Here is a 72,089-nt window from a genome sequence, read left to right as displayed (position 1 = left end):
ATACTGTAAAATACAAATCCCACCTCCCCACAATGAATTTCATTCATCCATTTATTCACACATTCATTACGATTGCAGTAGCATTTATTTCTTTACATTATAATACAGTAAATTCTCCACTAGTGTACTGTGTGTCATTACACAGTACATGCATTGATACTGTATTTAGATTACAGTAGGTGTACTGCAATATGAAATACAGTAACTTGCCAATGAGCTGCCTGTAAGTTACAGTAAAATTCAATGCAATCCCTTTACAGTGTACAATATAATTTTACATCAGCACGAGTTGACCACATGAGATGGCCAACATAAAGCAGTTATGTCAGGCACGCAGGCTGCCTCTGACCCTTGAACCCAGAGATACTTCTGGTGTCAACCATGCTCTGTATGAATGGACCTACTAACTATCAAATGTGTTCCCTGTGGCCTTTTTGCCAGAGAACAGAGATTCCTGTCTTTCTCAGTCTGATGCATGGATTCAGAGCATCTCAAAACTCATTGAACCAACCACACTTCTGAGAAACATCATTTTGCAGAAGTGTAATTCTTACTATGGTAGTCCGATCAGTAATCTATTTACTATTATTGGTCAGTGAGATAGATCCAGGCAAAGCCAGTGTCCCACCTACTCAGTGAGACAGACAGACAGACAGACAGACAGACAGACAGACAGACAGACAGACAGACAGACAGACAGACAGACAGACAGACAGACAGACAGACAGACAGAGAGAGAGAGAGAGAGAGAGAGAGAGAGAGAGAGAGAGAGAGAGAGAGAGAGAGAGCAATCTGCCACGTCTCCATTAATCTCTGCAGAAAGAAAGGGGCCTGCCTAGGGTTTGGCCTCTACTGGCGGTGAACTGGGAATCCTTTTGACTTCCTTTGGCACCAAATTAATCTTGATCACCATAAGCCAAATAAAAGGTGGCTTTGAGGAGCGAGTGTCTTTGGGAGTGGTGGAGAGATGGATCACAGAGACAGTGGTGTGGGGGAGTGTTGGGCCCCTCACAATGAGATTCAATCTTTGTCTAATTGCATGCAAAAGTGATGAAGTAATTTGTGTGGAATAAATGTTATTTCAACAATCGAGGGGCCATGTATGTTAATACATTATGTGTAAGTGAAAAACAGTGGAGAGTGGAGAGTGGAGAGTGAGAAAGAAAAAGAGAGATGTATGTACAAATCAAATCAAATGTTTTTGGTCGCATACACATATTTAGCAGATGTTACTGCGGGTGTAGCGAAATGCTTGTGTTCCTAGCTCCATCAGTGCATTAATATCTAAGTACTTAACTAAACATGTTGGCTTAGCTCTGTGGCAGCCAAACCAGATCACCATCAACATACAACACGTGTGTTTAGTTTATAATGATGGTGGCAAAAGTTCTCCTAACCAGACCCAATTTATGACAAATGATTTATTATGACCTCTTTAAATTGGGCTTTCACTTATTAACAGTGTTATGTGGAAGATATTCAGATTCCCCATTCAGGTTTTGTTTTTGTGCAGACTTCAGAGCTGTTCTTTTGATTTACAGCAGGGGTTGTGGGGGTCGGGCACTGCCATAGCCTATAGACTGAGAATGCTGCCCATTAATCTTTGATACCTGTTACACAGTACTTTAGCACTCCTTGTGTAGTTGGCTTTCCATTATATGTCTGTGATTTATTGTGGCATCAGGGGGTCCCTGAGGTGGTCTTCTTCCAAGGGCCACGATTTATACTTTCAGAGACATCGTAACATAGGACCAGCCCCTCTAATGAAGGAGAGAGGCCTGGACCTCCATGGACCAGATGGTTCTGAACTCTGTAGTACCAAGGTCCCCATACTAAACTATTACTCCATGAAGAGTAAGACACAGAGAGTTGATCCATCAATGGAAATAAACCATCTACTCAAATTCACATATTCACACAACAGAGCCTTTAACTAACAGTAGCCTATTAGCCTATTATTAGTCTTCCATTTTCACAGCTCAATAGGTGTGCAATTATCAACTGGGCAGGAATCTCGCTCTGTAATGTACAATAGATGAACACAGTTACACCCACATTACTAAAACTGAAACCTCATGACCAGCAAACTTTTGCAGAAGTTTACCAAAGCATATTTCACAAACCATAGGCTATACTGAAAATGCCGCCCCGCCCTTAGGTCGGTAACCTCTATAGGTCAAGGATGTCTGGAGGGATGACCCTGTATTAGCATAGGGTGCATGCATGACACCCGCTGAGGAAAGAAAGTGAGCTCAATGCATCGGAGTCCATGGCGGAGTGGAGACAAAGTGTCAACGTGGAGCAATCCTCAAAAGACAAAGAGAAGTGGGAGGAGGCAGTGGCTGGGAGGTGGTCAGGTGAACGTTATGTTAAGTGATTGACAACCTGTGATCCTCTCATTAGGCAGCTATTTGTTTTGGGATATGCAGCAGCACAGGTTGGTGGCAAGACACCAGCACTCGTCACCCAGCCTACAGCTGATCTACTGCACACCTGTGTGAGAGAGTTGCAACAGCAGCAGGGCCTCGGGACACTCTGTCAGGCCACCCTCCACTATAGGGCGGCAGGATAGCCTAGTGGTTAGAGCGTTGGACTAGTAACTGGAAGGTTGCAAGTTCAAACCCCCGAGCTGACAAGGTACTAATCTGTCGTTCTGCCCCTGAACAGGCAGTCAACCCGCTGTTCCTAGGCCGTCATTGAAAATAAGAATTTGTTCTTAACTGACTTGCCTAGTTAAATAAAGGTTAAAAATATAGAGCAGCATTTCAATTCCTAGAAAATTGTTCTGTGTTCTATCTCTCTCTCTCTCTGATAAATAACTGAGGTCCATTCAGACAGTGAGCATGTACTCTTTAAAACACACTTAATCTATTAACATAAACACAATACAAACATACAGTACTATCTATATACAGTAGATAATACTACCCTCCCTCCACTAACACAGAACAGCACTCGTATTGTATGTTACTAACAAAGCAGAACTTCAACAGACTTCACTTCTACGGCTGTAAAAACGGCATCCCGTTCAGAAGGGGAAAGGCACATAATTGTAGCTTTGCTATGAGAAAGGAGTGAATTCCTAGTGCTCATGAAGCATTAAACCGGCAGGTAGGTTAGAGCGTTGGGCCAGTAACTGAAGGGCTGCTGATTCAAATCCTTGAGCAGACAAGGTAAAAATCTGTCGTTCAGTCCCTGAACAAGGCAGTTGACCCGCTGTTCCTAGGCCATCATTGTAAATAAGAATTTGTTCTTCACTGACTTGCCTAGTTAAATAAAGAATATATATATATATATATTTTTAAACAAATGCAATAATCTACCACAAAGCTCTGACGTGTGAAAACGAAGTATGCATGTTCAACCAGTGTGAGATCACACTAACAAAGAATAGAAGGAGTGGTTGTGTGTGCTGCAGCTGCAGAAGGAATGAACTAGAGTTACCTATGGATGTCATCACCATTCATGAATCTGAAACTGGCCAATGATGGATCCCATTTTACAAGACGTGTATTGATGTGGTAGTAATATGTAACCACACCCCTTTACTTGTTCCACATTTTGGATCAAATTGACATTCTGTGTTACTGATCCACACACAATACCCCATAATGTCAAAGTGGAATTTTGTTTGTGGTATTTAAAAAAAAAAAAAATCTTAACAAACAAAAAGCTGAAATGCCTTGAATCGATAAGTATTCAACCCCTTTGTTATGGCAAGTCTAAGTTGTGCTTAACAAATCACATGGACTCATTCTGTGTTCAATAATAGTGGTTAACATGATTTTTGAACGACGACCTCGTCTCTGTACCGCACACTCTACATCTGTAGAGTCCCTCAATCAAGTGGTGAATTTCAAGTACAGATTCAACCACAAAGATCAAAGTTTTTTTCAATGTCTCGCAAAGAAGGGCACCGATTGGTAAATGTGCAAAAAAAATGTAAAAGCAGACGCTGAATATCCCTTTGAGCGCGGTGAGGTTATTAATGAGGTTTTCAATGGTGTATCAATACATCCAGTCACTACAAAGATACAGGTGTCCTTCCTAACTCAATTGCAATTGATTATTTGGAATTCTCACTTTAATCAGTCCAGGGATCACTTAGGAGACTGACAACTTTTGTACAACTTTGAAAATAATATACCTTATTTTACATGCAACATAAAATAGGCTTACCCAATACAATAGGCTTACTGTGTGCAACTAACACATTGAGTTGTTATAGAAGTCACTGAAAAGCAGGGGTGTCAATTGGGTATGGCAGAGTATAGTTCAATACCAGTAATTAAAATTAAACTCCTTCCAATCCCAATTTAAAAATGCAGTTTAACAGGCTGGTTTTAGGACCATGCTGGATCAGAGCTGACGAGCAGGCTGTTTTATAGATAAGTTGGTTGTTTAGCAACAAAACCGACGTGTGGGGAACTATGGAGCAAAACAGACGGGGTTGGCTTAATTTGACAACATGTAAACTACACTGAACAAAAATATAAACGCAACATGTAAAGTGTTGGTCCCATGTTTCATGAGCTGAAATAAAAGATCCCAGAAATGTTCCATGTGCACAAAAAGAGGGGGGGCTTGACAAGTGTCAACGTGGAGCAATCATCAAAGACAAAACAGAGAAGTGGGAGGAGGCAGTGGCTGGGAGGTGGTCAGGTGGGCGTTATGTTAAGTGATGACAACCTGTAATCCTCTCATTAGGATTATGTTTTGGGATATGCAGCAGCACAGCCTATTTCTCTCAAATGTTGTGCACACATTAGTTTACATCCCTGTTAGTGAGCATTTCTCCTTTGCCAAGATAATCCATCCACCTGACAGGTGTGGCATAGCAAGAAGCTGATTAAACGGCATGGTCATTACACAGGTGCACCTTGTGCTGGGCCAATAAAAGACCACTCTAAAATGTGCAGCTTTGTCACGCAACACAATGCCACAGATGTCTCAAGTTTTGAAGGAGCGTGCAATTGGCATGCTGACTGCAGGAATGTCCACCAGAGCTGTTGCCAGGGAATGTAATGTTCATTTCTCTACCATAAGGTGTCTCCAACATCATTTTAGAGAATTTGGCAGTACTTCCAACCGGCCTCACAACCACAGACCACGTGTAACCACACCAGCCCAGGACCTCCACAGCCGATGTCTTCACCTATGGGATTATCTGAAACCAGCCACAACGACAGCTGATGAAACTGTGGGTTTGCACAACCAAATAATTTCTGCACAATCTGTCAGAAACCATCTCAGGGAAGCTCATATGCGTACTTGTCGTCCTCACCAGGGCCTTGACCTGATTGCAGTTCAGCGTCATAACCAACTTCAGTGGGTAAATGCTCACCTTCGATGGCCTCTGGCATGCTGGAGAAGTGTGTGCAATTCACGGATGAATCCCAGTTTTAACTGTACCAGGCAGATAGCAGACTGCGTGTATGGTGTCGTGTGGGGAGTGGTTTGTTGATGTCAACGTTATGAACAGAATGCCCCATGGTGGAGGTGGGGTTATGGTATGGGCAGGCATAAGCTACGGACAACAAACACAATTGCATTTTATCGATGGCAATTTCAATGCACAGTGATACAGTGACAAGATCCTGAGGCCCATTGTTGTGCCGTTCATCCACCTCCACCACCTCATGTTTCAGCATGATAATACACGGCCCTATGTCACAAGGATCTGTAAACAATTCCTGGAAGCTGAAAATCTGCCATGGCCTGCATACTCACCAGACATGTCACCCATTGAGCATGTTTGGGATGCTCTGTATCGACATGTACAGCGTGTTCCAGTTCCTGCCAATACTCATCCACTTTGCCCAGCCATTGAAGAGGAGTAGGACAACATTCCACAGTCCACAATCAACAGCCTGATCAACTTTATACGAAAGAGATGTGTCACACTGCTTGAGGCAAATGGTGGTCACACCAGATACTGACTGATTTTCTGATCCACATCCCTACCTTTTTTTAAGGTATCTGTGACCAACAGATGCATAACTGTATTCCCAGTCATGTGGAATCCATAGATTTAATTAATTAATTTCAATTAACTGATTTCCTTATATGAACTGTAACTCAGTAAAATCTTTGAAATTGTTGCATGTTGAGTTTATATTTTTGTTCAGTGCATATTTAGTCTCCAAATGTTTATTGAAAACTTAAATACATTTGCACAATGAGCACTTGCTGTCCCTCAAACACATTGTTACAATTGTTGGTTAGCTTGCCATATTAGCATTGACATGAAATCAGTCAAAACATTGCAAAACAATACCAGAGGGGTGTCCTACGAAGCAGTTTTAAGGCGTTAGCAAGGTAACTTTGGTCAACTGAGTTCAACTCGGATAACCGGTCATATGAAATTGACTCACTTTTTATCCAGGTAGATTTCTATGGTTGCGAATCCTTCAGAACCAACTTGCTCTGGAGAAGGCTAACTCATGGCTAACATGCTGACCAGACCACACGCACGAGTCCGTCTGCGTGCGCCATCGCCCGCATGTTGATTTTGTCCGCCCACACCAGAAGTGATCAGGACACTCAGGTTGAAATATCAAAACAAACACTAAACCAATTATAGTAATTTGGGAACAGGTCAAAGAATATTAAACATTTATGTCAATTTAGCTAGCTAGCTTGCTGTTGCTAGCTAATTTGTCCTGGGATATAAATAGTGGGTTGTTATTTTACCTGAAATGCACAAGGTCCTCTACTCCAACAATTAATCCACAGATAAACTAGTAATCTCCTCCTTCAGGCTTCTTCTTCTTCTTTGGACTTTATATAGCGGTTGGCAACCAACTTTAAAAGGTGCATTACCACAACTGACTGGAGTGTGGACCTCAGTTCATCTTTCAATCACCCACATGGGTATATGCTCCTAAAAATCAATGAGGAGATGTGCACGTGTGTATATACTCCTAAAAACCAATGAGGAGATAGGAGAGGCACTTGCACCGCGTCGAACGTCACAAATATAACCAAGTTCTATTTTAGTGCCTAACCACGCAGACGCTCGCGAGCAGTATGGTTGCAATGATTGAATAACATGTATGTGTACATTTATTTTTCAACGCTCGCGCATACGACGAGTCTAGTCTGGTCAGCATGTAACTCCACTTACGCTGAATTAAATACCTGAGCCACGAGTTGGGGACCAATTAAATCAGATTCCATCATTCTTGCAAAGATTGCGTCCTCATCCCTTTAATTTGAGGAAGACGACAGATTAAATATTTTATTAATTGAATTATTTTTTTCTGTGTTAAAAATGTGTTATGTCACGCACAGTATGACTTAATACAATTATTTTATCAATAGGAGTGGGGGGAAAATGTGCTTGTGGTTGTGCATTGATAAGCACACCGCAGTCGGCATTAACGATAAGTTATAAAATAAAGAAGGCCATTCTAAAAGCCTATTTTACACCATAGCCTGCTGAATTTGCAAGATAACTTCTCTTACATTTTTATTTTGGCACAAATTAAAATGTGGCACTGACTCGCCATGGATTTACGTTTCAGCATTGTCTCAATGAAGAGTTTGGCGTTCGACTAGTCATGTGCGACATGCATGCGCAGTTACAAGCCTGCTCGAGTTAGCGGCAGGCGGACGAGCAATATCCACCATTGTAATACAGACGAAGACTGGGCTGGAATGTGAAGCTAAATGAAGCTGATTAGCTTTAGAAAACCCTGAGCAGATCTAGCTTGCTTCGTAGGACACCCATCAGGCAGTGGTGTAAAGTACTTCAGCACAAATACTTTCAAGTACTACAAGTAGTTTTTAGGGTGTCTGTACTTGACTATTTATATTTTTGACTTACTTACTTACTTACTTACTTACTTTACTTCACTGCATTCCTTAAGACAATAATGTACTTTTTACTCCATACATTTTCTTTGACACCCAAAAATTGACTTGACATCCTTACTGGTCTGATCTGGCAGACTCACTAAACACACATGCTTCATTTGTAAATTATGTCTGAGTGTTGGGGTGTGCCCCTGGCTATCTGTACATTAAAGAAAACAATAAAATGGTGCCATCTGGTTTGCTTAATATAAGGAATTGTAAATGATTTATAGTTTTACTTTTGATACTTAATTATATTTGAGCAATTACATTTACTTTTGATACTTACGTATATTTATATTTAAAACCAAATACTTTTAGACTTTTACTCAAGTGGAATTTTACTGGGTGACTTTTACTTTAGTCATTTTCTATTACAGTTGCTTTACTTTTACTCAAGTATGACAATTGGGTACAGGTATCAAGAACCATATAAAACTAGCTGAAATGAGACGCCTAACATTCCTCACATGGCAGCTTCTTGTCATTGTTGCTAGCTATCTGACCATTTAGAATCACAGCGAAGCAGGGCTTCTGGCCCTATCCATGCGTATGCATTATTTTGTGACTTTGTCAGCCAACCCATCTATGAGAGTGGATTGACACAGCTGCAGGGAACAGCATTATTTTTCTCTCAAAACAGTGCAGAGGTGGAAGATGGCTGTGGTAGAAAATACCCCACTGTAACTTTGCCATACTCTACGTTTAGCTGAAGCCCCTGCTGAAAATATGTAGGGATTTCGGCACATGGTTTGCATAATGTTAAAAAAATATGACAAAAGTTGAAAAGAGTGCAATAATGTGCAACGTGGGTGATAAGAATACTAGGCCTACCTTATAGGCCATATGGGTAATGATAAAAATCACAAAGATGCTAACATCGATTTTGATTGAAAAAAAGTTTAGTTTAAAAACTTGTAAAGGTGAATGACTCACCCACATTCAGTCAGGAATAGCAAGTCTTGACAAAAAGAAAGCCTCTTTCGGTACTTTTAGGTAGCTATTCAATAGCCTATGGAGAAGAATGTTAAGAATGCGAAAAGCTCCTATTCCTATTGAAACGACTGAGATTAATGCGACTCTTAGAAAAATTGTGACAAATATGATTTTGACTAGTCACGGAATTGATCCCTTATTTAGATCCTCTTCCACACAACAACAATATTGATATTCTGCTCCCATGACTTGCAACTCTTCTAAAGGCAAAAGAACATACCTACCTTTCTTTTCAAAATGTACCTTTTTGTTATTTTTTGAATGTTACATAACAGAACAGTTCACGCGTTTCATATTTGGCCTACAGCCAATGGTATTTTAACCAATCACATGATTATCGGTAACTTTAATCTGAATACAACATTTCAACACTCTCATCATAAGTGCTTGGTCGTCTTCTGCCTGGTAACAGCAATTCCTCCTATTGGTTTAGACTAATTTCGGTCTCCTCCCTAGTCAGAGAGAGAGAGAGAGAGAGAGAGAGAGAGAGAACTTGTGTGTGTGAGTGTAATATTTACTGTTCACTTTTTATTGTTCATTTCACTTTTGTTTATCCATTTCACTTGCTTTGGCAATGTAAACATATGTTTCCCATGCCAAGGAAGCCCCTTGAATTGAATTGAGAGAGATAAGAGGGGGGGGGGGGTCAGTTTATTTAAACTTTTGTTTCAGTCACCACGTTATTCATCTTGTACATTACAATTTCCACACACACAGCACTGTAAAGTGAGGTAGTGCACTTTTGTTGTGACAAGTTTTAATGCCGTAAAATTAAACTGAAACCTGAAATCAATATTGATAATAGGCTAATTTGTCTAAATTAAAGATGTTTATAGTGCAATTATTATTAGATTAGGCTTTAACGTAAACGACTTTGCACATCGTGTTTTACTCTTGAAATATTAAATTGCCTGCCTTATTGAATGGCTCTGATAGTTTTATATGCTTTTTACAGGTTTTGTGATGCATAGGTCTATTGAATATGCCTGCAATCTGAACAAGTATATGAATTGCTGCATAATGATTACGTTAAAGTGATTTAAAAAATACATGTCGCACTGTTAAATGTCTTTGTGTGTTAGAAGCTTGCCCATGTGCTCACCTCATGTTCGACTGGGTGACGAGAAGAGAAGCCGGAGCTATTCTCAGAGCTTTTTTAGAGGAAAGTTTCATGAGTGTGTCTATACCGCCCCCTATCAAAATTGAACCAATTCACATTAATCTCTGCATAACCAACTTCCCTATACTGACACTGGCCCTACATCCCTTCTCCCTCAAACCCCCACCACTCAGCGTACGTTCTCTTCAACCCCTCCTGACTCCCCTCCGCTGTATAGGCTACGCCACCCAGAATACTGGGACCTCCCATTTCCATACCTATAGGAGTGGATAAGCAGCGATTGGAAGGACTTGGAAACTTTAGAGGGGTAGTTCTTTAGAGTGATCCTCCTCTCTCTATAGACTCCTTAGCTCGGCTCTCTCAGACTCGCTGTTGCTTTGATATCCTCCTTAACAACAGTTAACGTCATCGCATAGCCCTCTGAAGGGGAGTTTTGTCTAGAAGGGTGAAGCGTTGGAGCTCTCAGAGGGCTTACACTGTAGGAGCAGCAAGCAGCATCCACGGAGCCTCACTCACTCCTAACAAGAAGCACATATTTTGATTATTTATTCAGCCCAGAAAACGCAAGATACTACCGCAAAAGATATGGAGCACCAGCTGCTGTGCTGTGAAGTGGAAACCATCAGAAGAGCTTACCAAGACGCCAACTTACTAAATGACCGAGTTCTACAGACAATGCTCAAAGCAGAGGAAAATTATCTCCCGTCTCCGAATTACTTCAAGTGTGTCCAGAAAGAAATAATACCTAAAATGAGGAAAATTGTGGCTACATGGATGTTAGAGGTGTGTACATTTATGATGTCTCGATGTATTGCTTAAACGTTTGTGTCCTAACACTAACCATGCCCTTTGGACGCAATGTATTGAATTGGTCGTTTTATGCATCGCACGTTTATTCTTTCCAAGCATGATCATTCATATTATGTAAACATACTGACATGTAGTAGGCTAATGTTTCATTTGTAACGGTTGTCCAAGTAGGCTAAAATAGATTTGGAACACTGTTGTAGCCTATTAGGCTATTTCCAAGGTATTGTGTGTGTTCAGTAGTTACAACACTTGCAATGTAGCTGCTCGATTCTTTTCTTTGTCGGGACATAGGAAATGTATTTAGATTGAAAAATTGTTCCAAATTAATAGCAATGTACACGTATGCAGTCTTACTCTTGCCAGTATTATGCGCCATCTTTGTTGTCGTATGCGTAGGTTTTTAATATCATTAAAAATCTTTAATAATGTCGGCAATGACAGTAACTCAATCAGCAAGTCGAAAAGTATATCTTGGGTATGCATTTATAATCCTGTCGCACAGATAGAGAAAAATGATTATATAAAACCATAAAGTTTTGTTTCGGCTTACCAATCAGGCTGCTGTTCCTGCAGTTTCTGAAGGTCGCTCTGGAGACATGATAATTTTCACAGAAATGTTAAATAAGAATGCATTTTCAATGGTCGGATATGATACTATATCGATTAATCAACATTTACATGTAGTTAGAGATTGAGTCTTGTGTCTACATACATTTTTTATTAATTTCAGAAATTGTGAGTCCGCACAAGATCTAAATGTCGCACGCTCCACGAGAAAGAGCGGTGTCTTGTAAATTAAATGTTTTTTATATGTTTACTATATTAAAGTTCGACACATCTTAAAACTATCCGATAAGGTATATGATAAGGATCATTTACATGCTAATTTCACAAACCGGGACAATTTTTACATATTTTTTATTATTTTTTGAAAAGATGACGAACTAGAAATTTCAGGGGAAAGTTGCATTGACGCCACCTTTGTGTCTTAGTAAGAAGCGACTGAAAACAGCCTAAATTCTCAACTATTTCAATTTCCGTTTTAATTAGTCTTAAGCAACTGTTTCAGTTTTTCGAAATGTATGATTTTATGTTGATTGCATTGGCAGACTATAGCCTACTTTGCGCCAGCTAAAGCCTATAATTAGGCCATAGCTATTGTTTTAAGGACAGCCTTAAGGAATGGAAGGATCTTTTTTTTTTAAATGCGTAGTGTTGTCATTACAGTATTTCGTTTTCACTTATGGACAGGCCTATTTATTGGTATATACAATCGACCTGAATGCACTTATAGTCCTATATTATAGGTTACTGTAATTTGAGGCTATAGGCTAAATTGCTGTTTTCACTTCTAGGTCTGCGAGGAACAGAAATGCGAGGAGGAGGTTTTTCCCCTGGCTATGAACTACTTGGATAGATTTTTGTCTGTGGAGCCCACAAATAAAACCAGATTACAACTCCTGGGAGCTACTTGTATGTTTTTGGCCTCAAAGATGAAGGAAACGGTCCCTTTAACTGCAGAGAAGTTGTGCATTTACACCGACAACTCCATCCGGCCCAGCGATCTATTGGTAAACGAGCAATGTCAATCTTCTACATATACACTCTGTATATGGCTGTAGTTATAATCCATTTAATATCGGTTAGGCTATTTTAATGAGCATTTCCATAGTAGGCTATCTCATAATGCAATGGTAGAATATAGGCCTATGCCTACAGGTAGCCTACTACAATGCATCCAGTTTGTTGAGCTATAGGCCTACTACTTGTCTTAGTTTCTCTTCGACGGGATCTAAATCATTATTGAATAATTTTTGTTGTGTTAATTTCAAAGAAAGACTTTGGATTCTTGTACATTTCACATGATAGCCTACAACGGTTAGCCCAGTGTAGCGCAATGACATGACGAGGGCGACATCTCCCTCTAGTGGATATAGTAAAATGTAGAATAAATTATGAAGCCACTTGTGAAGTTCGACTGTCTCATTGCGCACGTCTGTTTGTCTTTCTTTGTAGCAAATGGAACTACTGACTCTAAACAAGTTGAAATGGGATCTAGCATCAGTAACACCTCACGATTTCATAGACCATTTCCTCTCCAAGCTACCAATCCATCAGCACACGAAGCAGATTCTGCGCAAGCATGCCCAGACATTCGTGGCTCTCTGTGCAACAGGTAGGCCCACACATGAACCATTGTCTGTTAAGTGTGAGCTTTTTCCTGCCACTGCTCCATAACCACTTTTTCAGGGACCAATGGCTAAGATATGTGTTTGATGCAAGATATAGATTTTTGTCTGCATTTTTCCCACTTGTGAGGATAACTCTTCCTCCTTGAAAGCCCCCAGGTGGCCAATGGTCAATGTAAATGGCTGGGAGTATGGGCTCTGGTGCAGGAATGTTTGAGTGTACAAGGCCTAACATGTTTTATGGAGGGTGTCTCTGTCACTGTGTAGTGTGGACAAGTAAGGAGATACTGGAATGGAGTCAGTGCCATCTTTTTTTCTCCAGATCAGTTTTATGAGTTTGCTTCTCACCACATTGGTTTGCTTGCGTGGTGTTTCTCCCCAAAGTCAGGGTTTACTCAATAGATTCTGAATCAGTTGTCACTGGGGGTATGTTTTTAGGGCTATTGTGGAAAATGAAACAGGTTGTGCCGCTAATGCATTTATTTGTGAAATTATATCTACTGCATGCACGGGGGGAGGAGGAGATTGACACTCCACTCTAGATTCATGGTCAGCTTTCATGCACTTGGAGTAGGCAGTGAGGTGCCTACTCCAATGGGGTTTAAATCTATCATTTCCGTGAGGGGAAGCAGGTATGAAGGGGTGGTATTTCCTTTCTTCTTGGAAAAAGTTTTGAAGTGGTGTACCCATTGAATGTGTGTGCTGTACGTACTTTTGTACCTGTCCTATTTTGTCGACGAGCTAGATGTACTGTTCTTGGAAGTCTGTGTGCATGAGCACTGGTTGTCCTGTCAGTAGCCGGTCGTGAAATAAAGCACATTCAGGATATTGTGACTGTGAGTGGAAAGGAGCAACAGGATTTCCATTGTCCCCTACAGTACCTCATTCTGCCACAGCCTAGAATGGCCTCCCTCACATACCCTCTATCTGCCGTGGTCTCCCTTTCTACCCCTGTGTACAGTACTTGATAGCTCTGCCTGTTTTATTTACCACAAGAATCCCATTGAAAGCTCAGGTGAACCATTTGGCCAATGATCTGTTTCGGGTGTTTTGCTTTCCGACTCAAGTACTTACCGTCTCTCTCTTTTGTCTTCCCCGTAGATGTCAAATTCATCGCCCTCCCTCCCTCCATGATCGCAGCAGGCAGTGTGGCAGCAGCGGTGCAGGGGCTGTACCTAAAGAGCAAAGACGGTGCACTATCATCCCAGAACCTAACCAACTTTCTGTCCCAAGTCATCAGGAGTGACCCGGTACGTCAAACACAGTTCTCCGGGCCTTTACATTGCACCACACACACATGCTTGCATTGGCTATTTGTCACAAACCCTTTCGCTACTATTGTCTTTGAGGTGTTTCGTTTCATTATGCTGACATTATCTCTCTCTCCTCACAGGACTGCCTGAAGTCGTGTCAGGAACAGATTGAGTCTCTGCTTGAGTCTAGTCTGAGACAGGCACAGCAACATAGTGTCTCCACAGAAACAAAAAGGGTAGAGGAGGATGTGGACCTGTCCTGCACCCCTACAGACGTGAGGGACATTAACATTTGAGTGGCATCTTCCCCATTTTTTTTGGAAATATTTTTGAGGCTCTGGCCTTACCATGAGGCCATCTGGGAAAAGAGGACACCAGCGCACCCTCGAGTCGTCACCCTCTGAACACACTCTGGCAAACGCTAAATGTGCCACACCTGTTACGGTGCCCCGGCCTTGTATGGCCTCCCAGTGACATGTGGCCGCCCTCAGCCAGGGCTGTCAAGAAAGGACTGAACACCTCACTTTTCTGAGACCTTCAGTCATATTCCCTCTCATTCTCCCATCCCGTCTGGCTCAAGACATAGACAAGGATGATAGCAAAAATGAATTCTTGTGAAAGATACACAACTATATGGATGAAACAAAAACATTTATAGTTTATGTGCAAGATTAAGCCACAGAAATATACATTGTTACTACCCAATGTTGAACTAGGATTTTTTTTAAATACCATAGACTGATTCTACATGCTTACTTAAAACATTTAAAATAACAAGTAGGTATTTTTTGTCTGTCTTTTGTGTCTAGGTTTTTATTTGAAGTATAAATTCATTTATAAAAGAGAAGGGGCATTTTTGTTATCTATTAGGCATTTTGCTTGCTATCAAAGCTCCTGTTTTCCCCCCAGTCTAGTCGTCTGTATATCCCTGCTTGCTTATGCGTTTAATCACTTTATTAAATTGTCTAGACTTCTAAAGAAATTCTGAGCCCCTAGTTTTGGCCTCTTCTCTTTTTAACTGAGTTGTATAGCTCAACAGTATACTTTTAGTATATATTGCTCTGTTTTATTGTTTAGATTGTGGATTGCTGATGCTGAGGTTTGGCAAATAAGTTCATTCATTCTTCAGTATAAGGACAATTACTTTATATTCAATTAGGAGTAAATTGAATGAACCAGCGTTGTTTGGCTGTTGATTTGTGATTTATTCTGTCCTCATTGCTACATATGTACATATATCAACAGCTAGCTATGACACAATAAGCTAAAAATCTAGCATTAGTTGCAAACCTTTACCATGCAATCCATAGTTAATTTTTTTTTGTGGTTATATCTTACTTTCTAATACCGTTCCATTTTTAAAAGCACTTTTAGTCAGGTTTTTTTTTTTCTGACTCATAAAAGAAAAATCACAAAAAAATGGAAAAAATGGTATGGAGTGGAGCAGGTCTCTTTTAACTATGGTGTTATGTGTTACAATTTTGGGTACAAGTCAACGCAGCCCTTACAGCAATCCCGTGTCCCCTTGATGTAGAAGGGTATTCTTTTGGAGATTGTTATGCCACAGTTCTTACAGGAGGGGTCTATAGTGAGACGAGCGTTGGGTGTGGCATGTTTCTGCATCCTGTATCCCATCGCTTGAACGGCATCCAGAGCATTTGAAACACTAAAGTATCAAACTTGAAAGCTAAAACAAAGATGAACAGTGTTTATTACATGTTTTCCTCTTGGAGCCAGTGCAGATTAGAAACAGGATGCCAAAGTCTGTCTGTGTACGTAACATTTTGTACACAACTATTTACCAGAGTGCTAAACGCGACTGCCCTCCAAATCATGTATGACAGTGTTTTCTCAACACAAAACTGAAAGAAAAACACCATAGTTAAAATGCTGTTTAGAATATGTGTAGTTGAGGGGATAAAAATACAACAACAAAAAAAATAGGTTTAGAGATGATTTTTGCACAAACCTGAAGACATAGGCTATGTTTTTGTGGCTTGCCTAAGAGAAGTGGATCACTAAGATGGGATGGGTAACGTTGAAAAGTGGGAGTGGGGAAAAAGCGAGGCAAAAAGGGTGACAGCTTGACAGCAACACGTTTCTGTTGAATTGCTGAATTAAGGTGTTTGATTGTACATTGAGAAAAAGAGACAAGAAAACAGGATAATGGGAGACCACACTCCTCCTTTTGAGCTGCTATGGAGGAATTTCCAGCAAAGTGTAAAACAACAAGAAAAAAACCATGCTTTTTCTCCTATTGTTTGCTGCTATATATTTTATACATATAAAATGTCAATATACTGCCATGTAATAGGTTTTTAATTTTCTATGAGAAAATTGTTATTGACGTCTTTGTTTTTGTAGTCTTGTCATCAGTTTTTACTTTAATATGATTTCAGTGCTATTCCAAAAAGATGAAAAAATTAGACAATGGACATGGTTTTTATCAACAATACCTCATATTACAGTCAAGATTTATCTTTAATTTAGTTTTGAATTTTGATTTTATTTTACTTGTTTGTTCAGTGGCTGATTGTCCTGTTTTTAAACTGCTAATGGTAATGCATTGATCATTATCCAAATGGGTCCTGATGTGAGCAAGTAGAGAGCATTGATTGAAACTGGTGCCATAACAGACCAGATTATATAACTCTTTTGAGTGTTAAGCTGTCTCATTGAAAGAGTCTTTATCCCCTTTAAGCTCCTGAAGGCCCTGCTATTTTTTATATATATATAAAGCATTTGCTCAAGTTAAAACCCGTAATGAGTTTGAGTTTGTTAAATACCAAGCCATAGAATTATTTTCAAATCATCATGCCGTTATACCACACAGTTCAGTACATGCTTGTCTAGATATCTTGTTCTCCACCAAGAAGCATAGCATATTGATATTTGTGTCAACTGCACAATAAATGGTAAATAGATTTAAATCTTGGAACACTGCAATTTTTTTCTTAACTGAACCACTACTGGTACATTGAAGCTAAAATAATGGGCTACAGATATTGTTAGGCACACTTCCATTTGACCCAGACATCCTTCAATCAGAGTTAATGAGTGTGAGAGCCAACAGTGGTTCACTTAGCCATAGACATGATGCTGCTATATGTTCTGGTTGTAGATGTGAGGTAGGCCTAGTGTTGCCTAGTATTTGACAAATGATGTTGCTGCAAGCTGCTCAAATTTCTACTAGCTAACACAGGACCCAGGATGGAGATATTGTTTTTCTGTCTAGTGTAAGGAATACTTGTTACCTCAAAAAATGGGGAAAAAAATACATTGATGCCCTTGGGCTCAACTAAAGATGACATTACATATTTCTGTCATATGAATAAAAAGTGCTGATAGTAAAAATGAAAACAGAAGGGGTGGAGATCTTTGTCCAAACTTCAACAGAATGTGCTTACCCCCCCCCCCCCCCCCAAAAAAAATGGTGGTCAGCTTTTTAGCCTTTTACCATTGCTTCTATTGTTAATGACGGTCGGGTAGTTCGCCCCTCTTACTGAAGTGTGGGTCAGATTCTGTGTTCATTGCAATGGGTCAAAGGTCATCTGGGGTCCAAGAAAAAATAAAGCAAAGATACTGAAATGTCTGTTTTGTGTAACAGTCGCTGGTCTGAAATGCACAACATTTTACTTGCGGATCCATTCTAGAAACATGATTTGAACGTCAAACTAAACTAAAAGTAAAAGTGGATTAAAACATCCTGTTTTGTCTTCTCTTGATGGGAAAACAAAAAACGAATGTTGATGTCTTTTACAATGTCAAATATTTCTTTCTAAAACAGTTATTGTATTCCATACATACCTAATTACATACCTAATTACATAATCCTACCTCAGTTACGATTTTTGTTCTCTTTTGGGGGGCTCCCGACTGGTGCAGTGGTCTAAGGCATTGCATCTCAGTGCAAAAGGCATCACTACAGTCCCTGGTTCAAATCCAGGCTTAATCACATCAAGCCATGATTGGGAGTCCCATACGGCTGCACACAATTGGCCCAGCGTCGTCCAGGGTAGGCCGTCATTGTAAATAAGAATTTGTTCTTAATTGACTTGCCTAGTTAATTAAAAGTACATTTGAAAAAAATAATCTGTAATTATCCATTTTGAATAGGAAGTTATAGATTACTGAATAGTTTTTCAAAAAGCAACATTGATATACATAATGATATTGAGGACATTTTCCAAAATCTAAAGTACAAATGCTTTGGTGGGGCTAATGATTACCCATGCTATTGGTTAAAGCATGTGTGTGACAGTACTCATTGATTTATTATGCAAGGAATTCCTTTGATCGGGGTTTTCTATAAAGAAAAAGGCGTGAAATTGTAATCCTTTCCCACAGCCCTGCAATCGTGAGCTGGACAAACAGTGGATAAAGGGTTTCAGTACATTAGGCAATGCGGCACCAAATCCCTGCTGGCACACTGACATCTCTCTCAACATCATGCCACATAATGCATCTTATAGCATTTGTAAACTAAAGGATAAAAAAAACTGCAGCCATAATGCTCACTATTTAACAAGCACCAAAACAACTGTCATAAAATGTCTCATCTAACCCTAGCCCTGGGTTATAACAGTTTCACTAATGATTTATTAATCCTAGCCATAGCTTTAACCTGTTGTTGATTGTATCATAAACCTTTTGCATCCGTATCTGACCAGTCAGATCAGCTCTTTAGCCAATAATCAGCACTGCGTTTGAACACTGGGGACCATTTCCGTACACATCACTCCGTGATGTATAGTTCTGTTGGCTGGGAGTCCCTGACTACCAGCAGGGCCCAGCACTGGCTACTTTTTGTAAATAAAGTTGTTCTTCAGAGACTCCTCCATGACCTCAACTCACATATTAACTGGAGATACAGCAATTTTCAGACCCGCTCACTGTACTGGCTGGTTCTGGAGGTCCAGCAGGTCTCCACGGACCTGGGAAAAAGTGCTTTTCATTTTTATGCCCCCAGCTCATGGAATCTTCTTCAGGCCACCTTGAAATTAGACTTCCTTGTCTCCATTGGACAGTAAAAGATTGAGTTTAAGGGAGGTGATATGTGAGAGAGTTGTGTTGTTTTGATTCATCTTGTAGTATTTATTGTATGTTCATGTTTTGTATTTATTAAGGATCCCCATTAGCAGCTACTCTTCCTGGGGTCCAGCAACATTAAGACAGTTATATACAATTTAAGATATTACATGACATTACATTTTAATAACACTTTTCACAAGTGTGTAGCACTATGTAGCACTTTTCACAGGGCTGCCTTGCAAATGAGTCATTTACGGATAGCCAGGGGAAAGCATTTGTTTAGTGAGTCTGCCAGATCAGAGGCAGCAGGGAAGACTAGGGATGTTCTCTTGATAAGTGCGTGAATTGGACGATTTTCTTGTCCAAATGTACTGAGGACTTTTAGGTGTCAGGGAATGTATGGAGTACAAAGCATTCTTTTCATTAGAAATGTAGTGAAGTAGAAGTTGACAAAAATATAAATAAAGACACCCCCAAAAAACGACTTAAGTAGTACTTTAAGTTATTTTTTCTTAAGTACTTTACACCACTGTGTAAAAGCAGCTGATTGTTGGGTAGGTCACAAGAAAATGTCAAAGGCTTTCACCCACTGCTCTAAGGCCCTGGGTATTTGCGAAGGAACTCTTGAGTATTTCACATAAACCTGTGGCCATCTGAGGTTTGGATTAATACAGTGTCAGGATCAACATTGCGACCCAAGTGCCATCAAAGGGTACAGGGATGGACTCGTCAGGACATGCTACCTAAGTGTGGTATCCTTTCAACATTTTTACCCATGTCTGTAGCTATGATGCAGTACAATCCTTCACAACTGAGAATGAGGCATTTCTCACTAATGCCATTGGGAAACAGTTTCTATGCCAGGCAGCCACATAGGCGAATACTGTGCTGACCTGATCCTTCCATGCCGAATACTGTGCTTCCATGCCACAGCATGTGGCAACATCATGGATCAAGGTCTTTTAAAAAGTTATGAAATCTCCTGACTTTCACCGTGACACATATCAACATTATAATATTACATTTAGTAGCTGATTCTGGGTGCCAAGATTAATCATAATGAATGTAAAAAAAATATATTAAAAAAACTGAAGCATGAAAATATGTACTGGCATCCTTCAGATCTACATGCCCTGATGCTAGCATGAAATAGGGGCCCTGGGGGGAGGGAAGGGGGGGAACATGAGGCACCAAGGCAGTGAAAAACTCTGCCTCCATTTAGTTTGTTGTTTTTTTTCTTCCTCAAAGTGCCTGGCGGTTGCATTTGTCACGTCTTCTTTTCATGTCACCACTCACCACCTGCTCCAGAAATTCCAGAACATTCTCTAAACCCTCCGGTGCCCCCATAGCCCTCTCTGCCTCCCCCTTTCCTTGGCCCCATCCACTCTGCTTGCCCAACACAGGGAATCAAAGAAACAGTGCTGCTACAGCTTTCATTCACTGGCTTACCCTCTCTCCCTCTGTTCTTTTTTTGTTGTTGCATTGGACTCAGGCACACACAAGTAACTACGAATCAGGTCAGACTGCACAAAGATAAGCAGTTCCTTCCTTCCCGCTCATTTGGGCTTTATCTGTCCCCCTCAGAAGGTGCCGCGGGGCAGTGTTCACCTGCTGCTGCACAGTGCATCAACCAGCTGCCACTGGCCCCCACCACCGTTACCCCCCCACCTCCCCATCTGGTTGTCTGAATTTTTATCCGTACATTGAATAGAAAGGGGGGCCACGAACGAAAAACAAGCACTCCGCAGCCCCTGCCATCGCTGGTGCCTCTTGATACCATTGTTACAGCCAGAGGCCAATCCCACACATGACCCAGGAGAAGGGGCCAAACATGAACTGACTGCTGACCACCCATGAAATTAGGCTGAAAGGCCCAGTGGTGGAATTTCATGGGGATGGAGTTGGGTGAACAAAACCAACAGACCGTGATTGCTTTGTGCCTCTGGCAGGTGAATCAACTCTCCTGTCATTTGTCATACTGTATATGAAGTCATTTTACAAAAAAAAAAGTGTTTTAGAAACACATACAACCTCGGTTTGTATCGCATAGTAAAGAATTGTGGTTTTGATCGCTTATTTCATATTATTGTGAGTTTAATTAATGCTTGTTAACTAATACGCCATAGCTGATGGAGAAGATCGGTCTCCATACACCTCCACATTATCTCAGCCAGAGGAGCTCACTAAAACATGCGTGTGATATTTTTCATTGACCACACGGTGGGGATGTTGTAGTAGAGTTGAAGTTTCTGGCTATCCATAAAACTTCCTACTACTTGTTGATCATTTCAACCGCTGAAATGATGCATCGCCATGTGACCATTTAAAAATGTTTTAGCAAGTGTGAATACAAAAGGAAACAAATGTATTGGAATATGCTAACCTACATACTTCACACGAGTATTTGAAAGAAATCGTTTTTTAGTATTAATATTATTATTTCACATCAACCAGTAGTTTTAGCAATCTCACAGCACTCATTCTCAACCAGGAGGTCACTCAAAATTGATCTACACTATTAGAAAAAAAGTGTTCATTAGGGTTCTGTATGAAGCAAGCGATAGAACCCTTATTAGTTCCATTTGGAACCTTGTGTAGATGTTTAAAATATTCACTCCTTTTATATAGAATTCTTAAAGTTACAAAAGAATTGATGAAAATCAGCTCTCTTTACCACCCAGACAAAGCGTTAAACATCCAGGACTATATACGCCGAGGACCCCAAGACGTGATCATTCTGTTTTTTGCCCTAACACCACAGCTGATTCAAATGATCAAAGATTGGTGATAAATTGATTATTTTTATCAGCTGTGTAGTGCTAGGGCAAAAAAAAAAAAAAAATGTGCACTCCTTGGGGTCCCAAGGACAGAGTTAGGGAAACCCTGGTCTATATAACACCAGTTAGGCCTATGTATCACTTGCAGTTCACTTTGTGTCACTCAGTGGCACACCATATTTCAAAACTAGACTGATGCCCCACCAATTGATATCGTAACCTTTGTCATTCGAAAACACCAATTCTTCATAGTACCAATTAACAGCATACTTTATACTCCACCCTTAAAAGTCAGTTAACTATGCTACAGACCAACTCAGGACCTCCTGTTTACATAAGAGCAGGCCCAACTCCAGATTCCTCCTCCTCAACTAATCTCCTATCTTCAAAGCCACAATGTTTCACAGGAAAGGTTGCATTCAAGGAACCCCCTTCAGATCCTCAAGCTGAGGGTTGCCAGTTCCCTTCAGAAGGATATCCCCCAGACTTCACGTAATCACTGAAGTCTGTTGGCACATTTAACAGAGAGCAGACCTGAAGATGAAAGAGATTAAGGGGAGCTAAAGATCAGTACCTACTTTTTCAGTAGACATTAGTTTATACATCAAAATAAGAGCATGGAAAACACTGCTAACCAGTGGCCAGTTTAGGTCATGGATAATCTAAAGGCCATGAACCTTACATTGAAAAACAGTTGAGTTAACCATTTGTTGGTTTCTAAGAGCTTCTTCACACAATTGACATGTGGTTTCAGTGAGATAGTCCTACCAGTCTAATCTTGGCCCGAACCTTCTCCATGTCTTCCTGTAGATTTTCATATTGAGGTTCTTCATGGGGGAACTTCAGAATCAACCCAAGAGGAGATTCCAAGGCTTTCAGCCTTTTTCATGAAACATAAAATAGACAGACTGAAGATCATATTATTTGCATGAAAGTCAACAGGAATAAGCGACCGATGAGTAGATAAGCTATAGGCATTTTATTACTGCAGATGAGAGGTCAAACCTGGCTTTCACATCTGTGTTGTTTTGAAGAAGCCATTTCCAAGTGATTCCAAATCCATAATAGAAGGAAACCTATAAAAAGAGGTGAGTGTAGTTTAGAAAGTTATCTGCAGTTGGCGAGGAAATTGGTTGTAAAACTTAAATCACACTTATTTAACAAACCAGTAAGCCTATACATGTAATGTGCAAGTAACAAAATCATATGTATGACTATAGCTGAGTAACAAATCAGTTGCTGTAACAACACTGGCTTGCCATGCCTGCCCTGGGGTTTTGAATAGCTATTAAAAAAATAGTGTCTAGTCAGACCATTATTACTGTTCCAGCTGGATGATACAGTACCTTGCGAAAGTATTCACCCCCTTGGCATTTTTCCTATTTTGTTGCCTTACAACCTGGAATTAAAATAGGCTTTTGGGGGGTTTGTATCATTTGATTTCCACAACATGCCTACCACTTTGAAGATGCAATTTGTATTTATTTATTGTGAAACAAACAAGAAATAAGACAAAAAAAAAACTGAAAATGTCATTTTGGTTTCCTTTCCCTGTAAGCAGTCAATGGACAAGGTATGACAGCAATTCATGCTTAGGTTTAGTTTCTTTGGCACTGTTTCCACATACTAATTTTTGGTATAAATCCCATTCAAGTCATGGGACCGATGTTAGCATTTTTTTGTGCATCAAGTTCAAATCATCTTAAGTGATTTTGTTGAGCTTCACACTCCATTTGAGAAACTTCTGGATGGTTTGAACATGATGTGCGAAAAATTACAATATCAGTCACATGATGAATGGGATTTGTGACAAATGCTAAAACATTAGCATGTGGAAACATTGCCAGCAAAACTAAACCAAAGCATGGATTGCTGTCATACCATGTTCAGAGACTGCTTACAGGGTAAGGAAACCAATGTGTCATTTTGTAATTTGGGTAAACTATCCCCTTAAACAGTACTGGGAAAAAAAACTTACAGAGTGCATCAAACATGATTTAGACCTTTAGTTTATGGAAAACTGTTTATTTCTGTATTTCATGGTTGCAACTTGCTGAAAATTGTCCACAGTGTTCCTATCATCTAGTTTAATATCTTTGACTATATGGTTTACAGTTTGTCAGAATTGACTTGTTGTAGCATGTTGGAATTTACGCAGTAGGTTAGGTTAATTAACGTAGTAGGTTAGGTTTAGCTCAAGTGCAAAAAAATATCAACTTTTGACGTCAATATAGACATGACCCTGACTGAGTGATGCTCAACTCTCCTCCATTGAAAACTTGTGATGCTCCATGTTTCATACCATAAACCATTCCTTGTCGCGTGCCTTCATCGAACCCCTTGCGGTACCCCTCTACGTGGAACCTGAAATCATTAGAAACTCATACGTAATCACGGAACATTGCTACAACTCTAGCTAGCTAACCATAACTAGAGCAAGGCAGTGTTTAGCCTATCTTAACTTTTGTGCGCCATTTTCGAAGAGTATTAAAAGAGTATCGGCTATTAGAAAGATTACTTGGTTAGCTATCTAGCCTAGCCAACAGCTCTCACTTCTGCAAACATTAATTTGTGGCTACAACATTGCTTTGGATAGCCCAACAGTTAGCTCGCATATCACTGCACTCTACTAAGTTGGAGTTTGTTGGAGCCGAGGTTACAGATAAAACCAGTAAAGAGATGCGGATGTATCTCAATGAGTAAGGTGCTCTAGCAGCACCCAGTGCAAGCAGTGGTGTAAAGTACTTAAGTAAAAAATACTTTAGAGTACTACTTAAGTAGTGTTTTGGGGAATCTGTACTTTACTTTACTATTTATTTATTTTGGTAAACTTTTACTTCACTACATTCCTAACGATAATTATGTACTTTTTACTCCATACATTTTCCCTGACACCCAAAAGTAGTCAATGCATTTTGATTCACACACTTATCAAGAGCACATCCCTGGTCATCCCTACTGCCTCTGATCTGGCAGATTCATTAAACACACATGCTCATTTTGTAAATTATGTCTGAGTGTTGAAGTGTGCCCCTGGCTATCCGTCAATAAAAAATACAATAAAATTGCTTAATATAAGGAATTTGAAATTATTTATGCTTTTACTTTTGATACTTAAGTACATTTGAGCAATTCCATTTACTTTTGATGCTTAAGTATATTTAAAACCAAATACTTTTAGGCTTTTACTCAAGTAGTATTTTACTGGGTGACTTTCACTTTTACTTGAATCATTCTCTATTAAGGTATCTTTACTTTTACTCAAGTATGACACTGTAGTACTTTTTCCACCACTGAGTGCAAGGAAAGTTTCTTTACCCTAAAAAGGCCTACCAGGAGATGGAAGCTGCTTGAAAATACAGAAAACAAACAAACATTTTTGTTTATATGAATGACAAAACATTGTTTTTAAAAATAACAGGATTAGCATTCGCTGAATTTCTGTCCATGCATGGGTAGGCCTATCAGTTATCATACTGGCCTAGTACTTTGCCTATGGCAGTATATTTAATGTGTTATATCTTTAGTAGGCTACTGCCCCAACCCTACCTTCAGGCTATGCGCAAACCCTACACCCCAACCCGAGCACTCCGTTCTGCCACTTATGGTTTCTTGGCTGTGGCAGGGCTTGAAAACTATTACGAGCTACAAATGGAAACCCAGCCACGAGCTGCCCAGTGACACTAGCCTACCAGACGGGCTAAATGCCTTTTATGTTCGCTTCAAGGCAAGCAACACTGAAGCATGCATGAGAGCACCAGCTGTTCCAGACGACTGTGTGATCACGCTGTCCGTTGCTAATGTGAGCAAGACCTTTAAACAGGTCAACATTCACAAGGCTACAGGGCCAGACGGATTACCAGGACGTGTACTCAGAGCATGCGCGGACCAACTGGCAAGTGTCTTCACTAACATTTTCAACCTCTCCCTGACTGAGTCTGTAATACCTACATGTTTCAAGCAGACCAGCATAGTTAGTCCCTGTGCCCAAGAACGCCAAGGTAACCTGCCTAAATGACTACCACTCGTAGCACTCATGTTGGTACCCATGAAGTGCTTTGAAAGGCTGTTCATGGCTCACATTAACAACATCATCCTGGAAACCGTAGGACTTCCTGACAGGCCGCCCCCAGGTGGTAAGGGTAGGCAACAACATCTGCCACGCTAAGCCTCAACACAGGAGTCCCTCAAGGATGAGTGATCAGTCCCCTCCTGTACACCCTGTTTACTCATGACTGCACGGCCAGGCACAACTCCAACACCATCATTAAGTTTGCCGATGATACAACATTGGTAGGCCAGATCACCGACAACAACGAGACCGCCTAGAGGGAAGAGGTCAGAGACTTGGCCGTGTGGTGCCAGGACAACAACCTCTCCTTCAACCTGATCAAGACAAGGAGCTGATCGTGGGCTACAGGACAAGGAGTGCCGAACACGCCCCCATTCACATCGATTGGGCTGTAGTGGAGTGGATCGAGAGCTTCAAGTTCCTTGGTGTCCACATCATCAACAAACTATCATAGTCCATTCCCCCTGACCGGTTACATCACCGCCTGGTACGGCAATTGCTCGGCATCTGACCATAAGGTGCTACAGAGGGCTGTGCATACGGCCCAGGACATCACTGGGGCCAAGCTTCCTGCTATCCAGGACCTTGACGAGGCGGTGTCAGAGGAAGGTCCCAAAAATGGTCAAAGACTCCAGTTACCCAAGTCATAAACTGTTCTCCCTGCTACTGCACGGCAGAGTGGTACTGGAGCGCCAAGTCTAGGTCCAAGAGGCTCCTTAACAGCTTCTACCCCCAAGCCATAAGACTGCTGAACAATTAATCAAATGGCCACCCGGATTTCAAGGTAAGGTCTACCGAGTGGGGCAGCGTCTAAGGCACTGCATCTCAGTGCTAGAGGCCGAACACCTTGGTTCGATTCCAGGCTGTATCACAACAGGCCGTGATTGGGAGTCCCATAGGGCGGCGCACAATTGGCCCAGCGTCGTCCGGGTTAGGGTTTGGCCGGGGTAGGCCGTCATTGTAACTAAGAATTTGTTCTTTATCTGACTTGCCTAGTTAAATAAAGGTTAAATAAAATTAAAATAGACTTGTTATATTCAGCGCATGTGACAAATAAAATTATGTTTTTATTTGATTTACAGGGTAAGGAAACCAATGTTTGACTTTGCTGATAGCTATTGTAAAGAGGAGAAATTGACTTACTATGCCTGTGATATGTGGTTGTCCCACCTATCTATCTTAAGATGAATGCACTAATTGTAAGTCGCTCTGGAAAAGAGTGTCTGATAAATTACTAAAATGTAAAATGCACAAACAACCATTGGAAATAATCATAATAAAATACTGATACTGATACTGTTGTATGAATGATAGTCGTTTCAGTGTACAATAAGCCCATACACTGAATCATCAAAGCTACTCTGGACAAACTCAAGAGCGTGTGAAAGGAATGGATGATAATGATGTTTGTTAGAGTTCCAAAACTGATAAAGAATTGTGCGACTTCGAAAATGTTCAATGTGCTAGAATTGACTACATTGTGTGCCAATAATAAACACCTTTTTTTGCATGTGTTAGTCTTGTTAAACCAAAAACTGCTGTGAGAAACTAATCATCAATATGGCTTTCTAGATCTGATGACTGATTGAATGATCAAAATGCATTCCAATAACACGGGGTGCCAACAATGAGGTGACAACAATTACACATTTGGACAAATTATTTCACATGGTGTCTTTAGTAAATTTGAAAATGTAAATGCAAACACATGAGTTAAAATTAAGGCCTAATTATTTTTTTTAAAAGCTGTACAAATACATAAGTATTTACAAATACAGTTGGAGTCGAATGTTTACATAGAACTCAGCCAAATACATTTAAATTCCTTTAATCCGAGTAAAAATTCCCTGTCTTGGGTCAGTTAGGATCACCACTTTATTTTAAAAATGTAAAATGTCAGAATAATAGTAGAGAGAATTACTAATTTCAGCTTCTATTTCTTTCATCACATTCCCAGTGGGTCAGAAGTTTACATACACTCAATTAGTATTTGGTAGTGTTGCCTTTAAATTGTTTAACTTGGGTCAAACGTTTTGGGTAGCCTTCCACAAGCTTCCCACAATAAGTTGGGTGAATTTGGCCCATTCCTCCTGACAGAGCTGGTGTAACTGAATCAGGTTTGTAGGCCTCCTTGCTCGTACGTGCTTTTTCAGTTCTGCCCACAAATGTTCTATACGATTGAGGTCAGGGCTTTGTCATGGACACTCCAATACATTGACTTTGTTGTCCTTTAGCCATTTTGCAACAACTTTGGAAGTATGCTTGGGTCAATGTCCATTTGGAAGACCCATTTGCGACCAAGCTTTAACTGATGTCTTGAGATGTTGCTTCAATATATCCACATAATTTCCCTCCTTATGATACCATCTATTTTGTGAAGTGCACCAGTCCCTTCTGCAGCAAAGCACCCCCACAACATGATGCTGCCACCCCGTGCTTCATGGTTGGGATGGTGTTCTTTGGCTTGCAAAATTCCCCCTTTTTCCTCCAAACATAACTATAGTCATTATGGCCAAACAGTTCTATTTTTGTTTCATCAGACCAGAGGACATTTCTCCAAAAAGTACGATCTTTGTCCCCATGTAGTCTGGCTTTTTCTATGGCGGTTTTGGAGAAGTGGCTTCTTCCTTGCTGAGCTGCCTTTCAGGTTATGTAATTTACTGTGGGTATAGATACTTTTGTACCTGTTTCCTCCAGCATCTTCACAAGGTCCTTTGCTGTTGTTCTGGGATTGAATTGCACTTTTCACACCAAAGTACGTTCATCTCTAGGAGATAGAACACGTCTCCTTCCTGAGCAGTGTGATGGCTACGTGGTCCCATGGTGGTTATACTTGCATACTATTGTTTGTACAAATGAACGTGGTACCTTCAGGCGTTTGGAAATTGCTCCCAACGATGAACCAGACTTGTGGAGGTCTACAATTTTTTTTTCTGAGGTCTTGGCTGATTTCTTTTGATTTTCCCATGATGTCAAGCAAAGAGGCACTGAGTTTGAAGGTAGGCATTGAAATACATCCACAGATACACCTCCAATTGGCTGAAATGATGTAAATTAGCCTATCAGAAGCTTCTAAAGCCATGACATAATTTTCTGGAATTTTCCAAGCTGTTTAAAGACACAGTCAACTTAGTGTATGTAAACTTCTGACCCACTGTAATTGTGATGCAGTGAAATAATCTTTCTGTAAACAATTGTTGTAAAAATTACTTGTGTCATGCACAAAGTAAATGTCCTAACTGACTTGCCAAAACTATAGTTTGTTAACAAAAAATGTGTGGAGTGGTTGAAAAACGAGTTTTAATGACTCCAACATAAGTGTATGTAAACTTCCGACTTCGACTGCATCTACAAAAATGTAGACAAAGTGCATACAGAGCCCCATATTTGTTTTTCAAAATACATGGATCAAGTATTTTCATTAAATAATATGGCTAAAAGTAAAGTTTTAAAAAATTATAACAAAATAAATACTACAATTGATTTCAATCCGGTTCTTCTTGGGCCTGTATGTTTGGAGTGGTGTATAATGTCATGTGCCAAAAACTAATTGAGATTGGAGACACCTTGTAGATGTAGAAGCTTCTTAGTATAGATTGCACCATCAGTTGCTCATCTCTTATTGAAACTGGGGCTTTGGATTGAGACCTGGGAAAGTTTCCCAAAGGCATCCATAGTGTCTATGTCCAGGCCTGACTGAGGGCCTTGCTCGGGGTGGCTTGACAACCCAAAATCTGTTGTTATATCCAGGGGCAGGGTGCTCACCCTTGGTAGAAACTGGGACAGTGCAGGAATGCCTCTGTCTCGCCCCTGGAGCCTCTGCCTGCTGCCACCCAGGCTCACCAGGGTCCCATGCTTGTCAGAGACATAAATATTGTAGCCATCTGGGAGGATGTTTTCCTTGAAGGAGCAGTCATCTTTCATATAGGTTTTCTTTGGGAAAAGGAGGGAGAAAATAAGGTTTAGTGAATATGGAGTGACACACATAGGCTATTTGTCAGATCCTCTTCATCAAAGTGTGTCATCCTGACTGACTCCTGCCAGGAGTTCTTCGAGAGCTATTTGCATAGGGTACACAGAGTCACTAGAGGCCAAGGCTGTTATTCCTGTTCCTTTCCAATGAGGTTTTAACTATACCCTAACAGTGGACAAAGGTTGCTGCAGTGACATATAACCTATATTAAACCTATATATTTCTCAGTATTAGACAAATGTATTTTAAATCTGGTATGGAAATGTAATCTAACATTATATGCATCTCCAAACTATGAATTGCTGTTATTCACAAATCGGAGCTGCATCTGAAATTGTTCAATCAATGTGAACGTGAAATAAAGGTTACAATCAAAAGTCAAATGTGATTTACCGATGCGTACAGTCTTCCATTCCCTTCCATGCAGAGATACTGCGAGGCTGCTACTCCTTTGATTGCGACACAGCCCGTGTCTACAGGTCGGATTTCCACCAAACCTGTATCAACACAACAGGTCATTCAGTTGACTTTAAATGAAAAAGTATTAAATATTTCCAAATAATAATAAAACAGTAACAGAAATACATAAAGTCATACCAATAGACAACCACAACACGTGATAAGACAAAACATAAAACACGGGTTTATATTGTGCCCAATCTGAATAATATCTCAAATTTGGGATGAAATGGGAAAAGTTCAGTATTTGGACATGAGCTGACTGACTCCTCTCCTTATTTTGGATGTTATGAAGGAGATGGCTGAGAACCAGGTGGATATTGTGGTGGCTTTAGCTCAGTTGATTCTAGCGGTGGATCCCTCCAGGAGATAACAAGTTGTAGATCCACAGAGTGTTCAAGTGAGCCTCCTGATCAAACCATGCTTTCAAAATTGCCTTTTTATTTGCTGCAGTAAGCGCAGTTAATAGTGGATATTACTCTTTGGAGTTTAGACAGGTTTACACTATTTCTAAATTCATTTTTATTGACTATTAGGCATATCTCTGATGTATTTAAATATTATGAACAACCTAATAGAGTTACCATTTTAAAATCCACAAATTTCAAATTCATACTCACACGTTTTCAAATTATTTTCTCAAAGGATGCCAATACAATCCTCAACCAAAAGCTCACCACCTCTTTCATCAAAACAACCTATCCAGAATATGAGTTCTGGTTATGCAGTCTCCAATAAATATTGTGAATGACCTTGCCAGTGATATTCAAAGATGGCAAAGTTAATAGGGTCTCTATGTCTCAACAAAATGCTACTTTTTCACCGCTGCTCTATTCATAGTGGTAGCCTACTTACTGTAAGAGCTCTGCTCGGGAGATCCGTGCACCTTGCCATTATCGTTGATTAGCAAATGCAATCCGTGTTTGGCCGCATACAGATGTCTGAGCCGGACCGTCTGTCCCCATCCGTTGGCTAAATGAGGCCCCGAGTCTGGCAGTGGTAGACAAACAACTCCAACAGCAAAAAACACGCTGACCATGCATACTGCAGTCACTGCAAGTGTCATTTTGCTCTTGACTATATCAAATTCTCTTTTTTTATGCTTTTCTCTGTCTGTTATCCCAGACCGTCTCCCTTCTTTGTATCTGTCGTTATTTTCTAGTAAGACAATGTCCCAGCCTTTTTAAATGTGCTGCTTATCAGTACGATCGATAACCCTTTTCCCAAAGCCAATTCTGGGAACAACACAACACACTCTCTCGACATCCAACAAAATCATAGGTGACTGGTGGCCCACGCCACGACCAAAGATTTATAAGAGCAGTTCGCCCTTTAGTTATCAAAGTCAAAACATTGATGATCATATAGTATTATAATTAATTGATTATAATGATATGTTTTGTTTAAATATGCAGATTTGATTTATAGCCCTGTGTAATTCATAAGGTCTTGAGAAGTTAAAGTGAATTACAGGATTAAAGTATAGCCATCCACTCGTCGTTATAATATAACAACAACCTTTTTAAATTAGGCTATACTAATTAAATCCGGTTTGCCATTGCTCAATCACGGGGAGCGTTCCATTATTTCACGAAATACCAAGGGTACAAATTATGTGTAATTCAAACCAGCTCTGGCACAGGAACATATCTGTCTTTGTTGGACTTGGTCAACTAGCACAAATAACAGATTTACCCCTCTGTTATCTGATTTTGACCGAGGGTTTCCGATGTTTAGTGTGCACTCGTGGTCAATTGACGAACTCCTCGGTGGACTGTGAAATGGAGGCTACATAGAAGTTAAACAGTAATTTAGAGCAAATATCCCCATTCATGAAAATGCAGCCGAGGACCGACATTTCAAAGCGCAGTACGCCAGATCAGGTAGTATTAAACTGTGTGGACGGTCGAGACAACATCTCTCGGTGAGTACCTTATTCCAGTAGGCCAACATTTGTCAAAATTCATGTTTTGAATTCCTTATGAAACTGAAGTCTTTAACTTTATTCATAACATTATGATTTGACCGACTAAACGGGAGACTACTTGAAGATTACTGGCTAACCACTACAGACCGTGCTCTGCCTAAAATAAATAGCCTAATTCTGTAAACCAGATTTTTTTTCACTCAGTGGTCCATGTCATTATACTCACTAGGTGGCGCACAATACCACATTATCAATTTTAAATTCAAAACCGTCTTCATGAGCTTCATGGAGTCTTACCTTGACACATGCAATTGGTTGAAGTTCGCGCTAATGACGTCTTCAAAGTTTACAAGTATATTGGAAAGGAAAGGCCTGCTTTTGCGCACTTTTACGCCTTGAATTGGTGCACTGCGCATTTGCCTTCCTTATTTGCACGGAGGCCAGCTGTCTTCTCGTCTGTTCAGGGTGATAGAGGTTGATGGTGAGTAGGGGAACCTAGGCTGGTTAACGAGATGAGATGGTAGCCTTAACCCTTTTATAGCTACATTTAATTGTAGGCATACCGAAAAGGAAAAGTCATATTGCCATGCTGATGTTGTCTTTTACTTTTGATCAGTATGCCTTGTCAGTCAGTATCATGCCCATAGTCTCACACAGGCTCCTGCCCTCTGATGATCGAATGGCGACAAAAATGTTGTGTTTATACTTGTTGGTAGACTTCGCGAATTGTTTGCTCCAGACCTCTTAGTAAGAGTCAGTTCGCGTGCCTCGACCAATGGCCCCATCAACAGTGAATTGAAGGCCTGCACTGCAATCCTGTGCTGTTACCTGATGGTGGCATTTGAGAGAACGCCTTCATGCTTTGGATGAATGAGTAATGTTCATTGCACTGCTTGAGTCACAGTTTAAACTAGGCTCTCTTGCCAGGCCGAACTGTCTGGTGAAAGACTTTAGAAACATGATGTCATGCTGAAATGAGTCCATGGCTTCTGTGTGACGCTCAGTGCAGAGGATGTGACATTCATAGGCCTACTGATCTACAGCACTATTGACCTATGTGGTCATCCTGATGTCCCATCGAATAAGAGTTGATTGCTCTGCTAATGCACTCACTAGCAGGCAACTTCCATCCGTTATTATACATATATTGTAGTTTTATTGTAACATAGGATAACAGCGTAACGTGGCTTTGATCCTGTTGCCCAAGATTTACTGAGGCCACTCCACTTGGGGCTCATTCAAAAATACTGTCTTACAATATAAATATTCTGAGAGAAAAGAGTAGAGCATATAAAGGATACCATCGTCACTCCATAAACTGCAGAAGGATTTTGTGCATAGGATGCACTGCTATTGTAGTGCATTGGGAAACCGGCAAAACAAGTTGACACACACAGAGTGATGTCATTGGCTGCATAATACGCATGTGTTACTTAGAGTCATGTTCTAGTTCCCCAGTAAGTAGGCTTAACCATCTTCTAAATCTCCAAGGAAATTTGTTTGTTGCATGAAATAAGGGAAATGGCTCATGGCCTCCACTGTTTCTGCTGAAATGGTGACCATCGGCCCCATGATTACAGGTCTATGTCATTTCCTAAATGCCCCAAGACAGAAAGCATTACACAGCATGGAAGTGAAAGGGGGGTGGAGTCTTTTCAGCACCTTTTGAAGTACTTTGTCTTTATAGGCAAACATCTGGAGGATCTCAAACATACACCCCCCTCTCCCTCTCAGACATATTTTAAGCACACACTTTAAGATTCTGGTAGGGATGTATGCATTTGTACCTAGTTGGTGTTTTGCATTCTGATCCAAAGCCTGTTTGGTTGTTTTTCTCTGTAATGTTTTGAGTTTTATCTTCAGGTGGAATACTGTGGGACTGTTAATCCTAGCCGACCTGAGGATCAACAGTAAATACATCTGATTCCTATCAGGTTCGAAACGCACACCACCCATAATGTTTGCACCGCATTGACGAGCGCGGGATGCGGCTCGAAAACGTGCCTCAATCCTATTATCCGAAATGACAAATCAAGAAGATTGAAATACTGCTCGTTTTCAATGAGTCAGCATTTTTCGTCCTTACGCTAGTAAATGCTAAAGCTACCCTAGCATGAGGACGCAAATGGCAGTTTAATTGTTTGTTAAACCAAGCAGTATTTTAATCTTCTCGATTTGTCATTTTGGATAATGGGATAATTAAGAGTACAATGACATCTTCCATCCCTGGATTGAGGTACGTTTTTGAGCCATATCCCGCGCTCGTCACCACATTGCAAACGTTATGGGTGGAATGCATTTCGACTTGAAGAAAGGTACTTCAACGTCAAGTCAAGTTTTGGCTAATTCAATCCATAGATTTAGCCATTTAGAACAAAAATATTCACATTTCCATGACTCGGCGTCGCAGTACATTCAAGTGAGACACTATCAAGGTTTTACTGTGTTACACTGAAACATTATGTGATGTAATAATACGCCTCTGAAATGGGCAGCAGCGTGACACACCCTGGCTCTGATGCTCTCCTATGTGCCAAGTTCTGCCAACCACACTCGGTCTGCCAAAGATGCCGCCTATTATTGTGGCTGAATAAAGCTAAACCAAGGGTTACGCCGAGGAGCCAGTCACCTGATAGTACACCAGGTGTTTGTTAACACAAACGGTTGTTTGCATGTGGTTTTAGGCCAGGTGTGGCTATTTGAATTTCCTTGCGTCTGGCTGATGTGCTTCAGCGCCTCACTGTTTTATTTAGCCAATTAACAGTGTCATAGTGCCATAGATCAAAAAAACTCCACTCATTGATGTCTTGAGAGAAGTTAGTTAATCTGAAGCATCTATATTGTGGTTGATTAGCAGGGAATAATGCAACCGTAGAAAAATGTCCATTAATATCCTCTCTGCTGCTGCGCTTATGAGGGATAGATAGCCCCACACAATCTCATTTTGTTTTGACAGTAGAGAACAATTGAGCCCCGTCCCGCTTCATCCATCTCCTCTCATTGCCCCCTTTTCCCCTCAGAGATGATCCAGTCTCACTGGCGTTAAAGACTCAGGCTTCGCTTGTGTTTGCCGGCTGGATAAAGCAGCAAAACCCTATAAGCTGGGGCTTAGGAGGTGCGATACCCATGGAATTCAGGGACTCTGCGAGGGGGCCTAGATAACTAAGTGCTCAAGGTGCCCCTGCCAGTCAGCAACACGCCTGGCCCCATCCCACTGCAGCGTGATGTTTTAATCATTCTTTACAACTGGCATCTACGCGGATGGCTTTAGACACTTGATGATCTTGCCGTTAAATAGACTGATTTGTGTGTATGTTGGGGGGTGCGTGTATGCAGTTGTCAGTCTTAAATAGCTTTTGGCAGGGAAAAACAGAGTTTGTGGAGATTGTTTGTGCCATTCACAATTCCGCAATATCACTTATTTAGCGTTTTTTCTTTTGTTGCTAATTACATTTAGTTTGACTTGTTTATTTCACAAAGACTTTGATACTCTACCTCACGTCACATGCCTTGTGTCAGTCCCCCAGTGCCGAACCCCTAGTATTCACTGAACTCTGTTAGGGCAGAGGGACAAAGTCACATTGGAAATGTAGAATGGCTACCTTCAACCTTACCTCGTTGGAATCCTCCAACACTCCGCTGCCTATTTACATAGCGCCATTGGGCAACCATTCAATTACCCATCTCTGTTAGTGAACAAATCGTTGCAAGTTTCCCTGGCTGTCTCTGTGAAGTCCTTTTGTGTTTTACAGAACTTGAAAGGCACATCTGAAATAGAAAGACGTGTTGGCCCGTGGGTTGATGGATGTTTATTTGGTTGACAGACAATCGAGTCAGGGCAGATGGATGGCGTGTAGCCACTATTTTTAGGGATTGTTTACAATCCTTAAACATTGCAGCCTCCGTTTACTGGAGCAGAAAGCTGTCATTCTTTCAGGCAAAGACGAGGCTCCATTTAGCTCGCGCTCCCCAGTGGACAGAAATACATGTGTATTGAGTGGCCACACCTGTCTCACTCTTCCAAGGCCATTTTTCTTTGAGGCATTTATCAAAATGGACAGTTCAACAAAGAAATAACTTGGAATTGACGTAACTTTCTTTCCTCTCCTCAGTTTGACAGATATATTTCTGGTTTCGCCATTGAATAGTGTGTATTGTAGTGCGGTAGATAAAATAGAATTTGATGTGAAACTCTGTGCGTTAGAGAGCCATTGGAATCCTGAACTCCTATGTTTATAGTCTGTGAAGACATGTTCCAACAAGGGTTCAGACAAGAAAGAGTCATTTTACAACATTGGGAGTTTTATTAACTTCAAATTTAAGTTAGGCATTAGTCATGTGCACAGCACATACGTCAAAATAATTTAACAAGACCTGTATAAAACTACAGATAATAGAGATGATGAGTAACAAGACCACAGGACTCAAAGCACTTGTTACTTGAGACCCAAGAGCCCTCCAATGGGTGCAGAAACCGCACCGCAGTGGAAGAAATGAGCGCCCAGAGGAGACAATAGATGATGACCATTTAACACTGACAACATGCTCGTTATTCTGCACTTGAAGTTCTTGTCTCTGTGCCGTCTCATCAGATAGATTCAGGGATAGATTTAAATGTCTGAACAATTGTTCAAACTCTCTTGTCTACATGGTGCACTTCTCCGATCATTGTGTTGTGTTGCTTGTGCACTTGTGTTGTGTTGCTTGTGCACTTGCTGTGTAAGCAAATGAGGTGACTCTCCTGGGGTTGGAACAGGGTCGATGGGAGAGGTCACAGAATATTTGCCAGTGGCTTCTCAGTCTTTTTGTAAACATTATGGTGAGCCATGCAAAACAGTCTGTTGGGGAACGTTTGGCACAGCTGTGGCAAAGGAAAATAGTTATGGGATTGGCAGTGCAGCCTGATGTCTCGGGTGACTAAATAATATTACCAACAGGTGTTTTGAGCGTCCAGGTCATATGTGACAATATTAAGTTTGGTACAGCATTGGATAGCTCTCTGACCAGTCGGTCTCAGGAGCTGGAGGGTAGACAAGAGCATCGTAGTCTTGACTCATTTTGGCTGCCGTGTGCTCGTGTCTTTTTTTTTGAAGGGCAAGACGGGATCTAGGTTAGGATTGTTTTACGGGAGACCTAGACTTCCACAGCAGGTGTTTAGAAATGGACACCGAGAGTTCACCAACAACACCCTGAGATATTTGCTGGAGCCTCAGCCATTCTATTTTTTACTACTACCCAGTGAGATGCATTTAGAAAAGCTATTTGCTGTGTCAAAAGTTACGCCTCGTTAGATTTCTCAGGATTTGGACGCTATTGTTACTTTTGTTATATTGAATATAAAACACTGGGCCTTCGCTTCCAGTTTGAGTTGTCTGAAATCAGTACTGCACCTTGTAAACTGCCATGGTATGTGGAATGTTGAACCTGAGATGGAACCCTCTCAGAAGAGAATGAACACCATCGTACAATCTAGAACTATTCTAATAGTCCCAGTCGGTATTAGATAGAACGCTGCAGCCCGGCCCGCTTGTGGGGAAAACATCCGCAACATAGGTTGCTCTGTTGGCTCAGAGTAAAAACGTTACCTTTTTCAAATGCAACTTTCTTGTTGTCTGCTTGTTTTAGTCAATTACAAAATAACATTTGCGAAAAGTACAACATGCCTAAAGATAACTTTTCAACATTGCCAGCTTCCTAGTGTTCTCACTACTTATAGAACAACAAAAAAACGTAACATTGTAGGTCTTCCCTTATGCCCCTTTTCATGACCGTGCTAGCAGCCACGTTAGTGGTAGCTAGCTAACATTAGCCAAAACCAACAACACAAACAAATGGCTTATACAGCTACAAGTAATGAGTGGAGTTACAAATGGACTATACTAAGCAAGTTAAATGTCTTAGCTGTGATGAAATGTTTTCCACACACATAGCTAGGTGTAGCCTACTTGGACACCGGGTCCCCAGATTTCCCGCTCTCTCCCACGCCGACTAGCCTGAAGCCCCAGCACAGGGCTCTTCTCGCAGGCTCTATTTCCCTACGTGGGAGCATTGCAAACCGTAGGTCAGGATTTTTTGACCTGGTTACGTTGAACACAGCAGCTTTTCGACATTGTAAAAAAACGATGAAGAAAGTTGCCTCTTTTACAATGGAGGTCAATAGGAAAGAATGTTGTTTTTTCCCCAATTTGTGGTGGAGGGAATTCCTTATTATTAAGCGAATACCGACTGGGACTACAGACAGAGAGAGAGAGACACCCTCTGGCATGGGCCATCTCCTGGTCAATCCCCTTCGTCTGTGAATGAATGATCCCAAAGGAGGAATAACAGACTTTTTGAAGCAGCATCGCTCTGCTCCGCCAGTTACCAGGGGTTATATTTACAAAATATATAGAGAAAAATATAGGGTTACCGGTTAAGCATATAGTGCAGTCTAACAGCTGTCTGTAAATATTCCCACCATGATCATCCTTTCTAAAAGTAAATCACAGGGTAAAGATAGCTCAAACGTGACAAGGCGCAACTGGGACAAAATGGCTGCCTGAACTTCTGCCTATGGCATGGTGCTCCGAGAAGATTAGGGCTAATCTCAAACTGGTTCAACAGAGTTACTACAGGACAAACTTTAGAGAAGTTTTGAGGGGATTTGTTGATTATGTGAGGTAGAGGATAGATAACAAGGACAGTGGGGCAATGGGAAGAAATGGGAGGCAATGCATGCCCCCCCCCCAAAAAAAAAAAAAAAAAAAAAAAGTATACCTTTTCGGTGTACACACTTGGGGAAAACAACCTGTGACAATCATTACATTATCTTCTTTTTTTGCACTCAGGGAGGAGCTCTGATGCGGAACTTGTGATGATTTCAATTAATCATTTTGGGATCCATATATCCTCTATACAGCTGAGGACTTTGATTTTTTTTTACTTCCCCTCGTAAAAGCTGTATGTTATAGAGCCATGGCTATGGTTTCTGCCTTGTGTGTCAGCACACTGACCTTGCCTATAAACTCTCAAATTCTCTGCTTATACAATGTCAAGAAGATGCCTCTCTCTATCCAGAGTCTTATAGATCTGACAAAGATTGACTGCAGAAAAGTTCAAAGTTCAACCCCCTGGCAGAGCTAAAAACAGATTTGAGAGGATAGGACTTCAACGCGGCTCATTCTGTAACCAGTAGTAAGCTGATACTGTTTCAATTAGACTCCAATGCCTACAAAGAGTCCTGCCATTGGACAATTGCTTCTGCTTCTAAAACCAATCATTTGATATTTCCCTTGTTTGAACATCGGTCTAAGACTTAGAAGTTAATTCCATAGAAGAAAAATAAGTCATACAAAAGTATCCTTTGCTCTGTCGCTGTAGAATATTTTGTCTATAAACAGTGCAAAGAAAACCATAATTCAACAAAGGAATCTCACTTACCCAAACACTTAATAGCAGCAGACTTCGGATAAATTAAAAAACATAAATAAATGTGTTGATTTCTGAAATTCCCCCTGATGTGAGGACCTGTTTCCTGCCCAAATACAAAATTGTTTTACATAATAAATAAACTGATATACAAACTTATACATAACATTTTAAACAGGATGATACACTTAGTCTTGCATAAAACTCCAGTTAAAAGTGCATCATTTTGAGTCCCCCTCACCCCACCTTTGAGGTTAAGTCTATTTCTGAGTGACTCAGATTCTTGGCAAGAAATGCGTCACCGTCATGGCTGGTGACACTCGGTTTCCCCTTTTTGTTTTACCAGTCTTGCTTAGTCCAATGTACATCGTTGGGTATGCCACCGATTCGTAAGCGTTGTAATTATTTGCCAGGAGAGTTTCTTTGAATTTGCACTCGTTGTTGTAATGAACCTAAAACAGAGAAGATTAGAATGATGTTTAATTACAGGCTACAGGTGTAGTATGAGCAGTATAATTGCATAGACAAGACGTTACCTACTTTGTGGAAATTGAAACTTGACAAAATATTGTATAATGTTAACAGTTATATGCCATATATCCTTTAATGAATGACATGGGGGTAGGTTAGTCTATTTGACTGCTTGGTTTTTGCATTTGTTGATGCTTTTGTTAGGTAGGGATAACTGGGGCAGGTGATTAAAACCGATTACGTAAGAGCCACAATCCAACTATTTAACTATCCCATCAAGAACATTCATGAATGTGCTGTGTGGTGGGGTCTATAGGCAGTGTGTGTGGGTGGTCTTTTTGGCCAGTTTATCTTTACTCTGAGAAAGACAGTAGGTGCATGTGGTGGCTGGCAATGCTAAGAATGGAATGCGCAGTCTGAATGATCTACTGCGCTACCGTTCCTGGGTTTATCCGGCCCACAATGAAAACACGGCCAGGCACTGGAAACATGCCATAACCCAGCCCAACAATGTGACGCGGAAAGGAGCTGTCGGGGGTGCTGCGGTGTATGTAGCAGAGGAAGTGGTTGCTACAGCTCAAATGGTGACATGTCATCGAGTAGGCTACCGATAATAACATCTCCCGGCAGAAATCAACCGTAAATCATCTCGTACACTCACAGATCCGTACAGCTTCCCTTTGCTGTTCATGGCCACGAATAGACTGCTTTGGACGCCAAAGATTGTCACAACTCCTCTCTCTACTGGAGATATCTCAAGGAGACCTGGAAAGAAGAAAACAAATAGTCTTGTATGTGGTTCACAAGCAACTAACTTCATATCACGTCGTCAGTTGATTTCGCTCATTTCTGGAGACAGAAACAAACTTTTTTTTATATTTAAAAATGTTAAATGTGCAAGCATGCATCCTCCAAGAAAGAGGCTTGTAGTCACTGGCAGTTTAGAAGCTTTTGTTAAGGCCTAAAGTGCAAATGATTATAAAACACCAAATATCAGTTGGTATTGTGTAATATATAATGAAATTAGCCATTGTGAATGTTAAATATTCAATGCAATTCAACAATAAAGTACTGTTTTGCTATGTTTTTACTGCAGCATACTGTAAAATATTGTGCGTTGTGGGGGAAATATTGTGGGAGGAGAAAGAATCGCTGGCTCATTAACATATTTTAAGGCGTGCCTTGTAGTGGCTATATTTGTTGCATCTGATAGCGAGAGTCCTGTACCAATTTAAGTGATATGTGGTAGTAGTTCCCTGACAATTTCAATGTATATAGTGAACAGATCAGAGTGGTAGCGGGTTTTATAAACCTTTTTAATGGTTGAATATTTACCCAGGTCCGTTTGACCTGATTTGCCCTGTAATCGGCCAGTTTGGAAGACTTTGTTTCAGCCTCTAGAAGTGCAAGTGATAGAAAGCACCATTAGTATGCGGTAATATGCAAATGCATATAGCCAACTTGCTTGCTCTAATCCCTTGTAATTACAGTAAAATACTGTAGAAATCATTTTCTTACAGTTTAATGGTCACTTTTAATGTCTGTGCACTGTATTTCATTGCTCTGCAATCAAGTTACCATGAATATCTCAGTATTGTATTGACAAGATATCTTGTTGTAATTACAATTATATTGAAGATCAATGTATCCTCAACTACAACAACATTTTCAGTAATGGTTACAGACATGTTTACGTGCTATGACTTTTTACATGCTATAAACCTTGGTTGAATGCACGGACTATAAGTTGTTAAGGACAAGAGCACCGTTGAATGAACTAAATGAAAACTTGCTAAGAACACTGGGTAATATGTCGCTGCAGGGGTATTTCCAGTAATATACAGTAACACTTTTGGTACCATAAAATGGATAACAGTAGCTGTACTGTAAAATTATTTAGTAACCTACTGGCCAATTGCTGACAGTAAGTTACTGTACATTTTACAGGAAATGTTTGCCAGTGCATTAACACACATTGACACATCATTTGTTACAGATCAGGTCAATCAAGCACGCCTATGGACCTCTGATGCTGTTCTTGTGCCTTTTTGTTAAAAGTGTGCAAACGGAAGCATCATATGTCACTTTTGAGTCCAGAATGATGTCTGACTCCCTTTTTGAATGTGTTTTTATGGCGACTAGAACTGTTCAAACAGAATCTATGTAATGTATCTCGCTTGAATTGTATGTCATGTCTCAAAATAGGCCAAGGGAACACAAAACAACCTTTACATTCACAGGCAGACCTTTTCGATATAGGCGATCGGGGCGTATTTGTCACATTACGTCGTTGAGAAGATATAGGATCATATTTTCAATGACAACTGTTAGACAATTAAATGTTTGTTATTTGTGTCTGCAAGTGTAATCGAATATGACTTTGTCTCGAGCGGACATTAATTTGACACGCAAGGCCAAGGGGTTAATTTACCGTAACATATGGGTTTATCTCCGTCCTAACTTTAGGACGTATTGGATCTTGGCTTGGTTCCTAGAAATCTCTGATTTCAGACACTGGTTTCAGAGTGGAAAGTACCCACACGTCATTTTTAGCCTCCAGATGTTCCAACGCATGCCCACCTTATTTGCTCCTTTGACACAAGACACTTAGGCCTATTTATTTAATAGGAGCATCGCTTTTTAGATTGCTAGCATAGCACTGCATGTCACCGATGCCACACAGACAACATATTTCATCAGCAGTGAAATAAGAATCACATTCTAATCCTGCAATCAAGTCCTATCTATTCCACTTTCAAATTAAACACATTGGTGAGGCATTTCAAACCGTGCCAAGAGACCCCTGCCCCGACACTGACACTATCACATAATATGCCATATATTCATCGCGATAATATGTTTATGAAGACACAATCTAGCAGTCACTTCAAATAAGTATAGGCTAATTGGAATAAACAAGTGCCACATAAAAACGTGTTTTTATAAATAATGTTTGGGGGCGTAAGTCACTAATATTTTTTTTTATAATTGATTGCATGAAATATGTTATGAAATATTGGATTTCATTTTATGAATAGCCTAGGCCTATTCTAATACCAATGGTTCGCACGGGAACGGGCTATAAGTGCATGGAATGACCAGGCAGGCCAGAGATCAGGTTGGGAATGACAGCACAAGAGGCATATGCAACTAATGCGAGGAGGCAGTCTAATGCGTGAAAAGTCGAAATAATCACGTTGAACTTACTGTAACGGTTTTCACTGTGCACTCCTGTTATTCTCCCATCGGGTGAAACTTGAATATGAAACCCAATTCCTACATTGCAATAAAGGCGTCGTAGCCGTTTAATGCCCATAAGATAGTCGCTGTCCCGGTTTATCTCTCTTTTCTCCCCGGGGATCCGAGCCAAGGACCGCGAGTAGAGTGTCTCCCAGTGTCGTTCCACTGTGCCATTCAGCCTGCCAGGGAAGGGGGCACAACGCACCAAACTAGTCATCAGTCCCAAGACCAATATTGGTAAGAGGGCCGATTGAAAAGCCATCCTTGCCAACACTGCAGTAGCCTACAGTGTTTGAGGGAGTTTAAGTGACTAAAAATATCACCCCAGTGCCGGTCTTTACGTTGAACTCCGAATAAGAAAAAAGGAACGAATGAAAAAAAGCTACAAAAGACGCTCATTCCAAGACAAAGATGAGTTCCCGTTGGTGCGACATCTATTATTGCTTGGTATGACTGTCCCTCTCGGAGGTAACGTGTGTAGATTCGAGTCGAACTTGTCCAAGTATAAGTTGAAGTGTTGGCCGTCTAGGCAAGCGCGGCTCAGCCATGCCGCTTTTCCCTCGTCTACGATATTTATATCTGCTGCGAAATTACATCACGCACTACCTACTGCATCACGGGACAGTATTCTAAGCGACTTTAAACAGATGGAGCCCTCATAATGTACATGCTGTGCCAAGGGAGGGGGGCGTTTTAACAAATGTCAAAACTAGACTTGCCCAGATAACAAAACGACATTTGCCAGTGTTCACTCATATTGAAAAGAGCAAGACTGCGGGAAGTTGTCTATACAAATAATGCCCTTATCTAATAGTGAAAATTAGAATAAAGACGTTGTAATAGGGTTTCATTGTGTAAAGCTTCTTTCATTATCGGACTGAAATGAAATAATTTATGTATGGGAGGATGTAAAATAGGAAATAGCCAAGTTTACTGACTGCGGTGTCAGACAGGAGACAGTTCTATAAATGAACAATAACAGGAAAAAACAAAAGTTGAATTCATCGAATTGAAAACACTAATTTAAGACTGGCAGAAAAAAATACCCCGGTTCTTAAAGAGAACAATGGTGAGACTAAATAGAATATGAAAAGCATGATAAGTAGATGCTCCGACTGATAATCTGCACAGTGAAAATAGTGGCACAGAAAAGCCATTCACGACTTATTCCGTTAGAGAGCCTGCCTTGTGGAGGATATCGCGACAATGTGAGTCATTAGGCTATTGCTGGCTCTAGCTTTGTCATAGTTACAATAACATCAATAAAGTGTAGACTATAACATCGCTGATAATGATAAACAATTATTATTCAATCTACGAACACATTTGAGAATGTGGACAATGCAGAATGTTTGCTCACGTTTCATGTGGTCCATAAGCTTAGTGAATAATATTGGGGGGAAAAAAAGGTTTGTGTTACATGGCCAATATCAGTGTCCCCAAAGCAATTGTTCTTGTTTTCAGTTACTGCGTTCGTCTGTGTCCAAATAATGCCCAAATTCCATCCCGCACCAAACTAGTCATCAGTCCCAAGACCAATATTGGTAAGAGGGCCGATTGAAAAGCCATCCTTGCCAACACTGCAGTGCAGCCTACAGTGTTTGAGGGAGTTTAAGGGACTAAAAATATCACCCCAGTGCCGGTCTTTACGTTGAACTCCGAATAAGAAAAAAGAGAGAGAGACAGTCTGCATGAACTGTCTACTATAAGCCGCCCATTTTGCTTCTACAATACATAAGTTACTTACATCTCTACACGTTGGTGAAATGGATTGGGGGAAACAATATTTTCATTAGTCTAGTCAAAACTGTTAAGTAAAATATGTTTAATCTTGAGTGCACTCTGGTGCCTTTTTTTTTCTTCTTCTGCCTTTTCGTGTATCTCTAATACACTGAGATCGCTATGCGTAGAGAAAGAAACAAACTATTCCTTGGAAATCGTTGGTGGGTTTACCGGCGCTCTTGTGGACCCTGAACCCCCCCCAGTCACAAGCTGATGATTCTCATGAAAACTTTTTCTCATGTTCACGGTTGGGTAATTCTCAATGTATAGGTTAATAACATTCCCCCCCCCCCCCCACTCTATGCTGCAAATTGGAACTTTAAATGCAGTCAGATCTTGGAGCCGTACCCCGAGTTGTTCAACCTTTAGCTTGGCGGCCCCTCTCTCCTGGGTTCGCTAGTTCACTATGCGTCTTCTGTGTCATCAGCAGGCAGCGTGTCTTTTTCAGTCGGTTCATTTGATCTTTTTCTGTGTCTCACACGTGGGCTGTTTGTTCTCTGCCTTATGGATCGTCAAAAAGATCGGGAGTGACATTTGTTGTTGCGTTGGCAGCGATCAACGTTGGTCTATTTGTACACGTTTGAGCATCGATTCTGGAGGTTTTCCCCCCATGTCAACTGAGCTTCAGGCCTATACTTTCCCCTGGTTTCGTTTTGGATCAATTCCTTATAAGTGAGGGGAAATAAACTATTGTATAAATGAAGCAGACGTCAAAAAGCTTGGACAAAAATCGGACAACCCAAACAAATGTTTTAAGAATTGATTTAATAACTTGCAGACTTTTTCAAGCAAATATAACGGACTTAGACAGTTTCTAACGGTCTTCTGCAGATGCAAGTTATTTGCCATACTTCAATAAGTGACGTTTTTCCTTTCATGTATTGCTGTGGTGCTGCTCTCCATGGTACTGTAATGTGTATCCGCATTTTTAAGTAGGCTACACATCGCGCTGCATTGGGATTCGCTATCAATGGGTAACGTTTTGTACGACTTTTTTGTTTTGTTTTACTGTCTTCGTGTTAGTAGTTCGGTTGCTCAATATTTTTTTTCCACTGACATTTGACTGAATACATTCTCGACGTTTCTGTCTTGATTGCTTGAGGTTATTCCACATCTAAGCCTGTAATTTTTGAGCATGTCTTTAAACCTGTTAAAACAAGGACACCATTAATGTGTAAAGAGGATGTTTGAATCTGACAGCACTTTCGTCAATTGGCAGGTGGTTGTAGCCTGTTTTGGTCCAAATATATTGTTCTCTTCACACAATCTCTCATGGTCAGCAAGGCAATCGACAAGTGTCTATGATGTCTGCCTCTGCTTTCGCCCTACCTGACGATTGAGGGACACCGTACACTTAAACCATACACTTAAATTGCCCTCATGTCTTGCACGTGATAACCCACCCCTTGTCCACTTACAAAAGACAGCTGGCAGAGCGCTATAGTGTATTATGCAAGGGACTGTTTGTTCACCGATCCAGTCACTCAACTTTAAACCTTTTTGTTTAGGTTGTAATCGGGATTTATAAATTATAAATGTGCGAGCTTTAAATGACATTGACCCAACCGCATGCAACTGTGATCTATCTATACACTCAACTTGTAGGCTATGCGTTGATAGGCTGTGATAGTAACACCCGTAACTGCACATTTGTAAAACAACCCGATACAAACCGTAGAAGCTATACACTTGATACCCCTATTTGAAATCTATTTTGTGAAAAGGAACACGATGATAACATTTTAGCATGCTCTAGGTCTAGGATTTTGCATAGTGCACATGACCTAAAGTCATACTTGACTATGTATTTTATGAGTGAAATCATTCAAAGCTGTATTCGATTTGTTTCATATTTCTTCAGTGCTGAAACTGAGCATTTCCACAATTTTGTTCATTTGAATATCATCCACTTGATGATATTTCAAGTTTGATTTGGCCAGTGTCTATCTTTTTGCCTATAAAGGGAGAAATCATCCTGGTTTGATCTTCTATGATGCTTACTACTAGCAGTTACTGCTGATACCAAACTCGGCGACCTCCTATATCACGTGGGTTGCGTCAGCCAGGCTAACTGGCAGTAGGTGAACAAATCAGCCATTTCAGTGACTTATCATTTCTTTATCGTTTTCGTTCTGCTGGTGAAAGAACATTTTAAAGTGAATGTCACTAATTGTGTCAAATGTGTTTACCAAAAAAATGGTATAACAATTTTCCTATAGACTCAGGGGTGGATGTTTTCCAGGTAGGCTACGTCACTTTTTTATTTTACCGTCAATAGATCAATAGGCCTACTTCAAAGGCCTATCACTCTTGTGGGATATAAGTCGTGATTTTAACTTTTGCTCATTATTTCACGGCATCTTATAAATACTTGCTGATGCGCAACAAATACTATTTGAGACAGTCTCACACAATTTGGAAATTGTGTCTATATTTATATAAGCATCATTTAGTTCACGTCAATATGTCACTCCTCAGTCAAGTTATTTGACCACTTGGAAGATGCTCAACAAATAAAATATTTGAAAACCAAAACAGTGAAATGTCTCTTTGGCTGAGAGGTCATGGTAAGCAGTGCAGACGGCCTGCACAGGACAGTGATAAATTGCCTCCCACAGGTTATGTGAAGGTGGAATTCCTGGCCACACCAATTCGACAGGCATGAGGGCCTGTCTCCTGTTGGCGAGACAATGAATACCTGCTATTTTAATTTGGTATAGGACATCTTTCACTGATTTGTTAAGATGACATGTTCAAGCAACAATAATGGTAGCTTATTCAAATTATTCGATTTCATCTTTGCATCTTGATCACTCTTCGTTTTATCATTATTTTGACGATTGCGTGGTTATTATATTGAATTTGCTCAAATTATGACTTGCTCATAAGCTCATTATTGATTTGATATAGGTCACATTTCGTGTCGTATATGCGTATATAAGCGTTTGATGTTTCAAAGGAAAAGTATTTGCACTCCATATATTTGTTGAAAAATCCAAATTGATGTGCATTGCTTCATTTCTACAATCGTTGTTTAGCGGAAAAGTGTAAAACGTTGAATGTTAATGTTTCGCGTTATAAACGTTTGGGCTAAATAATAAATTGCAAAAAATATATATATTTTCTCATTTTCTGTAAAGCGTTTGTATTATTAGGAAACCACTAGCCTAACGTCCTACCCCTAGGGTGCAGTGTCTACAAGTTAACACAATAGATGCTTTCCATAGATGGGGGAAAAGGGAGTCTCTGCTTCCTTACCTGTGATGGCCTATGGTTTATCCCGCCGTCTGCCGTAGTTGTGGAATAAAAGGCCTTCAATCGCTGGATGTCATTACAGGTTTTACCGCGTCGACTGTGGGAGGGGAAGTTTGCTAGAGCGCTAATGAGCATCTCCCCTTGACATGGCGACACATTGTGTTGTGCGGGTCAACAGAAGTCGCCCGGTCGAGACGCAAACTCTTAACTACTGAGCTTTTGTTTACTTGCTTAATGCCACTGAACTAATAAGAGCGCCATGTGCCTGAATCGATGTTCTGCGGGAGCACGGAGGGGAACAGGAGAAAAACATGATCTGTGTGGGAATATGCGGAAGGGGCCAAGCTGCATGGTAGCCTCAATTTCTACAATTGAAATCAGTTTGAACTAAATCAGTTTGAACTCCTGATTTCTTTATGCTTCCTATTAGGTTGAATGAACATGTCCCATAAAGCCGATATCAACATTTAATTGGAGGGTATCAACAATTCATTTAAAAATGTTGTACTTTGTTTGTGGACCGACCGGGTGTAATTGTGGGTCTAAAATATAGGTCTGACGAATAACTGCAACTGGGTTATCATGGCAGACTAGGCTACAACCTTTACATGCAAATTAAATTAATCCTGTCTCTTTATTTTTCTCTTACAAAATGCCAGTGGGTCACACATTGATGGGTTAATTATACTGAACAAAAATATAAACGCAACATGTAAAGTGTTGGTCCCATGTTTCATGGTGCTGAAATAAAATATCCCAGAAATGTTCTACATGAACAAAAAGCTTGCTTTGCTCAAATGTTGTTCACAAATTTGTATACATCCCTGTTAGTGAGCATTTCTCCTTTGCCAAGATAATCCATCCACCTGACAGGTGTGGCTTATCAATAAGCTGATTTAACAGCACGATAACACAGGTGCACCTTGTGCAGGATACAATAACAGGCCACTCTAAAATGTGCAGTTTTGTCACACAACACAATGCCACAGAAGTCTCAAGTTTTGAGGGTGTGTGCAATTGACATGCTGACTGCAGAAATGTCCACCAGAGCTGTTGCCAGATAATATAATGTTAATTTCTCTACCATAAGCCGCCTTCAATGTAATTTTAGAGAATTTGGCAGTACGTCCAATCAGCCTCACAACCGCAGGCCACATATAACCACCCAGCCCAGGACTTCCACATCGGGCTTCTTCACCTGCGGGATCGTCTGAGACCAACCACCTGGACAGCTGATGAAACTGAGGAGTATTTCTGTCTGTAATTAAGACCTTGGGGAAAAACTCATTCTAATTGGCTGGGCCTGGCTCCCCAGTAGGTGGGCCTGGCTTCCAATTAGGTGGGCCTATGGTTGCTCCCCTGCTCAGTCGTGTGAAATCCATAGATTAGGGCCTAATAGATGTATTTCAATTGACTGATTTCCTTATCAACTGTAACTCAATGAAATTGTTTAAATAGTTGCGTTTATATTTTTGTTCAGTGTATATATAATTCTCGTCTAATGCTCTCATGGGAAATATATATTTTCGTCAGCCAGCGGATATTCGGCTACATCAGAATGTAGATCTTATTGTCCGGCTGATAAATGCATATCTTTGTAGGGTGACTGCTTAGCCTATGGAGATGAAGATAAGATTTGTCCCGTCAGATTAGACGAGATGCAGCTGAGTTGAAAATAAGACAGCGGGTGGGGAAAGGCGAAGGCTAATTCAAGTACTTCCACTTATCTGAAGTCCCACATTCCTGTTAAGTAATATAAGAGTTTGGCATTCATAACAAACTATAGCAACATGTTACACTTTCTATCACACGGTTTCTTTTTCAGGAGGGATTGCCTTGTTTATTGGATCTGAAGCTTTGGTCGACACAGCTTCCCAGGTTCCCCCAGAGACGTTCTATTGTCATGCTCAGGAAGCTTTCTGAACCTCAAGGTATAGGATAACACTTATTTTATATGCTCCTATAGATTGAGCAACGCACAGTCAGTGGTTGGTTGCTAGGTTCAGTTTTTCATCTAAACTTGAATTGAACAGTCAATGACCAGATTCAGCGCTTGCAATTTTTTTTAAACGCTCAATTTGAAAAAAAATATCTTACTGTATCCCTAACACTTCTTCTCTCATTAAAACAGGTGCAGTCACTCTGAATGAGTGAGAAGGGTACAGCACACAGAAGGGATTGGTTCCCCTGAGAGAGTTCCATTCTGCTGGAAGGCCATGAGACATTCTACTTCAGGACTGTGGGATCACACTATTTTGGAATGATGAAAGCAAGCTACAAAGTCCTGGTACTTGAAAATAAACAACCATTCAGCTTTTAAAATGTACATGTTGCCATCAGTAGCCTATATTATTTTGAAACTGTAAAAATCACCTTACATTGAGAAGTAACTCTGATGCTAAAATTAGACCTCCCTCTTAACCCCAGAATCCCTTTTAAACACAATGTTTACAGGTTAAACATTTCCATATGACATTAATCAAAATAATTAATAGTTTATTGTTTACATGTTACAGTGTTCACTATAGCCTCATGACTCAACATTCACCGTAAAATAATTGATTGGTGGTGAGAGAAATCATGACAATTACATATTTGTGTAAACATGGAGTGGAACAAAGCTGTATCCCCCATGCTCTGAACAGAACAGCAATCTATGAGTAACATGGAAGGCCAAAGCTAGGTTCTACCTGGTGTAGGAACAGTGAGGTCAGGACTGACAGAGATTAACCCAAGCCCACGGTGAAGTGCAAAACATGGTCATGGGCAGGACAAGACGGAGTCTGCTGAGTGTGGTCTCATGCCCCAAAAATTGACAGATGATTCGGTAAGTACATTTTATGTAGTTTGTCTGTTCAGTTGTACTAGCTAGTTACACCAATTAACAAAACATGGTAATGTTTGACAAGTCAGATTGACCATTTTGTTTTGACAATATATCTTGTTTTGAGTGAGGGGCACGGCACGCCTGGTTGGTTACAACAACGTTTTAAAAAATTATAACATTGGTAAATGTAGAAACAATCTCATCAATAACTTAAACACAGGTACCAAATAAATATTCATATCATTAGTAATATACAAAGTACTTCTCGCAGTTTACAGACAGTAGACTATCACATAAGTACATTTCAAAATAAATGTGTTCCCATGTTTTTGCTTGTTTTCTTTTTATGTTCGTATGAAAAAGTGCTTTGCTGTATTTCTATTTTTCTGGAGCATACCACCTCCTTGGTATCTGTAAGCACTAGAATGATGGAGCATACCACCTCCTTGGTATCTGTAAGCACTAGAATGATGGAGCATACCACCTCCTTGGTATCTGTAAGCACTAGAATGATGGAGCATACCACCTCCTTGGTATCTGTAAGCACTAGAATGATGGAGCATACCACCTCCTTGGTATCTGTAAGCACTAGAATGATGGAGCATACCACCTCCTTGGTATCTGTAAGCACTAGAATGATGGAGCATACCACCTCCTTGGTATCTGTAAGCACTAGAATGATGGAGCATACCACCTCCTTGGTATCTGTAAGCACTAGAATGATGGAGCATACCACCTCCTTGGTATCTGTAAGCACTAGAATGATGGAGCATACCACCTCCTTGGTATCTTAAGCACTAGAATGATGGAGCATACCACCTCCTTGGTATCTGTAAGCACTAGAATGATGGAGCATACCACTTCCTTGGTATCTGTAAGCACTAGAATGATGGAGCATACCACCTCCTTGGTATCTGTAAGCACTAGAATGATGGAGCATACCACCTCCTTGGTATCTGTAAGCACTAGAATGATGGAGCACACCACCTCCTTGGTATCTGTAAGAACTTGAACGATGGACCATACCACCTCCTTGGTATCTGTAAGCACTTGAATGATGTCCAGTTCTTACACGCACTCATTTTCCCACATTAAAGCCGCTGATAAATGAAACTGATATTAAAAAAATAACTGTACACATATGTATCTTTAAAAAGTTCCACAAGAACACAAAAACAACTCTTTCCAGGTAATACAACAGTTGGAAGATATCCAGCTGTATTGACTTTAGTTGCATTCACAAGTGTATGTACAAAACAAACACCAAACCTATCATCCTTTCATACTTGTGTATTGGTAGCTCTAACTTCAGATATATGTGCCTAACTCGAATTCCCAGGCAAATCTTGTGTTGGTATTGCAATAGTTGTAGGGGATGGTTTGAGTTGCATGTATCCCAGGCAAGGATTTTGGAGGGAGCTTGCACAACAAAGTATAGTTGTGCTGCCGCTGGCTGATCCAAGTATCTAAGGCCGATATTTCAGTAAGTTCATTTTTGGTCAGTTTCATGTGCTGTGAACTGGTGTTCCTTAGCGGATAAATAGGGCCTACTGCTCTCGGGCAGTGGCTAGTGTCAGTCAGTCACTAGGCCTCTTGGTTCTACCCTTTCTTCCCCTGGCCCGGTGTCTCCGTCTCCGGTGCTCAGCCCGGCCCATAGGGGGACTCTGCTGTCCAGCTGGGTGCCTCTGGCTGTCACGGAGCTTTCGCACCATCTCATGGTCCTTATTGCCTAGCACTCGAGGCAGGAAAAGGGAGGCTTTGTCAGTGCTGCGCGTCTTAAAGCCCCTCCTTGGCCGGCCTTTCCCATTGATGGACACATACCACTGCCTCTTGGCAGTGGCTCGTCGTTTGCCACTGCCACCCCCTGCAGGGGGCTGCAGGGTGGAGTGGTGTCTTGAAGCATAGGTGTTGTAGCCCAGCTCATGAATCCGCTCCAGGAACTCACACTCCTGGTTGAACACATCCTGAAAGAGAAAAAAAAATGTTGATTTAACCTTTCATCATGGTCAACCTTCCATCATTGTCAATCAGTCCTTTCATTAATCCTTAATTTATGGCCCTGGACCAATGCTCAAATAGACCTGAATCTATGAAATCACAATTTCACATGATTACTGCATAAGCTATTCAAATAGACCTCCTTGATTCACTGACACACACACACACACACATATGTTTGTTTTGCTATCTTTGTGAGGACCAAGCAATTGATTCCCATTCAAAATACTATTTTCCCTAACCCTAATTCTAACAGAAACCCCTAAGCCTAAAATATACACATTTTCCTTGTGCGGACCAGCGATTTGTCCCCACTTGTGAGGACTTCTGGTCCCCACAAAGATAGTAAAACCAAACACAGACACCCACACAAACACATTCCATTTGATTGATCATATTGCCTTGCAATGCTGGGCTGCTTCAAACTCTTGAACTAGAGCAGTGACCAATTAGTTGGAGAAGTCGCACAAACCTCACGTAAGAGAGGTTGTTTAGGGAAATCCCTACAGTTTGGTGCAGTTTTACACAAGATAAACACCACAGTGGCTAGATGGAATCAAATAGCGCTCCTTTTTTTTACCGAATCCTCTAAATGCATATCTAGGTATCTTGGCAAATGTGACATAACACTTACCGAGGCGTATAGACGTCCTTTATCATTCATGGCCAGATATCTCCCGGAAAATATCCCCTTTATCGCTACCACTCCAACATCAACTGCTGTGATCTCCATGATGCCTGAGAAGATGAGACCAAATGTTATGCATTGATGCATTCTGAAGAACATTTACGTCCAGCTATAGGAGTAGTCGTACTCTCCTTCATGACGCTATCATCTTGATGACATTGCAGTGGCTTCGAAGTCCTTGGGCTCCATTACGCACAGAAAAACGTTGGGTTTATCTGGATAATAAACGTTACGCGTTTTGGTTAAATGTCGGATGTCGAAATACAACGACTATGAAATGTCAATAAAATAGCCAGTACTGTGTATCTTTTTTTTAATTGTTGGTTGAAATGTCATCACAAAAGTCCATTTGCGCGCAAATAATTTGGATAAATGAAAAGCCAATTGGATGTTTAGAAGATGTAAGATTGAAAAATATTACGTTTGGGTTTATTTGCTCTATCCTCATCCATTGATTTAGTCTATGTAGGGTATTCAGTGGTTTCGTGTAATCGTCTTTGATTGGATAAATACATCCGCTACGACTCAGCTATTGTGTGTCAGTCTGTTAATTCTGATGTTCATATGGAAATAGGCCTCATTTTAGTGTTTGGGTTTGGCTAATGGGAGCTCTGTTGTCTGATAAGTGACTAGGCCTAAGTGTTTAAATAAAACAGAGAACAAGTGTCCTCTGGTCACGTTTTCAAAGATCTACAAACATGATTACACTGCCCAAGTCAAAGAGGAAACCATTCAGTATACCACTTATCTGTGCACACCGTAATGTTGACCCTGATGAAGTAGCCTGGAGGCAGTTTACTTGGGGAACAGCGGGAAGTGATCAGTTCGGTAAAGATTGCTGCACAAGTATGCTTCACAAGCTTACCTACCGGTGTTGTCGTCTATATGATCTACTGTACCCCATAGGCTAATACTGTTTTATAGAGAGCACGCATAACTTATTTTAAACCAATGTTGTCCCACAGAGGCAAATATATACACTTTACGGTCACAGCTTTAGCTATAGGTATCAAGATATACACACACTTTTCTACATCTTTAATGAAAAAAATTGGGAGCCAAATGTAGGCTATAGGCTACCACCTTAATACAGCTATGAATGAAAATCTAGTTCAAATCGCATGGAATGATACTTCCAGCGCCACACAATTAAAACAAAGGATTAAATATAACACATTTCCTTTATAATTAAGTTATTTAAAATGCGTATAAAGATGGTGTTCATTAACCACATGAGATCTTCAATATAAAACATAATATATACACTCTTAGAAAAAAAGGTTCTGGATAGAACCAAAAAAGGTTATATTGCTTGCTTCATGTATTATGGTACCCCTAAAGGTTTATATATAATTATATATAAATAAATAAATAACCCTTTGATCAGAACCCTTGGGTTCCATAGGGTTTAATATGGAGCCAATTTCGGTTCATGGTAGAACCTTAAGGGGTGCCATATGAAGCAAGCATATAACCATGTTTGTTTCTACCCCAAACCTTTTTTTATATAAGTGTAGGCTACACATATATAAAGGAAATACAAAATTAATTATAGCCTATACTTACTTAACTGGTTGTTTTCCTCAAGAGAACCGTCTATTTTCCCGCTTGGATGTATTTGCAAATGATATTTAGTTGCACAGTAAAGTTTTCTGCATCTTGGTGCTCCTCCGAGGTGCTCGTAGACTCCACCGCGTCCCCCAGCATCTCTCCGCTGCCTTGGGTCACACGCCTGGCCAATGGCACAAGGCGCCCCTGAAGTCCTAGCAAGCCTCGGAGACAGATAATCCTGCTTGCTTTGGTCCAAGAAACTCAGCAACAACAGGAGCTGAATTATAACCATTGTGGCATGACTGTATATCGTAAGATTCTGGCAAGAATGGATAGAAATGGCATCCGGGGTCCCATTAAAGAGTTGGCGTTTGCCTTTGCTGTCGTGTCGGCAAAACGCAACGATCCTGCCCACGAAACATTGGCAAGTAGAAGTGCTCCTCTGCAGTCTCTTTATCTGAAGTGATTTGGTGAAGCCGTGGTCATCGATTAGAGCCGGCGCGTTGACAACAGTGTGGTCTCGTCCTGGCGTTGTCGTCACCTTTGCTCTCTCTACAGAGGACTGCAAAAACTTCTGGATCCTACAAGGAGCCTATCGTGAGATTTCGCTGATCGACAGCGTCCACAGATATAAAAGAACCTTCCAGTGACAATAGCCTGAACTCCGACCAATTGATACAAAGGAAAGGGGGAGGCAAGGTATCAGCCTTGTGTGAATCAAGAGAGTGCAGCGTGGATAAAATTACACAGCATTACACACAGTGGCTTATTGCGGAAAACCGCATTTCAAAGAGCGTGCCATCTGATGGCAGGGGTTTCCTCTGAACTCGTCTTTTGAAATATCCCAAAAACGAATAATACATCCCACATTATACATTGTGGTTTAAGACATGTGCGCCTATCAATTCAGTCTAACAGGTGAAGGTAAGAGTCTTACATAAAAGTTTGAAGATGTTTTTGTTTATTTTCAATTATCCTAACCAAGCACCCCCAAGGATCAGAGAACCACCTTTTTAGGGTTAAGTTTCTTAGGGCCTATTAGGTCCATTTTAAAATAGTGTCTCTCATAATATTATAAATTAGGCTAGGGTTTGTTTAAGTGGTTTGATAGATTCAATTTAACTGAGCGTTTCGGAGCATTTCATTTGTTTGCCCATGCCTTCGGGTTTGTCAATTATTTGCATAATTAGGTTACATTTCAGACATTTTCCTATTGGATTTTGATCAGATAATCTAAACAGCCTAATTTATGTGATGTGTTTCATACTCTCAAATAATCGGAATATATTCGTTAAAATATTAATTTCAGTCATTTTTAGGGTGGTCCAAATATCTCAAGTGACTGTCCTACCAATTTATTAACGCTAGCAGGTGTCATTAAAGATTACGCAATACATTTTTACGAGCTCTAGTATTTTATAATTTGTCCGAATCTTTGTTTTGGTGAGATACTTTCACAACGGAATCTTCAAGCAGTGTGCTTCTGATGGAGAGCATCGCCTATCTCCAATAACGCAGTGACGGAGTGTGGCAAGCAACAGAATAACTTTTCGGAAACGACCTTTTGTCAGACCGATAGCCTCAGAATTTCGTATCATCGCCATCGGGGAGAGCAAACCGTTAAATTATATTTTGACTTAACAATCGACAGCTTTTTCTTTAAATCAAAAGATGGAGAATAAACTTTTCATTATATATTTCCAGAATATTTGAATACGCCGAGAAGCACCATTATTGGCATTAATCCAATGTTTGCGTCCCCATTGCAGTCAACAATTTGTAATATTTTATCTCCTTCTGCACAATCTGCTCATTCATTCCTCTGTCCCAGGCTATTCTATTCCTAATATTAAGGATCCGGCTATGTTGTAGCCGGTGGGCGGAAGAGTAACACGCAAATGACTACTGCCAAAATTGCTTCCTTCTTGTTCATATTATGGTCACTATTCTCGTAATTAGCACAGTCTACAAATCTCCCTGTCCTTTGGCGCTAATCCAGAGAATGCTATGAAGGCCATAGTTCAAAACTCCCTAAGGAGTGAACTTTTAAAATTAGTCTTCCCTTCGAATACGGTATTATGGTACCCCTGTCTGTCAAATATAAGTAGTTTACTAGTCAATAGAAAGGTGGCCATAACATATTCAGCATTGCGCATCATAGACGCCTGCGAGTGAGACAACATACAAAAACATCAGCCAACCAATGTATTTCATACGCTGTGCTGGTGACCATTTCTGAGAGAGACTGTCTTGATGTGGCTTGATTCTGACAGATGTTGGGTTGCTGGGACTTAAGATGTGGTCCGCTATTTCTTTCAGAAAGTATTTTAATTATGGTCTACAGCAGCTCACAAAGCATCTCAGTAATAATCTGTATGAACAGTCTGATTTTCGCAACACACACACACACGAGTGGATTATTATTTTAAACAACGTGTCATCTCCATGATCCATTTGGTTAAATGTGTTAGCAAGACTGCTTCATGATATACCACACTCTTAGAAAAAAATATTCTGGATAGAACCAAAAATGGTTCTATGCTTGCTTCATATATATGGCATCCCGTAAGGTTCTATACATGTAGAACCGAAATTGGTTGCATATAGAACCCTACATGGAACCCAAGGGTTCTATATGAAACCAATTTTGGTTCATTGAAAAGAACCCATTGGGTTCTGATCAAAGAACTCTACAAAAAGGTTTTATATAGAACCTTTAGGGGTGCCATATATGAAGCAAGCAATCAAACCCTTTTTGGTTCTATCAATAACCTTTTTTTTTTTCAAAGAGTATGCATCCATTTGAAAAATGATAAACAAAAAAAAAACAATGCTATATAAAGGGCAACCTACACATACATTTGAACCTTATAACTTGAAAAATGAAAGCAAGAATTTCAGAGCTTCTTTTTTTAATTGACCCCAAATTCCCCAAAAAGTACACAATAGTGTATTTTCTGACATTACAAAGGTTATTAGCCACAGGTCCTTTTCTTGGCCCATTTGCAGAAAAAAAGGAGGTACCAATAATCCAGACCAAATCAAAGTGACCTTTGAACCTTTTTTTGCTGTACTTTTTCTCATGGCATGGTTTCTTTTAGTGAGCTAGTGATCTGAGGGCCCGGCCAAGGCTGTAGCCACTTTCCCAGATGGGAATGCCTCTCGTCCCCTGACAAATCACTGCTGAGCCTCTTTTGTCCACTTTTACTTTGATCTCACCTGCTTGTCAGAGACTAAGAAAGAACTCCCGTACAGTTTGAGCGCATTGCAAACAAATTGGCAACCATTTTCTTCTCTCAACCCCTTTTAATCCAAGTTGGTTTGAAAATGTTAACCCTAGTTTTGCATCCACATTGATTTTCTGCAACACTTTATGTGATTTGTAAAATGATTTTTAAACAACATGATTTTGGCTTCCCCATTCAGATTTATTTTGTAATAGACTGTGGGAAGTTAGTAATCTACTATATATTTCTTCTGATGTAGTTTAACCACCAAATCTTAGTTTAGATTTGAGATAGTTTGGTTGTGGTCCTATTTGTATTAACTGGCTACATTTGAAATTGTGAATGTTAGACAGCATTGAAATTATATCACGTCTTTTAGGGTGGCTTATTACTGCCATGTAAATAGACAGATAGTTTCGGAGTATAAAAATATATTTTAACCACAGATTTATCGAAATAATTTGTTCTAAAATAGTATCTGGGGCACTGAAGCAAGACTCATTGAATGAGTGGTTGCCACAGCATCTGTGCTGGAGTTTGATGTGGATTTGTTGACTTGCATTTGTTTATTTGAAGGACGACACAAGGGATGCTCTTTTTATTATGAGAAGTAGGTCTATTACAAAGCCACTTCAAACTGTAGGTGCAACCATTGCAGCACTGCCGTAAGGAGCAAGCACTTAGGAGATGCAAGAACATAATATTGTGTTACCTTCATGCACATTTTCCCTTGTGCAGGTTAGCTCTGATATGGTACACTGGATATGTGAGCATTAGAAAGATGGCGCAGGAGGGGATGGCTCCCGTCTTGTCAGCTCTTAACCAACCATGCTATTTAAAAAATTTAAAAAAATTAGTTGTTTGTACATAATGTTGCTGTTACCGTCTCTTATGACTGAAAAGAGCTTCTGGACATCAGAACTGCGATTACTCCCCTCAAGACTGTTTCTTCAATGAGTCTGATGGGAGGGAGACATTACAGACACCCGACTAGGCCCAGATCCCCGTCATTCGCTGGAGAAGTTAACTGAGATTTTGCGGAAAAAGATCAGGGGGCCTTGTGAGGATCAGGCGATGAGTGACTGATCTTCCGTTGCCTTCTGTCTTGCTAGCTAATACTCACTCACTAGAAAATAGAACTGAAAGCACGTATATCCTACCAACGGGACATTAAAAACTGTAATCTCTTATGTTTCACGAGTCGTGGCTGAACGATGACATTAAGAACATACAACTGGCGGGTTATACACGGCAGGATAGAACAACAGCCTCTGGTAAGACACGGGGCAGGGGCCTATGCAAATATGTAAACAGCTGGTGCACAATATCTAAGGAAGTCTGTAGGTTTTGCTTGCCTGAAGTAGAGAATCTCATGATAAGCTGTAGACCACACTATCTACCTAGAGAGTTTTCATCTGTATTTTTCATAGCTGTCTACATAGCATCACAGACTGATGCTGGCACTAAAACCGCTCTCAATGAGCTGGATACCGCCATAAGCAAACGTGAAAACACTCATCCAGAGGCAGTGCTCCTAGTGGCCGGGGACTTTAATGCAGAGGAACTTAAATCAGTTTGACCAAATTTCTATCGTAAAAAAAATTATTGACTGCCTTTACTCCACACTCAGAGACACGTACAAAGCTCTCCCTTGCCCTTCATTTGGAAAATCTGGCCACAATTCTATCCTCCTGATTCCTGCTTACAAGCAAAAATTAAAGCAGGAATAACCAGTGACTCTGCTCTATAAAAAAGTGGTCAGATGAAGCAGACGCTAAACTATAGAACTGTTTTGCTAGCACAGACTGGAATATGTTCCGGGAATCTTCTGATGGCATTGAGGAGTACACCACATCAGTAACTGGCTTTATCAATAAGTGCATCAAGGACGTTGTCCCCACAGTGACTGTACGTACATACCCCAACCAGAAGCCATGGATTACAGGCAACATTCGCACTGAGCTAAAGGGTAGAGCTGCCCTTTTCAAGGAGCGGGACTCTAACCCGTAAGCTTATAAGAACTCTCGCTATGCTCTCTGACGAACCATCAAACAGAAAAGAGTTAATACAGGACTAAGATTGAATCGTAGTACACTGACGCTTGCAAACTATTACAGACTACAAAGTGAAGCACAGCTAAGAGCTGCCCAGTGACACTAGCAAACAAGCTAATTAACTTTTGTGCTCGCTTTGAGGCAAGCAACAGTGAAACATGCATGAGAGCATCAGCTGTTCCGGACGACTGTGAGATCACACTCTCCACAGCCGATATGAGGAAGACCTTTTAAACAGGTCAACATTCACAAGGCCGCAAACCCAGACGGATTACCTGGACGTGTACTCCAAGCATGCTCTGACCAACTGGCAAGTGTCTTCACTGACACTTTCATCTTCTCAATTTCTGAGTCTGTAATACCAACGTGTTTCAAGCAGACCATCATAGTCCCTGTGCCCAAGAACACTAAGGTAACCTGCCTAAATGACTACCGACCCGTAGCACTCACATCTGTAGCCATAAAAATGCTTTGAAAGGCTGGTCATGGCTCACATCAACACCATTATCCCAGAAACCCTAGACCCACTCCAATTTGCATACCACACCAACAGATGATATGATCTCTATTGCACTCCACACTGCCCTTCCACACCTGGACAAAAGGAACACCTACAGTTGAAGTCGGAAGTTTACATACACCTTAGCCAAATACATTTCAAACTCCGTTTCACAATTCCTGACATTTAATCCAAGTAAAAAATACCCTGTTTTAGGTCAGTCACTTCATTTTAAGAATGTGAAATTTCAGAATAATGGTAGAGTGATTTATTTCAGCTTTTTATTTATTTCATCACTTTCCCAGTGGGTCAGAAGTTTACATGCATTCAATTAGTATTTCGTAGCATTGCCTTGAAATAGTTTAACTTGGGTCAAACGTATCGGGTAGCCTTCCACAAGCTTCCCACAATAAGTTGGGTGAATTTTGGCCCATTCATCCTGACAGAGCTGGTGTAACACAGGTTTGTAGGCCTCCTTGCTTGCACATTCATTTTCAGTTCTGCCAACACATTTTCTATGGGATTGAGTTCTTTGTGATGGCCACTCCAATACCTTGACTTTGTTGTCCTTATACCATTTTGCCACAACTTTGGAAGTATGCTTGGGGTCATTGTCCATTTGGAAGACCCATTTGCGACCAAGCTTTAACTTCCTGACTGATGTCTTGAGATGTTGCTTCAATATATCCACACAATTTTCCTACCTCATGATGCCATCTATTTTGTGAAGTTCACCAGTCCCTCCTGCAGCAAAGCACCCCCACAACATGATGCTGCCACCCCCATGTTTTAAGGTCGGGATGGTACGTTCATCTCTAGCAGACAGAACAAATCTCCTTCCTGAGTGGTATGACGGCTGTGTGGTCCCATGGTGTTTATACTTGCGTAGTATTGTTTGTACAGATACACGTGGTACCTTCAGGCATGTGGATTTGCTCCCAATGATGAACCAGACTTGTGGAGGTCCACAATTATTTTTCTGAGATCTTGGCTGATTTCTTTTGATTTTCCCATGATGTCAAGCAGAGGCACTGATTTTGAAGGTAGGCCTTGAAATACATCCACAGGTACACCTCCAATTGACTCAAATTATGTCAATTAGCCTATCAGAAGCTTCTAAAGCCATGACACCATTTTCTGGAATTTTCCAAGCTGTTTTAAAGGCACAGTCAACTTAGTGTATGTAAACTTCTGACAAACTGGAATTGTGATACAGTGAATTATAAGTGAAATAATCTGTCTGTAAACAATTGTTGTAAAAATGACTTGTGTCATGCACAAAGTAGATGTCCAAAACCGACTTTCCATAACTATAGTTTGTTAAAAAGACATTTGTGGAGTGGTTGAAAAACAAGTTTTAATGACTCCAACATAAGTGTTTGTAAACTTCCGACTTCAACTGTATTTGAGAATGCTATTCATTGACTACAACTCAGCGTTCAACACCAAAGTGCCTGCAAAGCTCATCACTAAGCTAAGGACCCTGGGACTAAACACCTCCCTCTGCAACTGGATCCTGGACTTCCTGACGGCCGCCCCCAGGTGGTAAGGGTAGGTAACAACACATCTGCCAGGCTTATCCTCAGCGCGGGGTCCCCTCAGGGGTGTGTACGCAGTCCCCTCCTGTTCTCCCTGTTCACTCATAACTGCACGACTCCAACACCATCATTACGTTTGCAGATGACACAACAGTGTCATAGCCCTGATCACCGACAACGATGAAACAGCCTATAGGGAGGAGATCAGAGACCTGACCGTGTGTTGCAAGGACAATAACCTCTCCCTCAACGTGATCAAGACAAAGGAGATGAATGTGAACTACAGGAAAAGGAGGACCAAGCATGCCCCCCATTCTTATTGACGGGGCTGTAGTGGAGCAGGTTGAGAGCTTCAAGTTCCTTGCCGTCCACATCACCAACAAACTAATATGGTCCAAGCACACCGAGACAGTCGTGAAGAGGGCACGATAAAACCTATTCCCCCTCAGGAGACTGAAAAGATTTGGCATGGGTCCTCAGATCCTCAAAAGGTTCTACGGCTGCACCATCGAGAGCATCCTGACGGGTTGCATTACTGCATGGTATGGTAACTGCTCGGCTTCCAACCACATGGTACAACAGAGGGTAGTGCGTACGGCCCAGTACATCACCGTGGTCAAGCTTCCTGCCATCCAGGACCTCTATACCAGGCGGTGTCAGAGGAATGCCCTAAAAATTGTCAGACTCCAGCCACCCTAGTCAGAGACTGTTCTCTCTGCTAGCGCACAGCAAGCGGTACCGGAGCGCCAAGTCTAGGTCCAAGAGGCTTCTAAACAGCTACTACCCCCAAGCCATAAGACTCCTGAACAGCTAATCAAATGGCTACCCAGATTTGATTATGCGAGCATGGATGGCTTGGGGGTGAGCAGACTTCATCCATGTACCTTTTGTGAGAGACAGGTACAGATCTGTGTGCTGTACCTGATTAAACAGCAGTACTTCAAGTTGTGTCCTGGTAAGAGGATTCTCTCTCGCTCTTTCACTCTGCCCCGCTTGAAACCGGATAGGGCTGTCCTATACTTCTAGCCCTTTGATTCCTACCTGCAGATTTCAAATACCTTTCGGTGGGACAGTGGAGTGCACTGCACCTTCCAACAGTAAAATGATTGTGGTGGGTTGTAACTCAATAAGCCATCAATGGCTGTCACACAACAAACAGTCACGGTGCAAGGGTTAGCCTGTGGGAGGGACAAAAACATTAGCCCGTTTCTTGTCACAGGTTGATAACAAGTGGTCCAATACAGATGTCCTGTTATCGTTAAACTCACTCAAAAGGCATCCAGTTGTTCGATGAAAAAGACAGCCACGGTCATATATTAACATTCCCACAACCATTGCTCCATTTAAACCCATTCATTTTACAATATAACTAGATGATGATTGGATTTAGTGTATCTGTCAAACAGCGCTCCTCTCACCGGTTCTAGAGAAGTTCCTCTGTGGTTCCCACCATTTGCTCCCCCCTCAAGTGGCTGGACTTACCATCAGGGCTTGGGAGGTGGGCAATGCCGTCCCCTTGTAGCAGTGAGATTAATGGTTTGGAGTGACAGCAACGGAGCAGATGTCGCGAACTAATTTAAAACTCAATGTCACCTAATTTCCCTTTAATATAAGGCCATTGACACAAGGGGTGGGATTCTCCACGGGGGCCACTGCATAAGAAAGCTGCATGTTTATAGTGTAAAAGATGGATGACAAGAGTGTTTACAGCATGGTGTATTGTTCTCTGGTCTCCTTTTCAAAGCATCACCGTGACATTTATATGGACCCTTGGTGGACTTTTACTCTGGCCTTCTTTTGTGCCCCCATCCAGAGAGACACACGATAGAAACGCAAGAACACACCAGAGAGGCTACATGAGTATGGCCCTAGCTTCACGCTTAGATGGTTAAGCTGTTATACGTTATTAAATTGATGTATGCATTTTAGATATGGAATGATAAAAAAAAATAAAAAAATTGAGGATGGAAGGAGCTTGATGAAACATGATCATGTTTCTGTGTGTTTAAAAAAAAAAAATTATGGATGGGAATTTTTAGAATCAGTTTTTTTGCAACGAAATCAACCCAGGTGTAAAGGTGATGGCAGCAGAGCAGTTGGCTGGCGTGTCTGTGGAGTTTGCAATTGACCTGTGGAGGGCCACGTTCTGCAGCGATTCTGGGTGGGCTGGTATCCATCAACACCTGGCTGATCCAAGGAAGAGACCATGACATGACTCAAGGAAAGATGATGGTTGTGATTTTCTTGTCTTCACACAATCCAATTCAATTCCAAAGAGGTTTCTATATGGATCCCAAAATAGTTCCCCTATGGGAGCAGCCTTTTTGGAAACCTTTTTTTCAATGAGTGTACCCATACGTTCTGCCCTAGAACTGCGCCATCTTCCTAGAGTGTCTCTCTCCCTGGCCACGTTCTCTCCTCAGACAGCTCTGACTGTCACTATTTGAGCAAAATGGCCCACTGACAGATCTCTGTCCTGCAGGTACTTAGCACCACTGCACTGTTTGCTGATGTCTTTCAACTGACATGGCTGAGCTATGTTAATTCCATTCTTTCTGATGGGTTCTGAGTGACCCAAAATAGCACCTTGTGTGTGTGTGTGTGAAGTGGTTCCACATAATTCATCACCCTGCTGGATATAGTACCTTTTTAAGAAGGGGAGAAGGCATATGTGCTGCTGTTCCTAGGAATCAGACAATAGTTACAGCATACATGGACACAAGTGGATGATTACTCTTCTCTGTACTCAAGTCATAGTACTCAGAATTGCTTGCCACGTTCAAGCAGTTCACTACACCTGCAGTAACATCTGCTATGTATGTGTTTGCAACCAATAATTGGATTTCAACTAGTCAAAATTCTGAATAAAATGTAGAAGCATACCAAGCCAGGGACGGAAGTTGATCCTCTATTAGAAGTGGTTGTGGGAAAGCCTGCCCAACGAGGTGAAATGCCACACATATTCCTTGCATACTTCCAATTGTATGCGCTGCAATTTATGTAAATGTTGAGGCCATTTATAAAGGACATCATACAACATTGCAATTAGTGATAACACTGAAGCATGTGGTAAGGGCCTGGCTTTTGCTGACTCTCTCTCCCCCTCTTAACTCTTGTTTGTGAAGAGGGGATTAGGATTATCATTGAATTCACCATACAACAAAGATTTAACCTAGAGCTCTAAGAGGGCGCGTAAACTCTTGTCAAAAGCAATGGAATTAGCGTTTCTGCAATAATGCACCGACAACATGTATAAATCCGTAACTTAAAATGGGTTTGTGTAGTAGTATTTTATAGTTTTATGCAGTATTGTGATGGCCATACATAAATGAAACACTTATTGCAGGGTTTAGCCATGGAACTTTTGTTCAGTGCGAAAAGAAAATGTCTTCGCGATTCTCCATAAAATGTACAATGATGTGCGTCAAACAACACAAACACAAGGTTTTAGAACCTGTTCAGATGCTAGATTGGGGTTAGGGGCCAGACTGGTCGAGGGGGGCGTGGCCGATTTTGGCCTTGCTTCTTTTAGTGATGAATAAAGACACAATTGTTTGTCAGTCAGACTGAGAACAGGTGTTACGGAGCTGCAGACTGTAAAGCTAGAGGCCAGTGGTCTTGCTCTCTGATTTCAGGGGACAGAAGGGGGGGGGGGGGGGTTCCTATTATGTGGCCCCGGCACAGCCTATGGCCACTGGGAGAGTATTGCCTGTCTGAATGTGGAGACTGTCCCTACTTCTGACATACTGGGTGGTAACTCTAGAATACGTATGTGCGCACATGCATTCTTCCTTCATGGTCAGAGAAGCTACCCAGCTTGTATCCACCCCCTTAGGGAATAACAACTATTTGTATTAGGAGCAACAAAAAAAGGGTTCTTGGTTTCTATTTCAATGATCTACCAATGTTTCATGGAAATGTCACAGGTGTGTATAGTTTTGCCATAACGTTAATTAAGAGTGCTTATATTTCCTGAGGATGCACACATCAAACAAAGAGTTTAAAAGCTGTAGCTGGTTGCAGGAAGCATGCAGATGATATTAGACAGTACAGTTGGAAACCACAGCAATGCTAACATTTTCCATTTACAGCCTTCTCCTCAACCTGGTCTCAGAGCTTTTCAAATGATTCTGTATGCAAGTATTAATTTGTGGACGTCCATCACCCATTTCGTATGATATGTTACGAATTACAATTTGTATTATATGCTACGAATTTGCGAAACGTACAATATATTATGCATTTTCAAAATGTACAACATATTACTAATTTGCAAAAATGATGATATGTTAGCCACCTAGCCTCCTTGCTAGAATTCGTAACGTTAGCTAGCTCGATAATGTTAGCTATGCTAGGGGTTAGGGTTAAGTTGAACAGTTTGGTTAAAGGGTTAATGTTAGGGAAATGGTTAGCTAAAAAGGTTAAGGTTAGGTTTTGAAGTGTTAGCTAAAAGGGTTAAGGGTTAGGGGAAAGGTTAAGGGTTAGGGGAAAGGTTATCTAACATGCTAAGTAGTTGCAAAGTAGTATGTAGTTGAAAAGTTGCTAATTAGCTATACTACTAAAGTTGTCCATGGTAAGATTTGAACTCGCAACTTTTGGTTGCTAGACATTTGTGTAATCTACCCCGGCCTACAATCCTCCTTTCGTTTTTGCCTTAAGTAAATGTCTGTCTCATTTAACAATACCAAATGGAGTGTCTCAGATTTATGTACAGAATAATACAAAATGCTCTGAGACCAGGTTGTTCCTGATTTAATGATTTATCAATCTCCCACTGCCCAGACTACATCATCATTGATTTAGTATGTGATGGGGCTCAGAATTTTTTTTCCAGGCAGAGACTATTTTTCTTTGTCGTGACATGAGGTGACGTTGTGGAATTGTTGGTGCTAATGGTAGCAAATCCATCAAAATAGTAATTTGCACTTGTGAAGGGGTTGTCAGTTGTTTTGAATATGGCATTAGAGAAATTATATCAGACGAATTTGAAATTGACTGTCATAGCCCCACATTAAAAGTATGTGATCAAGGGGCCTCACAGGTGGCACAGTGGTTAAGATCTGTGCCAGCAGAGACTCTGATTTCGCGGCCAGGCTCTGTCATAACCGGCCGCGACCGGGAGGTCCGTGGGGTGACGCTCAATTGGCCTAGCGTCGTCCGGGTTAGGGAGGGCTTGGCCGGTAGGGATGTCCTTGCCTCATCGCGCACCAGCGACTCATGTGGCGGGCCGGTCGCAGTGCGCGTTAACCAAGGTTGCCAGGTGCACGGTGTTTCCTCCGACACATTTGGTGCGGCTGGCTTCCGGGTTGGATGCGCGCTGTGTTAAGAAGCAGTGCGGCTTGGTTGGGTTGTGTATCGGAGGATGCATGACTTTCAACCTTCGTCTCTCCTGAGCCCGTACAGGAGTTGTAGCGATGAGACAAGATAGTAGCTACTAAAACAATTGGATACCACGAAATTGGGGAGAAAAAGGGGTACAATTTTTTTTTAAATGCTTAAAAAAGTATGTGATCATGGGTTAAGACAATCAGAAATACTGATAGAATGTTTTGCAATTGACTGCCATAGCCCAAAATAAAAAAAAGTTCACATTGGCTGAGCTAACATCGGCTAATGTGATTAGCATGAGGTTGTATGTCCCAGAACATAGACATCTAACTGCACTGTCCAATTTACAGTAGCTATTAGTGAAAGAATACCATGCTATTGTTTGAGGAGAGTATAGTTATGAACTTGAACATAAACCAATTAGGCACCTTTAGGCAGTCTTGATACAAAATGTTGAACATAAAATGCAATGGTTCATTTGATCAGTCTAAAACACACACACGCTGCTGCCATCTAGTGGCCAAAATCTAAATTGCGCCTAGGTTGGAATAATACATTATGGCCTTTCTCTTGCATTTCAAAGATGATGGTACAAAGAAATATAAAAAACACTTTTTTTTATTTTTTTGTATTATCTTTTACCAGATCTAATGTGTTATATTCTCCTACATTAATTTAACATTTCCACAAACTTCAAAGTGTTTCCTTTCAAATGGTATCAAGAATATGATTATCCTTGTTTCAGGTCCTGAGCTAATTTTCATTTTGATTTTTAAGGTATTGTGGGATTTTGGAAATTCTCCTACGACCCCTAGTTTGGGAACCATTGGGTTAAGTTTGGTTGTTTTTCCCATAAATAGATACTGAGATGCGACGTTTCCTTGAACACAGTTTTCTTGAGAATTTAGATGTTGACATCCAAACCTTGCTTGTGGCTTGTAGAAATTATCACAAATGATCCACTGACAAAGGCTGTCAATGGTGGCAAATTAAATACAGTACCAGTCAAAGGTTTTGGGATACCGACTCATTCAAGGGTTTTTCTTTATTTGTACTATTTTCTACGGTGTAGAATAATAGTGAAGACATCAAAATTGGGGTGGCAGGGTAGCCTAGTGGTTAGTGTTGGACTAGTGAACGAAAGGTTGCAAGTTCAAATCCCCGAGCTGACAAGGTACAAGGTACTTGCTTAGTTAAATAAAGGTAAAAAAAAAAAAAAAAGTTTAAAAAACTATGAAATAAAACATATGGAGTCATGTAGTAAACAAAAAAGTGTTAAACATTATCAAAATATATTTTTATATTTGAGATACTTCAAAGTAGCCACCCTTTGCCTTTGACAGCTTTGCACACTCTTGGCATTCTCTCAACCAGCTTCACGAGGTAGTCGCCTGAAATGAATTTAAATTAACAGGTGTGCCTTGTCAAAAGTTCATTTGTGGAATTTCTTTCCTTCTTAATGCGTTTGAGACAATCAGTTGTGTTGTGATAAGGTAGGGGTGGTATACAGAAGATAGAGCTATTTGTTTAAAAGACCAAGTCCATATTATGGCAAGAACAGCTAAAACAAGCAAAGAGAAATGACAGTCCATCATTACTTTAAGGCATGAAGGTCAGTCAATCTGGAAAACTTTGTTCAAGTGCAGTCGCAAAACCCATCAAGCACTATGATGAAACTGGCTCTCATGAGGACCACCACAGGAAAGGAAGACGCAGAGTTACCTCTGCTGCAGAGGTTAAGTTCATTTAGAGTTGCAGCCCAAATAAAATGCTTCACAGAGTTCAAGTAACAAACACATCTCAACATCAACTGTTCAGAGGAGACTGTGTAAATCAGGCCTTCATGGTCGAATTGCTGCAAAGAAACCACTACTAAAGGACACCAATAAGAAGAAGAGACTTGCTTGGGCCAAGAAACACGAGCAATGGACATTCGACTGGTGGAAATCTCTCCTTTGCTCTGAATAGTCCAAATTTGAGATATTTGGTTCCAACCGCTGTGTCTTTGTGACGCAGAGTAGGTGAACGGATGATCTCTGCATGTGTGGTTACCACTGTGAAGCATGGAGGAGGTGTGATTGTGTGGGGGTTCTTTGCTGTTGACACGGTCTGTGATTTATTTATAATTCAAGGCACACTTAACCAGCATGTTTTCCACAGCATTCTGCAGCTATATGCCATCCCATCTTGTTTGAGCTTAGTGGGATTATCGTTTGTTTATGAACAGGACAATGACCCAACACACCTCCAGGCTGTGTAAGGGCTATTTGACCAAGAAGGAAAGTGATGGAGTGCTGCATCAGATGACCTGGCCTCCACAATCACCTGACCTCAACCCAATTGAGATGGTTTGGGATGAGTTGGACTGTAGAGTGAAGGAAAAGCAGCCAAGTGCTCAGCCTTTGTGGGAACTCCTTCAAGACTGTTGGAAAAGCATTCCAAGTGAAGCTGGTTGAGAGAATGCCAAGAGTGCATAGCTGTCAGAAGCAAATTGGTGGCTACTTTGAAGAAGCTCAAATATAAAATATTTTGACTTTTCATTGGTTACTACATGATTACATGTGTTATTTCATAGTTTTTATGTCTTCAATATAATTTAGAAAATAGTAAAAACTAAAGAGAAACCCATCGGCACCAACAATGTTAGGATGAAACAGTCAGAGGTCACCAAGCGCAACATAGCTTAAGCGTGTAAATCAGCTAGAAAGATGTGTCGGCATAGAGTAATTTTCTCTGGCCCCCTCCCAGTTAGGGGGAGTGTTGAGCTCTACAGCAGTGTCTCACAACTCAATCACTGGATGAAAACTGTTTTCTGCCCCTCCCAAAAGATAGAATTTGTAGATAATTGTCCCTCTTTCTGGGACTCACCCACAAACAGGACCAAGCCCGGCCTGCTGAGGAGTGATGGTCTCCATCCTAGCTGGAGGGGTGCTCTCATCTACCGACATAGACAGGGCTCTAACTCCTCTAGCTCCACAATGAAATAGGGTGCAGGCCAGGCAGAAGGCTGTTAGCCAGCCTGCCAGCTTAGTGGAGTGTGCTCAGCTATCCCCATTGAGACCGTGTCTGTACCTCGACCTAGGTTGGGCAAAACTAAACATGGCTGTGTTCGCCTTAGCAATCTCACTAGGATAAAGACCTCCTCCATTCCAGCCATTATTGAAAGAGATCCTGATAGCTCACATCGCAAAATAGGGCTACTTAATGTTAGATCCCTTACTTCAAAGGCAGTTATAGTCAAAGAACTAATCACTGATCATAATCTTGATGTGATTGACCTGACTGAAACATGGCTTAAGCCTGATGAATTTACTGTGTTAAATGAGGCCTCACCTCCTGGTTACACTAGTGACCATATCCCGCAAAGGCGGAGGTGTTGCTAACATTTACGATAGCAAATTTCAATTTGCAAAAAAAAAGACTTTCGTCTTTTGAGCTTCTAGTCATGAAATCTATGCAGCCTACTCAATCACTTTTTATAGCTACTGCTTACAGGCCTCCTGGGCCATATACAGCGTTCTTCATTGAGTTCCCTGAATTCCTATCAGACCTTGTAGTCATAGCAGATAATATTCACATTTTTGGTGACTTTAATATTCACATGGAAAAGTCCACAGACCCACTCCAAAAGGATTTCGGAGCCATCATCCAACATGTGTCTGGACCTACTCATTGTCAGTCATACTCTGGACCTAGTTTTGTCCCATGGAATAAATGTTGTGGATCTTAATGTTTTTCCTCATAATCCTGTACTATCAGA

General features: G+C 40.9%; 4 protein-coding genes and 1 long non-coding RNA gene across 6 annotated transcripts; 2 read left to right on the top strand and 3 right to left on the bottom strand.

Annotated features, from left to right (window-relative positions):
* Positions 1-10,223: 10,223 nt before the first annotated feature.
* Positions 10,224-17,644, top strand: ccnd1 (cyclin D1). Its single transcript, XM_021607016.2, has 5 exons — positions 10,224-10,756; positions 12,139-12,354; positions 12,800-12,959; positions 14,074-14,222; positions 14,366-17,644. Exons 1-5 carry the CDS (start codon positions 10,559-10,561, stop codon positions 14,519-14,521), a joined length of 879 nt encoding a protein of 292 aa, XP_021462691.1. The 5' UTR covers positions 10,224-10,558; the 3' UTR covers positions 14,522-17,644.
* An 11,703-nt stretch (positions 17,645-29,347) lies between these two features.
* On the bottom strand, positions 29,348-31,792 carry fgf19 (fibroblast growth factor 19). The gene is made up of 3 exons (XM_021607011.2): positions 31,393-31,792; positions 30,472-30,575; positions 29,348-30,038 (listed from the first exon to the last, which is right to left on the bottom strand). The coding sequence occupies exons 1-3, from the start codon at positions 31,601-31,603 to the stop codon at positions 29,718-29,720; spliced, it is 636 nt and encodes a 211-aa protein (XP_021462686.1). The 5' UTR covers positions 31,604-31,792; the 3' UTR covers positions 29,348-29,717.
* Positions 31,793-32,174: 382 nt separating this feature from the next.
* On the top strand, positions 32,175-50,973 carry LOC110526227. 2 transcript variants are annotated; one of them, XR_002473905.2, is made up of 3 exons: positions 32,175-32,461; positions 50,445-50,550; positions 50,751-50,967. It is a non-coding gene; the product is annotated as an uncharacterized LOC110526227 (long non-coding RNA). The 2 variants fall into 2 exon arrangements; XR_005052172.1 differs by lacking the exon at positions 32,175-32,461 and adding an exon at positions 32,768-32,945 and having other exon boundaries at positions 50,751-50,973.
* LOC110526226 (fibroblast growth factor 4B) lies at positions 36,766-44,254 on the bottom strand. The gene is made up of 3 exons (XM_021607014.2): positions 43,550-44,254; positions 41,004-41,107; positions 36,766-40,323 (listed from the first exon to the last, which is right to left on the bottom strand). Exons 1-3 carry the CDS (start codon positions 43,842-43,844, stop codon positions 40,147-40,149), a joined length of 576 nt encoding a protein of 191 aa, XP_021462689.2. The 5' UTR covers positions 43,845-44,254; the 3' UTR covers positions 36,766-40,146.
* Positions 50,974-51,961: 988 nt separating the features above from the next.
* fgf3 (fibroblast growth factor 3) lies at positions 51,962-56,687 on the bottom strand. Its single transcript, XM_036980584.1, has 3 exons — positions 55,699-56,687; positions 54,079-54,182; positions 51,962-53,410 (listed from the first exon to the last, which is right to left on the bottom strand). Exons 1-3 carry the CDS (start codon positions 55,973-55,975, stop codon positions 53,024-53,026), a joined length of 768 nt encoding a protein of 255 aa, XP_036836479.1. The 5' UTR covers positions 55,976-56,687; the 3' UTR covers positions 51,962-53,023.
* Positions 56,688-72,089: the final 15,402 nt, after the last annotated feature.

This window comes from Oncorhynchus mykiss, chromosome 6 (genome assembly GCF_013265735.2).
Source record: "Oncorhynchus mykiss isolate Arlee chromosome 6, USDA_OmykA_1.1, whole genome shotgun sequence".
Taxonomy (NCBI): Eukaryota; Metazoa; Chordata; class Actinopteri; order Salmoniformes; family Salmonidae; genus Oncorhynchus; species Oncorhynchus mykiss.
Note: the sequence above shows the minus strand (reverse complement) of the source record. Positions and strands in the feature narration are given on the sequence as shown.

Excerpts from the sequence above, each read along its gene's own strand:
- ccnd1 (XM_021607016.2), top strand. The coding sequence starts at position 10,559 with ATGGAGCACCAGCTGCTGTGCTGTGAAGTGGAAACCATCAGAAGAGCT. Across the intron at positions 10,757-12,138 it reads TGGCTACATGGATGTTAGAG|GTCTGCGAGGAACAGAAATG; the intron begins GTGTGTACATTT and ends TTTCACTTCTAG. Across the intron at positions 12,960-14,073 it reads CGTGGCTCTCTGTGCAACAG|ATGTCAAATTCATCGCCCTC; the intron begins GTAGGCCCACAC and ends TCTTCCCCGTAG.
- fgf19 (XM_021607011.2), bottom strand. The coding sequence starts at position 31,603 with ATGACACTTGCAGTGACTGCAGTATGCATGGTCAGCGTGTTTTTTGCT. Across the intron at positions 30,576-31,392 it reads TCCCGAGCAGAGCTCTTACA|GTTTGGTGGAAATCCGACCT; the intron begins GTAAGTAGGCTA and ends GTGTTGATACAG. Across the intron at positions 30,039-30,471 it reads ATGGAAGACTGTACGCATCG|AAAACCTATATGAAAGATGA; the intron begins GTAAATCACATT and ends CTTTTCCCAAAG.
- LOC110526226 (XM_021607014.2), bottom strand. The coding sequence starts at position 43,844 with ATGGCTTTTCAATCGGCCCTCTTACCAATATTGGTCTTGGGACTGATG. Across the intron at positions 41,108-43,549 it reads GCACAGTGAAAACCGTTACA|GTCTCCTTGAGATATCTCCA; the intron begins GTAAGTTCAACG and ends TCTTCTTTCCAG. Across the intron at positions 40,324-41,003 it reads AAGGGAAGCTGTACGGATCT|GTTCATTACAACAACGAGTG; the intron begins GTGAGTGTACGA and ends TCTCTGTTTTAG.
- fgf3 (XM_036980584.1), bottom strand. The coding sequence starts at position 55,975 with ATGGTTATAATTCAGCTCCTGTTGTTGCTGAGTTTCTTGGACCAAAGC. Across the intron at positions 54,183-55,698 it reads TGAGGAAAACAACCAGTTAA|GCATCATGGAGATCACAGCA; the intron begins GTAAGTATAGGC and ends TCATCTTCTCAG. Across the intron at positions 53,411-54,078 it reads AAGGACGTCTATACGCCTCG|GATGTGTTCAACCAGGAGTG; the intron begins GTAAGTGTTATG and ends TTTCTCTTTCAG.